This window comes from Acomys russatus, chromosome 19, assembly GCF_903995435.1.
Source record: "Acomys russatus chromosome 19, mAcoRus1.1, whole genome shotgun sequence".
Taxonomy (NCBI): Eukaryota; Metazoa; Chordata; class Mammalia; order Rodentia; family Muridae; genus Acomys; species Acomys russatus.
Window position 1 is genome coordinate 32,369,151 of NC_067155.1, and position 72,089 is coordinate 32,441,239.

Here is a 72,089-nt window from a genome sequence, read left to right on the forward strand (position 1 = left end):
TGTTCATTGACAATCAGCATTGCCCATCACAGTATATTATTAGCTTGTCTCGTTGATGTGGTCAGATAATTGGCAGACGCCACTCAAGAGGGCAGAGGTTTACTTTGGTCCATGCTCTCAGGCACACAGTCAGTCCATCATGGTGGGGGGAAGGCATGCCTGAAAGCAGGAGGAGGTAGTGGAGGCTCCTTCCTTAGCAGCAGATGGTAGGGAGTTGGGGGATGACACAGAGGTAGCAGTTGTAAATGGGGACCCCGGTTTTCTTTTCACACTCTTTCTGCTAAATCAATGATGAAAACCAGGCGTCAAGGGGGGCTGGGAGATAGTTCAGTTGGTCAATGTGCTTGCCACATTGCCGTCATGAAGACCTGGGTTTGATTCCCTAGACTCCACATAAAAAGTCGGCTATGGTGGTGCTCACTTTAATTCCAAGGCTGGGTAAGTGGGACAGGAAGATTCTGGAACTTGTTGCCAGGCCAGTCTAGCCTCCTTGCTGAACCTCCGGGTTTAGCGAGAGAGATACTGTTTTTGAAAGGGGCGAGAGAAGATGGAGACGGTTCAACAGATAAAGTGCTCGCCACATAAGTTTGATCACCTAAAGTTGGATTCCCAGAACCCACATAAATGCCAGCCACAGCATCATTAGTGTCTGTAACCCTATGCTTCCTACCAGGAGGTGGAAAACAAGTCTCCGTCTCCTGAAGCTTGAAGCCATACAGCATAGCTATGTGAGGAGATCCTGCCTCAGAAAAGGTGGAAAAGTGAGGAACCACACTGAAAATTGTCCTCTGACAGCCTCTGTGTAAGTTATGACACCAGCGTACCTATGTGCACCCACAAACACAAGCAAACACACCCCAGAAATAAAACTTGGAATAGCCCCTGAGGAAGGACACCCAAGACAGTCCTAGGACATTTATGTAGATCACACATACACACACACACACACACACACACACACACACACACACACACACACACAGGCACATGCACACCAGATGCGGTAATGCAGGTCTGTTATCCCAGCACTCAAGAATCTCAGGCTGCCTGGGCTACATGGCAAGACTCCTCAACAGGAGCCAGGAGCAGGGGTGCATGCCTGTCATCCTAGCACTCAAGTTCGAGGCTAGCCTGGTCTACAAAGCAAGTCTAGGACAGTTAAGGCTCCATAGAGAAACCCTATCTCAAAAACCCAAAACAAAAAACGAACAAAAAAAGAAGACTCAACAACAGGGAAACTGTCCCAGCGGGACGGGGCAGGGTCTCAGCCCCACTAGGGAGAAGGAAGACCAGGGTGAGTTTGAGAGATCTCTACTCTGTAAAGCCTCGCCTCCAATCTTGCTGGTTGCTGAAAAGACATAGCCTAACATGGACCACATGGGCTCCTGACTGTGACCTCTGCGACTCAGGGGTCAACCCCACACCCCCATACTGTTTATTCTCCTCAGTGCTCCCTGACAGGCTCAGAAGAAGACCACATTGTCACATCCTGTTCCTCTCTTCAGCTTCCTTAGGTTACACTAAGCTACCTCGGCAAGGATTTATTTGGGGTGGGGGAGAGGATACATTTCCATATGATTTGGCATCATTCAGTAATTTTCCAGAAATGCATTAACGGCAGCCTGCCTTTTTATGTAAATATTATTTCCCCATTGTAATAATGATAACGATATTTACCGTTTATTAAGTACGCGCGCCGTATGCCAGGCGCCGCACAACCTGGGGAGGGTGGATGCTGTTAGTGTCCTCATTTTTTTCAAATGAATAAACTGAAATTCAAATAACTATCTCGTGCAAGGTCACTTCTGAATTGATGTTGTCAAATCTGTCTGTCTCTAGGAGATGACAAAGAGAATTAGATGCATGAAGCCATTCCCAGCCCCCCCACTTCCCTGGTGTGTGTGTGTGTGTGTGTGTGTGTGTGTGTGTGTGTGTGTGTGTGTGTAGGCCACAGATCAACATTATATATATTTTTAAAATTGCTCTCCAATTTATTTATTTATTTATTTATTTACTTGAGACAGGGTCTCTTGGTGAACTCAGAGATTATCAGTTCACCTGGTGCCTGGCCACCATGCTCCAGTGATTCTACCTCCCTAGTACTGGGATTATGACGGGAAATGACACCACACCTGGCATTTTATGTGGGTGCTGGGGATTCAAATTCAGATCCTTGTGCTTGTTTGCACCAGAAGCGCTCTCCTGAGTGAGCTGCCCTGTCTCCCCAGCCCTTGTGTTCCCCTTCCAAAGAGTGTAGAAAGCTAACTCAGGTATTCACATCTCTTGTAGATGGGTGAGGCCACGTGACCACTTTTGACTATCGGATGTAAGCACAAAGGAATGAGAAGAGGCTTGGGGGCAGATTCTGGCGTTCATAGTTCCCTCTTCATTCTGCCTGGAGTATCGGCCAGATATCCAGAATCATGGCAGCTATATTGTGGGCAGGAAGTTAACGCCATAATGCCAAAGATGGCGGAGCAGGAAGTAGGACCGCTCTGGGTTTTAAAATGGCATCAGAAGCTACTCATCCCAGGATGATTCTTTCATGAGGTAAATAAGCTTGTTTGATATTGCACTTGTTGTTGGTTGGTTTTTCCTTAGGCAAACACAGACTAGCTTCCAAGATCCACAGAGTCACCAATTAAACTCTCTCCTCCCAAGCTGCTTTTGGTCAGTGTTTATTACAGCAACAGTGAAACTGAACCAGAACAGAAGGGGAGCCAGTGGTGTAGTCGCTGGTAAATTGTTCATGCTTCTGTAAGGAACTGCCACCCAGAAACACACAGGGAACTCCAATTAAACCAAATGGGTCCCCGAATAATAGCAACAACAATATTAGAAATACCTCCAGCAAACTGCAGTGTTTGTCATTAAAAAAATACTCTATTACATCTATTTATTTATTTGTGCGTGTGCATGCATGTGACTATACCATGGTGCATGTTTGGGGTGTGTGTGTGTGTGTGTGTGTGTAAGTCAGAGGACAGCTTGTGAAAGGAAATACCTTCTATTATGTGGGTTCCAGGAATCAAACTAAGGTTGTCAGGAGGCTTGGTGACGAGCATCTTTATCTCCTGAGCCATCTTGCTGGCCCCATAGCATTTGCCTTTAAAACAGAAATAAAAATATTATTTACCTCCTGGCACTTTAATTGGGCTCAAACAAGCTAATACCTGTAACTGAACAGCACACAGCAAGTGCTCATTGTTATGTTGACGACAATGTGGTTGTATTGGTCCTATTTCTTCTTGCGACACAAAGCTGACCAATGTACCATAAGTGGGAAATGGCTTGGCTATTCAGAACCTTTGCTGATTTTTCAAAGGACTTGAGTTTAGTTCCAACACCCACGTCAGATGGCTCACAATCATGGGCAACCCCAGCTCCAGGAGATTGACTCCTCTTTTTGGCTTCTGCAGGCACATGCACACAGAGACACACAGAGAGGCATGGTAATAAAAAATAACTATTTAAAAACATTTTAAAAATGTAAAGAGCAACTTAAGGAAGGCAAGATTTGTTGTGGCTCATGGTTTGAAGGTGCACAGTCCATCATAGTGGGAAGGCGGAGCGGCAGGAGCAGGAGCCCGCTGCGCCCACAGCCAGCAAGCAGAGAGTGATAAACACTGGCGGTCAACCTTTCTTTCTCCTTTTTATTAAGTCCGGAAGCCCAGCCCATGGGAACTGGCGCCGCTCACCTTCAGGGTAGGTGTTCCTTCTTAAGCTAGACCTTTCTGGAAACTCCTTCACAGACAGCACAGAGGTGAGTTTCCTAGGTGATTACAAATCTTGTCAGGCTGATACTCAGGATTAGTTAGCCCACAAGAGTGATGACTAACGTTGTAGTCAGTGGATGACAGCAGAAAGAGCATGCTGGTAAGGCCGGGGGTGTGTTCCTGACACCAGTGCTCGCTGGCAACATGACTGGACTGCTCAACCTTATGGAACCTCCACTTTGTAGTATGGAATAGCAGGATTAAAAATATCCATGACATTGCTCAGGGGATTAAGTCACATCGAGCCTGCTAAATGCTGGCACTGGGTGGGACCCACTCATAGATGAGAACTTTCCCTCGGAATTAGAATCTGGTTTTTGGCAAATACAGAGGAACAGGTTTCGAACTGAAAATATTGATTCAGAACTTATTTTGATCTTAGCCTACAAAAAGCATTAATCCCTTTCCTCCTTCCTTCCTTCCTTCCTCTCTCCCTCCCTCCCTTTCTCTCTTTCTCTCCCCCTTCTCTCCCTCCCTCTCTTTCTCTCTCTCTCTCCCTCCCTTTCTCTCTCTCTCTGTCCCCTTGTCTTCCTCCCTTCCTTCCTTCCTTTCTCTCTCTCTTCCTTCCTTTCTCTCTCTCTTTCTCCCTTCCTTCCTTCCTTCTTTCCTTCCTTTCTAATTCACTGTGTCTGATTTTTGCCACTTGGGAGTGCAAAGCCTAGGCTGCTAAACTAGCCACACAAGGCAGCATCTCCCCTTAGAAAGAGTAACTCGCATTCAGTGTAATGGCACTTGCCTGTATTCCTAACATGGGGGAAGCTGAGGCAGGAGGATTACAAGTTCAAGGGTAGCCTGGACTACATGGTGAAAGCCTGTCTGAAGACAACAATGAAAGTAGCTCAGGCTATCTACTCCAGAAATGCCATGCCCAGGTTCAGGTGCTGCCCTGCTTACTCCCAGGGGCAGTTTCCTGGGGAAATTGACTTTATGCCAAGATGCCTTGGTTGGTTCATTGGTAAAAGTATGGAAATGTTACCAATGGCAAATCCTGGGGAAAAGAAACAACCAACTGACCAAAACCAACAACAAACCCAACTAGGCTCTGTGTGTGTGTGTCCAACTAGGGTTGTGTGTGTGAGTACCACTGCCTGATATGGATGCTAGGAACCAAACCTGGGTCCTCTGGAAAAAGACCCCACCAGTGCTCCCCTTTATTTTTCTCTTTCTTTCTTTCTTTCTTTCTTTTTTTCTCTGAGACAGGGTTCCTCTGTGTAGCCCTGGCTGTCCCGACTAGCTTTATAGACCAGACTGACCTTGAACTCACAGTGTTCCACCTGCCTCTGTCTCCCAAGTGCTGGGATTACAGGCGTGTGCAGCAAATGCCCTTAACCACTAAGCCATCTCCCCAGTCCCCAAGAGCTTTTAATAGAGCCTCCCAGAGCATCTACTTGTACACGGTGAGACTGAGAAAGAGGGTCACTCAGGGACTGTGCCTGGACACCATGTCACATAGGCAGCCTGTGTTCCAGAAACACAGGAGGTTCTAGTTGGTCTGGGGTGGGGGTAGGTGGAAGGCCGGAAAGCCCCAGGGGAGGGGGCAGAAGCCCCTTGGAACTGTTTTAATTGAAAGATCGACTCTTCTTGGTGTTCTCTGAAGGCAGCAGGGTGGCTTTGAATTAAACATGAGCGGTAATTTATTTATCAGGTCTTTGAAAATGTGTGTGTGGCTCTCTCTGACTCAGATTCTATGCACTACACCTGTTAACCCTTTCCTAGCATTGCACAGGGGTGAGGTGTGGTGGGGGTGTGGCGGGGGTGGGGTTACCCAGATCATTCTTTGCCAAGTGCAGCTACAGAGAGCATGTGCCTGGAACAGGTAAGGGAACAAGGCAGATTCACCAGGAAGTAGATCAGGGAGGGTGCAAAGGTCATGAGGCCCTTATATTTCCTGCTGATTAGACCCACCTTCCCCCTCCCCACCCCCCCACCCCGCCAGGTTCCATCCTTTCTTGGGTTTTCAGAGGCTATTTGCAGATCATCTGAGCTTTGGCCTCTTTGTTGCGAGGCTGCAAGTGCCCCATGGGGCGTGAACACCTCTGCCTCTGCTTTACTTTTCTTGATGTGATAAAACCAGCCAACAAAAGCAACTTAGGCAATGAAAGTATTGTTCTGGTTCACTGTTGTGAATAATCCATTGTGGCAGGGAAGGGGTACTGGCAGGAGCAGGAAGCGGCTGGTCCTGTGGCATTCGCAGCCAGGAACAGAGAGAGAGAGAGAGAGAGAGAGAGAGAGAGAGAGAGAGAGAGAGAGAGAGAGAGAGAGAGAGAGAGAGAGAGAGAGAGAGAGAAGAGAGAGATATGCAGGATGGTACCTTTCTTCTTTTTCATCAGCCCGAGGGATGGTGCTATTCATTTAGGGTGAGACTTCCAACATTGATTAATTTAGTCCTTCAGAGGCCATGCCCATAGCCTTGTCTCCTACATGATTCTACATCCTGTTAAGTCAACCATCAACACTGACCACCACAATCCTGTCCCCTCAGCAAGCTGGCACATAAGGGAGGGGCTTTAGGACCTATCGGGATTTGAATCTGAAGCATCTCCCGCAGGCTAGCATTTTGAATGTTTGTTCCCCTGAGGTGGAACCTTTAGGAGGTGGGATCTGCCTGGAGAAAGTGAGTCACAAGGGGTGGGACCTTGAAGGCTATATACCAGTACCTAGTTGCTAGCTCTCTCTCTCTGCACCGTGTCCCACTGTGATGTGAACAGCTTCTCCTACACACACACACACACACACACACACACACACACACACACACACACACACACTTGTAGTCATCAACCGAGCTCCCTTCCTCCACCATGATGGACCAAAAGCTGTCTGAAACTGTGGACTGAAATAAATCTTTCACGCTGCAAATTTCTCTCCGGTATTGTGGCCACAGAGATTCAAAAATAACAAATACGGGGTCAGAACAAAAAGAGGACCGTGTGAGACTGACTCCCATTGAGGTATCCTTCAGACGATGATGTCCCAGGCCACCCGCAAGTCTCAGGCTTAGTCCTAGTGTCATGTCTGTTGCTGTGATAAAATGCTCTGACAAAAAGCAACTTCAGGGAGGATGTGTTTCAGGTCACAGCTCTGGCTTGCTGTCCATCATGGTGGGTGTGGTGCACTGGATGAACGAGAATGTCCCCCACAGGCTGGGATGTTGTAATATTTTTGTCCCTAATTGGTGCTGACATTTGGGAGGCAGTGTGTCACTAGGGGTGGACTTAGAAGTTTCAAATGCCTCACGCTATTCTTACTTTGCGCTCTCAGCTTCCTGCTTGGGGTTTGAGTTGTCAGCCCTCAGATTCCTGCTTCTGCCATCATGCCTTCAGTTGGCCATCGTGGACTCACCCTCTGGAAACATAAGCCCAAATAAACTCTTTGTTCTGGAACTCCTCTGGTCAACGTGTTTTTATCACAGCAACAGAAAAGTAACCGATATATGGTGGGGAAGCCAAGGTAGAAATTTGAAGCAGCTAGCCCATCACATCCAAGATGAGAGAGACACCAAATGCTCGCATGCTTAGTGATCACCTCGTTTTCTCTACTCTTTTACACTCCAGAGCTAAGTGCAATCAAGACAATCCCCAACAGACATGGCCACAGGCCAACCTCTGGTCAAGAATCCCTCACTGGGACTCTCCTCCCAGGCAATTGTAGGTTGTAGTAACACTAGTCTACTGTTCATAGACACAGCCTAACTTTGTTCACAACTTTCTCCTCAAAGATTTTTTTTTTCTTTTTGCTTGCCTGGGTACCCTGGAGTCTGCTTAGCCTGGAAACTCAGATATTTGGGGAACCTAACAGTCTTAGTCATTTCATCCCTGGCAGCACAGGAGTAGGAAGTTAATCAGGTCTGGCTTACTGGTGTCCTGGTGGGTCAGTCTTGAAATCCGGTCCCCAAGGGGATCCTGTTTACCAGCACGTGCCTCCCTGGTCCATCCTGCCCTCTGCATCCATTCCTTATTGTTTTCCTTGGGAGGCCTGTACCATGTACCTCTGTGCAAGGAAACTATACTTGCTTATAGATGAAAGAAAACATGGAAACTGCAGAGGAATGGTTACCTCTGCCTGATCCACAGCACTGAAACCTGAGCCATCTCCATCTGCTGGGAGTGAATCCTTGAGAGTCAGCGTGGTGAGGCCCAGGAGTACACAGGGGCCTGCTACCTGGTGTTGATCCGAAAGATTTAAGGAGAAAGACCACTGAGGCAAATCACCATAGCCAAATTAAAGCAAGCTTTTTAAAAAAATTTATTCATATTACATCTCAATTGTTATCCCATCCCTTGTATTCTCCAATTCCTCCCTCCCTCCCATCTTCCCTTTACTCCCCTCCCCTATGACTGTGACTGAGGAGGACCTCCTCCCCCTGTATATGCTCATAGGGTATCAAGTCTCTTCTTGGTAGCCAAAGCAAGCTTTTTTATTCATGTATAAGGGCTGCCTTCCCCCCTAAAATGGGATTCAAAAGGTCATCCTTAGTCATGGGGAAGAGAAGGGCTTTATAGCTCAGGGATGGGGGTTTCCAAACAGGGATCTGGCAGGCAAATAGGTGGGGTTACACAGACAGAATATAGGCATAATAAGTTGATCCTAACAACCTCCTATAACAAAGGCGTGGTTGCAAGGTGATCATAGAACAGGTGCTCATCATCACCTTTTCCCCTCCAAGACAGGGTTTCTCTGTGTAGTCTTGACTGTCCTGTGTAGACTCAGTTTTCTTAACCAAAATATTTTATTAACAACTTATTGACCGAGCCTACGTCAATTATAACCAGATTAACCAAAACAGTAGGAAATGAAGATTAATTGACACAACTACAAAACCTTAAGGATATCAGTCCCAAGGACAGATTCTCCGATCGGGAGCCGCAGGATTTCTTCCACTGGAACCGGGGGTAATAAGACCTCAGAGCCTCAACAGGAGCCGGAGCTCTGAAGCCTTCCCTCAAGTGGATTTCTCTAGGAGCGTCTTGAAGGGCAGCGATGAACAGCCAAATCTATCCCAAGTCTTCAAACCGCACTGCTGCCAGTTCTGGGCTCATTTATATATCTCCTCCCAGAGTCTGTTCACAGGATCTTTTTCATCTGGTAGCAATTAAGCTCCTGCACGAGGTGGTTGCCCTGCTAGTGAATTAACATCACCTGTTCTCTTACTGGACCGTTCAATCTCACACTTGGGATCCTAAAGAACAGGTTTGTCTCCTTCAGTCCTGGACTCACTTTGTAGACCAGGCTGGCCTCAAACTCACAGAGATCTGCCTGCCTCTGCCTCTCGAGTACTGGGATTAAAGGCATGAGCCACCACCGCCCGGTGGTCATCATCACATTTTGAAATACAGGCATGCTTGGCATTCTTGGAGCAGACAGTTCAGAACCATTTGTGATTAAGGTTACAGGTGGGGCATACATAATCCAATCCATGCGAGGCGGAGATTTAATCATAAACAGAAATTAACCTAGTTTTTCTTTGCTATAAAATAGCTTTTAAGGCCAAGATGGAAGGAAGGCGACTCCTTGCTGGCTCTATCATCAGACACGCCTGAGAGTGTGAGCCCCTTGCACTGAAACAAGGCAAGGTATATATATATATATATATATTCCCAGCATTGATGCCATTATCCTTAAATGAGTGGTTGGCCTACCAAGTTGCCCAGAGGTAGGTGGGATCCTGGGGTCCCAAGCAGCACAAGAAGGAATCGTTCTGCCAGCCTTTGCATTGTCACCTGCCTCTGCCCACCTGGTATATCAGCCCTGTAAGATGTGGGATGTCACCTGACCTGACCCCCTGGCTCTCAGGACCCGTGCAGAGCAGACACGTGCATCCAGTGATAGACCTGGCTTCTCTTTATTCTGGCTGGTGGTGCTCGCTACAGCCACCTCCCCACTGAAGCGTATGACAATGTGCACAGTTCTCTGGGGTGCCAGGTATTCCAGTGTTCTGACCTTGAGGGAGCCGCTTCTACCTGCCTTCCTTTTGTTTGTTTGCTTGAGCATGTGTGCCCATGTGCGTGCAGACCAGTTTTTGAGACAGGGTCTCTCACTGAACCTGGACCTCACCAATTTTAGTTAGACTGGCCGACAAAGAAACCCCAACGTTCTTCCTGTCTTTGCTGCCCTAGTTCCGTGAGTGTGAGTATGTGCAACTTGGCTCAGCCTTAAAAAAAAAAATTGTGTGTGTGTGTGTGTGTTCATGTTTTCATGAATGTATGGGTATGTGCACACGCCATGGAGTGCATGTGGAAGTCAAAAGGTAACCTGGTTGGTTCTCCCCTTCAACTACATGGGTCTCAGGATTTGAACCCTGGTTGCTAGGCTTGGTGGCACACACCTTCTTGCTGGCCCTGTGTGGCAAACACTTAACCAGCTGAGCCATCTCTCCATCCCTTTCTTCTCTATACTCCTGCTTCTAAGACCTGGGACAGCATTGAGCAGAGTGGTTAGACAGTGGCTCCCTGAAGCAGCAGGCCACTGCTGCGGAGCTCCGTTAACTTGCCTAATGAACTCTAAAATAACTCCATTTTCCCCTCCATGACAACTGTACTTTTTTCCTAAGATTGTTATTGATTCTTCATGTGGGGAGACATGATGGGACTAAGAAGACTGTTTTGCATACAGAGGACTAGAAACCAACCTATGGAGGCTGAAAGAGAAAGGGCCAGATAAAGAGGTGACTTGATTTTTCAAAGCAATTAATTTTAATTTCATCTTATGGGTCTGGGTGTTTTGACTCCGTGTATGTCTGTGCACCATGTGCATGCATGGTATGGGTGTAGGCCGGGAGGGAGCATTGAATCCCGCTGGAACTGGAGTTATAGAGGTTTGTGAGCTGCTATGTGGGTGCTGGGAACCAAGTTCAGGACTTCTGGAAGAGCAGTGAGTGCTCTTAACCACTGAACAATCTCTTGAAGACCCCAAGATAATTTGATTTTTTTTTTAAATCTCCAGCTAGACAAGCTCTTATCTATGGGGCTGATGAGGTCTTAACAAATGCCAGTGCAGGGAAAATGCACGCCTTGCCTTGTTTTGTTTATTTGTTTGCTTGTTTGGTTTTTGAGACAAGGTTTCTCTGTGTAGCCTTGGCTGCCCTGGACTCGCTTTGTAAACCAGGCTGGCCTCGAACTCACAGAGATCTGCCTGCCTGCCTCTGCCTCCCTGAGTACTGGGATCACAGGTGTGTACCACCATGCCCGGCTACCTGGCCTTGTTTAGATGCCAGAGGCTCATGTTCCCAGGGCAAGAATGTAGGTTCAGTGTCTCCCTGGGGGTCACCACATGGATACTCTGAGGAATTTACTACCAGCAGACAAGGAGTTCTTCATAGGACTAAGCCTTGACCCAGACAGACACCAGTTCTTGATGGAGAAAGAAGTTGTTGAGGGGTGGGTAGGGTGTCCAGATTTAGCGAATGGAACCACAAAGTGCCTGCATGGGAAGAGACAAGCAAGGGAATAATAATTGAGATGTAATCTGAATAAATTAATTTTAAAAGGGGGGAAAAGTGAATTCAGATCAGTAAGCAATATCTCATGGTGTAAGATATCTCATGCCATATTTGGGGGCATACTTACACTAAAATTATTTGTTGTTGATTCTGATAACCAGTTTTGTTTTCTAACATCTTGTTTTATCAGTCAGTCCTAAGGCTGCGTGGAATACCATACCTTCCAGTTTCCAAAGCTGGGCATGCCTAGCCCCACATTTACCCCAATATCAGTCTCAAGCAGAGAGCACTGGTGTGCTCACAATAGAACAAACGGCTGCTCCATCAGCTTGCCCTTTCAGGTAAGGATTAGGGCTCTTCTTCTGTGATAGGTTCCACATATCAAATCTCTATTTGGATGCTCATCCCTCAACATTTTTATTACACTGTACTTATTTCTTTTGCATGTGTGTATGTGTCAGCATGCATGCCATGGTACACACAGGTGGACATCCGAGGACAACCTGTAAAGGTCGATCAAGCCTCTCCTTCCATCATGTGGGTCTTGGGAATTGAACTCAGGTCTTCAGGCTTGGCAGTAGGTGCCCATGACAGCTCATCTTGGCTGTCAATTTGATACACCAGGGAAGGGAGAGTCTCAATTGAGGAGTTGCATCTATCAGATTGACCCGTGGGCACAACTGTGGGCATTTACATAATTGTTAATTGATGTAGAAAGGTCCAGGCCACAGTGGACAGGGCCGCTCTGGGGCAAGTGGTCCTGGGCTGTATAAGCAAGGTAGCTGAACATGAGTGAGAGAAAAGCAAGCCAGTGAGCAGTGTTCCTCCACGGTCCCTGCTTCAGTGCGGCACCAAAACATTGGGTGGCTTTGTTGAATGTAACAGCAGTACTGGAACTGGGGACTTGCCATGCTGACGGGGCCACATTGCCTCTGAAGTCTGCAGGGCAAGATCCTCCATGGCCTCTTATTGCTTCTGGTGGTCCCTGACATCCCTTGTCTCGTGAAAGTGTCATTCCAGTATGTGTGTCCCACAGCTTCTCGGGTCTCTCTCATTCCTGTCCTGGCTTCTCTTGATGTATAACCTGTGTTCCAAATAAACCTTTTTATCGCCTCAGGTGCTTTTGATCATGATGTTTACCACAGCAATAAGACACTAACTGGGACAGTGCCTTTTCTCTTCTGAGCCATCTCACTGGCCCCCTGGGGTCTCATCTTTGAACTAGGAGTTGAGGGGTATGAGTATTGTGTTGTTTTTTTACAAAACAAAACAAAACAAAATCCCATTTGTTCAATTTTTACCAGTGAAGACTCGGGAGCCAGAGGCTGGAGTGAAAGCCTGCTAGCTCAGAGAGGCAGAGAAAGCACCAGCTGACCCTCAACCAATGTCCCGGAAGGAAAAAGCCCTTTCTCCTTCTCCACACTGTCTTTAAAACCCACTAACTCAGCCGGCGGTGGTGGTGCACACCTTTAATCCCAGCACTTGGGAGGCAGAGGCAGGCAGATCTCTGTGAGTTTGAGGATAGCCTGGTCTACAAAGTGAGTCCAGGACAGCTAGGGCTACACAGAGAAACCCTGTCTCAGAAAACCAAAAAGCAAACAAACAAACAAAACCCCTTTAACTCAATGTCTTTCCTTTGTTTACTTATGTTCACTCCCTTTTGACTGGCTACTTGCTCTGCCTCTTGACCTATGGTTGACTTTATTTAGCTCTTGGGTTAAAGGTGTGTGCTAGGGCTGAGCCACACCACAAGTACTTGTTTACAGTAAACAGAAAGGTCTAGGATCAAAGGCTGAGCCATACCACAATTAGAAACAGATTTTTTTTTTAGCTCACAGTTTCAAGGTTCACAATGTGATCAAATATCCTGCAACAATGTTGCTGTTTATTAAGTAACTGTATTAGCTATTTTTTAAAAAGAGATTTTTATTTTTATTTATATGTATGTGTGTTTGTGTATGCCTTGTGTGTGCAAGTGCTTGCAGAGGATAGGAGGAGATGTTAGATCCCCTGAAACTGGGGTTGTAAGCTGCCCAACCTGAACGCTAGGATTTGGATCTAGTCCTCCGAAGAACAGCTAGTGATCTTAACTGCTGAACAATGGCTCCAGCCCCTGTATCCACTACTTTTGCATAGCTGTGATCAAAATACATGAGAAACAAACTTAAGGGAAGAAAAAAAAAAGCGCTTCTGCTCATTGTTTCAGAGGAATCAGTCCATCGTGGTGGGGAAGGCATGGCCAGGAAGCAGAGAAGGGAGTGTGTTGAATAGCCCACAAGGACAGACCTCCCTCCCCAGTGACCTTCTTCCTTCAGCTAGCCCACCCCCCTCCCCCGTCTCACCTTTTACCACTTCCAAATAACACCCTCATACTATGAATCCATCAAGGGATTAACCCATCGCTTAGTCAGAGACCCCAGGCTCTAATCATCCCTAGAAACACGTCATGACTACGTTGATTCCAGAATTCATTCTCTGGGGGAGATATAAGCAATGTCTACCTATTCCTCAGAAGGTCCCAATGGCAAACCAACGTATAGTCCCACCAAAGTTCTCCCTGAGGAACCAATGCGTTTGTTGGGCCTATTTACAGGACATGTGTCAAAGGTTATTGGTAGGTAGGATTGTGGGTGAACCCAGAGCAACCACCTGTAAAGTCATCACCCGGAGTGGATAATGACTTCCTTACAGCTACAAAGATGGAGATACCTTTTAATTAAACTGCCCCAGCCCATATGTTCTTGAACCTCCCAAGACCTCATGCAGTTAGGGCAGAATTACATACACATGGCCGGGAGAAACAGCTGGAAGCCCAGGTGAGGGTTCAAGGACCCTCCCACCTCCCCTTCCTCGGAGGCAATGTTAATGGTCCCCAGGTGCAATCATGATGGACTCCTGCCAACAGTAGGCACATCTGATATGACGCATGTGGGAGCTGTTGCTGGGAGGACCACATTCTATAACACAGCCAGAGATGAGCATCATCAATCCCTCAGGTGGGTCTCAGTCTAGTCAGGGTGATAAGAAAGACTAGCCTCTTGTGCTTCAAGACTCACCCTAACCTGGCATAGCCTCATTTTACCTAATTATATCTGTAAACGGCAGAGAGAAATTCTCATTCTGGGGTTTAGGTGGATGTGAATATGGGGGTTGTGAAGATAAGGGGCAAGGATGAACCCTATTCGATTCCCTGACTGCATTGGTGAGGGACGCCAAATCTCCCTCCTTTGAAATGCTTTTTGAGCTTGTTTGCTCACTCTTTGTTCAACTTTTTTTTCCCCATCTAGTGCTACAAATGGTAGCCATGTCCAACTAATGCTAGGAAAATGCTTTACCACTGAGCCATGCCCGAGCCCCTCGCTAGGGGATGCTAGGCAGGTGCTCTACCACTGAGCCACTCCTCAGCCCCTCACTGGGGGATTCTAGGCAGGTGCTCTACCACTGAGCCACACCCCAACCCCTCACTGGGGGATTCTAGGCAGGTGCTCTACCACTGAGCCACACCCCAACCCCTCACTGGGGGATTCTAGGCAGGTGCTCTACCACTGAGCCACACCCCAACCCCTCACTGGGAGATTCTAGACAGGTGCTCTATCACTGACTGAGCCATGCCCCAGCCCCTCACTGGGGGATTCTAGACAGGTGCTCTACCACTGAGCCACACCTCAGCCCCTCACTGGGGGATTCTAGGCAGGGGCTCTACCACTGAGCCGCACCCCAGCCCCTCACTGGGGGATTCTAGAAAGGCATACTCTAGGCCTCTTGGCCTTGGCCTCCTGCTGCTGGCCTTTCCTATGTAGTTCCTCCTCCTCTTTGTCCTCTAGCCCAGGGCTGTCTGCCTACTTCCCTGTTCTCTTCCAGCTTAAATCCAACCTATTTCCTGATCTATATACCTATTCCTAACTCTGGAGGCATTCTTTCACCTCAGCCACATTTTTTACAGGATCTGTACACACCTCCAGCATCAACGTCTAAACCCCATGGAGACCCACCCCTGCCCTCTACCCCTAAACCCCATGGAGACCCACCCCTGCCCTCTACCCCTAAACCCCATGGAGACCCACCCCTGCCCTCTACTGCAGCACCCCATCTTAGCAAGTGGTATCACTACCCCAGGCTATGGCCCAAGCTCTGAGTCATCCCTGGCCTCTCCCCCACCTGCACCCACAGCCAATCTGCCAGGAACCCCTGTCAGATCTGTTTTCAGAAGAAATCTAGCTTCCAACCTCTTCTCACCACCTCCATCACCGTCACCCTAGCTCTGCCCCCACCATGTGCCTCTTGAATTACTAAAATAGGCTCCTTGGTCCCCTGGGTTTGTTTTTTTTTTTTTTTTTTTTTTTTTTCCTCAGACCCCCCACAGTCTGTTCCCAAAGCAGCCAGGACTCTCCTATTAGCACCCAAATCAGATGATGTCATTGCCACTGCCAGGTTTCTAGCAGTCCCTATGAAACTAGAATCAAATATAAAGTCTTGACTTGGGCATACAGGATCAGGAGCTGCAGCTCTAAGCTGCCTCATGTTCAGCACTTTAGTGACTGGTGCTGCAGCCTCCTGTCTCTGACCACCAGGAAGCCAACAAGCTTTCCCTAACAAGAGCCCCAAAGCATCCGTGATGGGGGCTGGAGATGTCACTCAGCTAGCATGCATGAAGCTCTAAGTTCAGTCCTGAGCACTGTATAAACTGGGTGTGGTATGGGGGCCACGTGCCTACACTCCCAGCATGTGAGAGATGGAGACAGGAGGGTTGGCAGTTCAAGGTTATCCTTGGCTACATGGCGAGTGTTCTGGTTAGATTTTTGTCAGTTTAACACCAGCTTGAGTTATCTGGAAAGAGGGAACCTCAATTGAGAACAGGCCTCCATAAAAGTGCCCCGTCGAGAAGGCTATAAGGCATTTTCTTGCTTGATGATTTTATGTGGGAGGACCCAGCCCACCATGGGTGGTGTCAGCCCTAGGCAGGTGGTCCATAAGTAAGAACAGTGAGCGAGTAAGGAGGAGTTACCTAGTAACCGGCATTCCTCTGCGACTCCTGCCTCTGTTTTTCTGCTTTGAGTTCCTGCCTAAGCTGTGACGTGGAAATGTAAGCTGAATAAACCCTTTCCTCTCCAAGTCGCCTTTGGTCATGGCGTTTTATCATAGCATTAGAAGCCTAACTAAGACAGTGGGTTGGAGGCCAGCCTAGGCTACCAGAGACCCTGTCTCAAAACAAAAACAAAAACAAAACAAGAAAAAAAAAAAAAAAAACACCAAAACATGGGTGATGGTTAATCTTTGTCAACTTGATGGAATTTAGAATCACCTGGGAGACACACCTCCAGGTGTGTCTACAAGGGTATTTCCAGAGCGGTCGAACTAAGCTGGGAAGACTCATCTTAAATTCGCGCAGTACTTATCCATGGGGCATTAGACCAAGTCAGAAGGAGAGCTGAGCACCAGCGTTCATCTCGTTCCTCACTGCAGGAGTGATGTGACCTGGCACCTCCCAGTCCTGTTGCTATAGCTAGCACAGCGCTTGCTTTTCATGCCTTCCACACCCTGATGGACTGGACTATTGAACCATGAGGCAAAACAAAACCCTTCCATCTTCACACTGTCTTTGTCAGATAGTTTGTTATAGCAACAAGAATATATAGCATCTCTTAAATTAGTGATTGATGGAAGAGGACCTAACCCATTGTGGGTGATGCCATCCCTGGGCTGGTGGTCCTGGATTCTTTAAGAAAGCAGGTTTAGCAGGCCATGAGGAACAAGTAAACGTATGTGTGTGTGTGTGTGTGTGTGTGTGTGTGTGTGTGTGTGTGTGTGTGTGTAGCATTATATATAACTATACATATAAATATATAAATAATATATATATATGACTCCATATATATGACAGACTTGATGAGGATAAGGCCTGTGCAGGAACAACCCAGATCTTTAAACTAGTGTTATTCCCGTGGCCACAAAGCTCTTCCTAAAAATATTCCTGTAAAGCAATTTAATCTCCTTTCCTAGGGTCGGCACTCTATACCCACAGCACAGTGGCCATGAAAACACAGCTGGTACCCACCCGGCAGCTGGAACGGAAATCCATCACTGTCTACATAAAGGTTACACTTCATTCACAGATTCACCCACTCATTCACCATTCGTTCATCCTTCGACTTTTTATTTTGGTGGGGGCGTAGATTGAGACAAAGGCTCGCTACACAGCCCTGGCTGGCTGGGAACTCACATGTAGCCCAGGCTACCCTCAAATTTGTAGGCCATCCTCCAGTCTCTACTTTCAGAGAGCTGAGGTAACAGGTGTCCTCCATGCTGGCTCAAGGGCACACTGCTGTGTGTTAGGTGCATGGGAGCAGTGTGTGCATAAATGTGTGCTTGTGGGTGACTTCTTTCTTTTTCAATTCATATATTCACTTCGCATCCTGATTGTAGCCCCCTCCCTCCTCTCTTCTCGGTCCCCCCTCCCCCCTCTTCTTTTAGTTGCTACCGGCCTATGGACAAACATACTGGGGACACCAAGGCAGCCCATCCCCTGTGGGATGCTGGAATCTTCTGGTGAGCAACTTTGCCTCCTCTGTTAGAGTGGAGCCTAGCCCTCTACTTTCCTTTCCTCCTGTGAACTCTCTGGACTGTTGTAATGCATGATTGCAAATGAAATGGCTTAGATGCCATTTTGTGACAGCCAGGAGGGCTGGGAAGCTGAAATCACGTTGTTGCTGCCAGGGTTGTCTCCCCTCGGTGCAGCTCCTCCGGAGGAGTCTTCCTGCCTCTCCTGCTCCAGCAGAATGCCAATCTCACACTCTCCTCTCTCGTGGCTGCGTGACTCCATCTTCACACCGCCTTCTCCCCTCACACCTATGTGCCTTGAACGCCCCTTCCTTTTTCTCAGGAGCCACTCCACGTTGAGGGTGACCTCATCTCGAGAGCCTTCATAGTTTTTACATCTGTGAGGATCTTATTTCCAAATAAGTTCGCATTCGCTGCCGTGGGATTAAGACTTGGCTGTGTGCAGCTCCCTCCTTATTTGCCTTAACAGTCTCTATGACGAATGTGTGTGTGCACAGAACCCTGTACAATCTTACGTTGGTGTATGTTTTTCTCAGAGGACCTGTGCTGACTCACATATAGATGAGATTTTTTATTTAAAAAAAAACATACACACACACCAAAAAGGAGTCTATATCTTCTTGCTTTCCTTTTGCAGCGCTGTGATAAAATACCCTGACAGAAGCAACTTATTGGAGTAAGGGTTTTGCTGTGGCTCATGGTTCAGGGGCACGGTCTATTGCTGAGGAAGTCAAGGCGGCAGGAATTTGAAGTGCTTGGCCATGTCGCATCTACAACCAGGAGCAGAGAGCAATGCATGTACGCATGCTGCTAGTGCTTAGCTTGTTTTTGCCACACTTACACAACCCAAGGCCCCTGCCCAGGCGGTAGTCAGGAGTTCAAGGCTGTCCTCTACTGTGTATTGTGAGCCAGGGTTCTTGGAAAGAGGTGTGGGGAAAGATTGTAATGCTGCAGGTCTATAGTCTAATTACAATTTATCGCGGGCTATCTTTAGGTCCCTCAATAGCCCAATGGTTATATATTGATCGAGTAGGAGAGCAAGGCTGGGGTGCTGGACTATGTGAGAGGTGGAGGGGAGCCGCCGCGTGGCAGCGTGCGCTCACCTCCCTCTGCTTCCTGCTTGCGGCTATAAGGTGAGTAGTGGAGTTCTTGCTGTCTTGGCTTCTTTACCATGATGGCGGGTACCCTTGAACTGTGAGCCAGAATAAACCCTTTTACTAGGCTGTGTGTAGGGCTGTGTTGTTGTCATCTTACCGCAGCAATAGAAAAAGAAACTAAGAGCCAGGTGTTATGGCACATGTCTGTAATCCCAGCACTCAGGAGATGGAGGCAGGTGAATCTCTGTGAGTTTGGGTCCAGGGACAGGACGCTTTGGGTAAAGAAAAAGAAACTGAGATGAAGTGAATTCCTTTACCAGCCACCAATCCTTTCCCACTACTGCAGTGGGCTGAGCCGTCCACTATAGAGTCCCATCTCAACTCAGTGTCACTGGAGCCAGGGACCTCCCAGAAGAGTCCCTTTCTCAAGGGAGGTTTGTGTGATTTCTCTTCTCCCTACAACTCCTGGGGGTGCCAGCTAGGGCTTCCTCAGAACCCTACTTCCCTCCACCCCTGCCAACTACCTAGTCCACAAAGTTGTGGCAGCTCAGTAACGGGACACTGTTATTTGTGGGTTTAGTTTTAAGAAGCAGCCCACTTACTCTGCTCTCGAATTTTGAAGCTGAAAGTCTAACTCGGACCCTCAGCTTCTGCGGATGCTGTAACTATGGCAACAGCTCTCCAAGCAACAGTAAATATTTGCAAGAGAGAGGCAAGAGGAGAAGGGGGAAAAGAGAGCCTTGGCTGGGGGAACAGAACTTTGCCCTGGGCACTTGCAGATGACTGGAGGCTGTTCCTGGGCTCCCAGGGGCCACTCCGGAAGCTTTCAATAATAATTGCTAGGGGCAGGGCTGGGGGAACACCTGCCTTATTTCAGTTCCATTCTCCCAGGTCTCCAGGACAGGTGTTCTTGGGATAGGGATGCAGGGGCTGACTCCGGGCCGACCTCCTCTTCTCACTGTGTATGAATACTTAGATACATCCCTTCTGTCCCTTAAATTGTTTGTTTGTTTGTTGTTGTGTGTGTGCGTGTGTGTGTGTGTGCGCGCTACAGTGTGCATGTGAAGGTCAGAGAACAACTTGCTGGAGTCTCTTTCCTTCCACCATGTGGGTGCCATGTGTGATAGGTGGCAAGCACCTTTACCCACAGAGCCATTTTACTGCCTCCCCAGTTTGGTTTCTTAAGCCTCAGTCACCTTATCTTTGTAATGGAATTTTTTTTTAAAAAACCAACCAACCAAAACAAACAACAACAACAATAAAAATAAAACCTGGTAGCCTTGGGGGAGATGTTGTGTGGCTAAAGGAACCTAGCCCTCCAGAGCATCGCCCTGGAGAACCCTGCCCTCCCCGCCCCAATTCTCCTAGAGTTCCTGAGCAAAAGGTTATCAAGAGCTTCAGGTTGCAGCTGGTGCAATGGCTCAGTCAATAAACTGCTTGTGTACAAGTGTAAGAACACAAGTTCAAGCCCCTAGAAGGCCCTGAAAAAGCTGGACATGGTGTCACTTGCTTACAATCCCAGTATCACAGAAGTAGAGACAGGTGGATCGCTGGGACTCATTAGCCAACCAGCCTGACCAAATTGGCAAACTCCAGGTTAGTAAGAGACCCTGTCTATAACACACACACACACACACACACACACACACACACACACACACACACGAGAGGGGGCTGCATTCCTCTTGGTCCCCAAGACCCACACAGCACAGACAACTGAGCCAGACTCCAGCTGTGTAATGCTGCCATCATCTCAAGGTTTGGAGGGCTCACTTCTGCCCAGCTGTTGCCAGCTGTGCAGTTGCGCAGACGGCATAGCGTGCTTTCCTGCAGATGTACTCCAGCTTAACCACAATCTAGGTCAGCGCCCTGAGCACACCAGGCACAGGGACAACGTGTGTAGAGTGAGTCTCAGCAGAGAGAAAACAGGGAATCAGAGTCCTGTGTCCCTCAGAGGCTGGCAGTGGCCCTAAATGTCCCCAGTGCCAAAGGTAGCTTGACCGTGGGTTTTCCCAGTGAGCCAATTCCTGTCACCACGGGTTTCCAGGTGAACTGATCCCCACACACACGTTGCTTTGTAAATAGGGCAAATGGTGCATTTATTTTTAAATTACATCTCAACAGGTGCAGAGGATTGCATGTATCTTATTAGCAAGAGAACGAGGTAGGCACGGTGAGTACGCAGAATACACTGTCAAGACAAATGTGGATGGATCTTGGCTTTTTTTTTTTTTTTTTAAATCTGGGCCTCAGTTTCCCAGCCTGTAAATGGCTGGTCTCTGGGTTCCAGCCTTCAAAGTGAAACTGAATACTTCCCATGGGATTTTTCTGGAAACTCTCCTAGGAGCTGTTTCCACATTCATAGCAGAAGCTCGTGCGATTTTTTTTGTTGTTGTTGTTAGTTTGATGCCTCTTGCGGCTTCTGTATTTATTTATTCTGTGTTAGTCGCACTGGGAACCCCTAAAATAGAGCAGGAGAGGAGGCTGTGAAGCGGGGGTCCCAGGAGGAGGCCCTGGGCTGGAGGAGCACTGTGGTATGGCTTGGACACGCCCATTCACACCTGGGCTGTGCTGTGCGGGGACATGAACTTCATGCAGGACAAAATGACCCTTCTGGTCACAAAAGGCAGGCGAGAGGGGCAAAGTACTCTGCATAGGAAGGTCCTCCGGAAGCCACATTAAACAGGTGCTTGTGGTCCCAGCACTGGGGACATGGAGCCGGGAGCAGCAAGCCAGTCTAGCCCAATCAGTGAGCTCCCAGTTCAATGAAGTGTGTGTGTGTGTGTGTGTGTGTGTGTGTGTGTGTGTGTGTGTGTGTGTGTTGATGCCACCTTATTTATTTATTTATTTATTTATTTATTTTATTTGTGGGTGGGGAGATGCCAGTGGTGTGTGGATGCTCTTGGAGGCTAGAAGAATTTGTCAGATCCCCTGGAGCTGGAGTTAGAAACCGATGAGTGCTGAGAACTGAACTGGGGGAATCCTTCACAAGAGTACTCAGTGCTCTTTTTTTAAAAAATAATTTTATTAATTTATTCATATTACATCTCGATTGTTAGCCCTTCTCCTGTTTCCTCCCATTCTTCCCTCCCTCCCATTTCTCTTTCTCCCCTCCCCTATGTCTGTGACTGATGGAGACCTCCTCCCCCTATATATGCTCTTAGAATATCAAGTCTCTTCTTGGTAACTTGCTATCCTTCCTCTGAGTGTCAGTGCTCTTAATCACTGAGCTTTTTCTCCAGGGTCTCTCACTAAACTTAGAACTCACTGGCCAGCAAGAACCAGGGATCTTCCTGTCTCCACCTCCCCAGTGCTGCCTGGGATCACGCATGAAAAGCCATGTTGTTGGATTTTTTTTTTTTTTTAATATAGGTGCTGGGAATCTAAATTCCTTTGAGTTCTAACACATTGCCCTCTCTCTCTCTCTCTCTCTCTCTCTCTCTCTCTCACACACACACACACACACACACACACACACACGCACACACACAGTGGTGTGGGGGGGTGGGAGAGAGAGAGAGAGTTTTGCAAGACCAAGTTTTGAGCTGAGCTGTGGCCCCTTTGTGATCCATGCTGTGCCCCCTTAAGCACAGAAATTCGGGGGGTTGACTGTGTTGTTCCCTCAGGACACGGTCACTAGTATATGACAACAAGTGACAAGGAAATGTCAACGTACCCCCAAGCTGCAAGGTTCTGTGATTTACTTCTGCTTGAACAGGGTTTTTACATGTGCTTGAGAATATTTGCACTGACAATGGCAGTGAACAGGAGTGCGCTGCAGAGCGGGTAGACTGGCTTTGTGCTTCTTTGAGAAAACAAAGGGGAAACCAGCAGCCCCATCAAGGCCAACGTGATAGAAGAGACTGTGGTGCGCAGCCCTGGCCTTGATGAGCTGCTCTCGGCACTAGGCTCTCGTGGCAGTGGCTGTCAGAGCCTCTCTGTGCGCATACTCCCCCTCCTCCCCCACAAGGGCTCATCTTGGTTGGATCAAGTGGACCCAGGGAGCTTTAAAGAAGTCTCTAGGCTCTCAGCGTGGATGCTCAAAGCTGTCGTCTCAACCCTCTGGAAGCAGAGGAAGGAAGACATCAGGTTGAAGTTCAAAGCCAGCCTGGGCTACAGAAAAAAACACTGTTTCAAAAAAACAAAAAAACCAAACCAAACAAACAAACAAACAAACAAATCCAAAAGAACTCACTGTGAGCACCTGGGAAATGGCTCAGTGAAGTGTTTGCTGCACAAAGATGAAGACCTGAGTTTGAATCTCCTGGCACACTGAAAACGCCAGGTATGGTGATACATGCTTATAAACCCAGAACAGGTAAGCTGGAGACAGGAGGAATCCCTGAGGGTTGCTGGGGAGCCAGTCTAGTCAAGTGGTCAAGCTCCGGGTTCAATGAGAGACTCCATCTCAAAAATTGAGGTGGGGGGGCTGGAGAGATGGGATTAAAGAAAGGATGATTTTTTAAAAAATTTGTTTTTATGTGTGTATCTTAAAACAAAACATAAGGTAGATCACATCTGAGAAACAACAGTTGAAGTCAAGCCCTGCCCCTGAGAGATAGATGGGGGCACATTTTATGTTTTTTTTTTTTTCAGATTCATTTATTTTACTTTATGTATATGAGTGTTTTGACTGTGTGTGTATGTGGGTCAGGCGCATGCCTGGGGGCCATCGAGGTCAGAAGACGGCATTGCATTGGGTCCCCCAGGACTGGAGCTATGGATGGTTTCGAGCCACCATGTTGGTTCTGGGAACCAAATCTAAGTCTGCTGTAAGAGTAACAAGTGCCCTTAACTGCTGAGCCACCTGTCCAGCTGGCAGCTCAGGTAGGCATAAAAGGTTGGCTTAGCCTCAAAGTCTCCCTGTGCCACTTAAGCCTGGGTTTCTCTGTGTCTCTCCGGAAGATCAAGGCCTGGGTCTTGATTTGAACTTCAGCACAAGCTATGGCTGATACACAATTTGGGGAACAACTCTTCTTTTGCACTCACTGGATGTGTATTAACCATCTCCTGACACTGTGTGGAGGATGCTCTGGGGAGAAACGTGCAGTGTGTAGGCTCAGAGCCTCCACTTCTATTGCAGGCATCACTGCTGATACCAGCACCTGAGATCAGGGGATAAGAGTTGATCCATCACTAGAAGAACTGTCAGTACTTTTAACTACTGAGCCATCCCTCCAGTTTTACTTCTTTTTCTTTCTTTCTTCCTTTGTGTGTGTGGGAGGGGGGGCGGGGAGGAAGGTGTCTTATTATATAACTCTGGCTGTTCTGGAACTCACTATGTAGACTAGGCTGGCCTTGAACTCACAGAGATCCACTTGCCTCTGCTTCCCAAGTGCTGGGACGAAAGGTGTGGGCCACTACTCCAAGCTTCCAGGCCTATTTCTCTGAATGCCTTCTTCATAAGTGGTTTCCTGGGCACTATAATTAGCATCTTAATTTATACCGATCTAGTTCGGATTAGTATTAATTTAATCACAATAGTGCCCCAGATTTTGCTTTCACACAGCTCTATCCTCTTCTCAGTGGTCTGTTATTGTTACACAAATGACAACTTTGTATACTATGTCTGCCAGTGCAAATTTAGAATTATTGTTTTATGTAACTGTCTTTTAGATCGTATAGAAGAAGAGAGCTACACACACAAATTGTATTCATACTGTCTTTTGCAATTCCCTACACAGCTACACTTAACAAATGTTCTTTGGTTCTCTGTTTTCTCCTTTTCCTAACCCTAACCCCCCCCCCCCGCTACCCCCACCCCCACTACCCCTACCCCCGCTACCCCCTCCCCTGCTGATGCCTCTTCTCTTTCTTTTTCTTCTTCTTGTTCTCCACAGATAACCCAGGTTGGCTTTAAACTTAAATTCTCCAGCCTCAGCCACTCAAATGCCCCACACCTGCCTTTCTTCCTGGAGGCATGAGACCTGACCTTCAGCTCAGCCTGAGGGACTTTCCTCAACTGTTTCTCATGGAGTGGGCCTGCCCGTGTTAAATTCAGTCCCGTTTTTTTTCTGTCTGTTTGTTTGTTTGTTTGTGTACTTAGGATTGTCCTAATTTGCCTTCAGCTTTGAGGAATAGTTTTGATGGTGCCGGGATTCTTGATTGACAGCCTGTTTTTCTCTCAGCACTTTGAATATGCTCTCCCTCTGTCTGGTCTTTAGAGAGTCTGATGAGAATTCAGATGTACAGCTGATTAAGGATCACTGTCTATAATGAGACTTTTCTCCCTTGATTTTTAAGATTGGTCCCTGAGGGGTTTTCCTTATGTGTATGCATGCATATTCATATATGCGCAAGTGCATGTGTGCAGGGGTGTGTGCATGCATGCATATTCATATATGTGCAAGTGCATGTGTGCAGGGGTGTGTGCATGCATGCATATACATATATGTGTGCAAGTACACGCATACAAGGGTGTGTGCATGAGAAAGCCAGAGGACAACCATGTCTATCATTCCTTGTTTTGTTTTTGAGACTAAATAAGCTAGGCTGGCTAGTCAGCAAGCCCCAGAATCCCCAGTGCTGGGATTATAAGTGTAATCCATTACACCTGGCTTTTAATCTGTTTTCCATGTGGGTTCGAGAGATTAAACTCAGTCTCTTCTGCTTGCACCCTGAATACTTTCCCCAATTGAACCGTCACCTCAGCCCTGTCTGTGACATTTCGTAACTTGATTATGAAGCCTCTCTCTCTCTCTCTTTCTCTCTCTCCCATTTGTGATTTAAGTATTTAAAGCTTCATATTTGATTTATCTCTCCCAAGCACCATATAGCAGCAAATCTTGAGAACTCTGCTTCCAAATGTATGCTAAATCCTCCCACTTTCCTGCCCCCTCTGCTAACCATGACCGCTCACCTTGACACATGGGCTGTTCCTCACCAGTCTTCCTGTTTCTAGAATCAGCTGTGCATTTTCCAACAGTTGGGGGGGGGTATGGGGAGGGGGAAGGAGGGGAATGTCTTAAAGCATTAGTCAAATATCCAGGCTGGAAAGGTGGCTCAGTGAGTATTTCCAGCACACCTGACTTAGAATCTCAGCACCCACATAAAGCTACTGGCACACGTGTGCACCTGTCACCCCAGTGCTCCGGGGAACAGAGACAGGGCGACCCCTGCTGGCTACCAGGCTAACTCTAAATTCAGGGAGAGACTCTGCCTCAAAAGAATAAAGCAGAGTGACAGAGCAGAACACACAATGCCCTTTCCTAGCCTCAATGTGCATAGGTACATGTGCCTGCATGCATATGTGTACATGTACCACACACACACACACACACACACACACACACACCATCCCACCACCATTACCATACTTTCCTGTTTAACCTCTGCTTTCATGCTTCACTTGGAATACAATCTGAATTTGGGCACTTTACAGTCTGCTTGTTTCCTCTCCTTCTCCGATTCCTAGTCTCTCTGCAGCCACTTCCCTGGCTGTGTCAGCCTGACTTTTTTTTTTTTTTTTTTTTTACCACTTGTAACAAAGTATCCAAGGAAAATAAATCAGTACACCGGAGGAAGGCTTCTTTTTAGCTCTAGGTTTCAGAGGGCTCAGTCTGTGGTCACTTGGGCCCAATGCTGTGGGCCGTGGCAAAGAAGGACATCGTTACAGCAAGGACAGTGTGTGGGAGCAAAGCCTCTCTCCTCGTAATAGCCAGGAAGGAAATGGGGAGAGAAAGACAGACAGACAGACAGACAGACAGACAGACAGAGACACAGAGAGAGACAGAGGCAGAGAGAGAGAGAGAGACAGCGACAGAGAGACAGAGGGAGAAAGAGAGAGACAGACAGAGAGACAGAGGCAGAGAGAGAGAGAGAGAGAGAGAGAGAGAGAGAGAGAGAGAGAGAGAGAGAGAGAGAATGATGAATCTATCTATCAAACTTGGTTCTACCTCCTATATTCAACCATCTCCAATAATACCATCAAAACACGCCCTGTGAGAGTGCACAGCAGGTGAAGGTATGTGCTGCCAAGCCTGACAACTTGAGTTATATCCCTGGGACCCACACAGAAGGAGAGAACCAACTCCCCTAAAATTATCCTCCGATTTCCACATGAATGCTGTGGGACACACACACACACACACACACACACACACACACACACACACACACACGTGTGCACATGCGCACATACGCATTGATAAAATGAATGATAATACCTGTGCTCAAAAGGGTGATGCTGGTTCTCTCCAAGGCCTTCCACACAGCGAGAGCTGGCGCTGGCCTCCTGGAGTCCGGAAGGACAGCAGCCCACCTTCTCATCAGCAGACACCTGGTGCCGGACTACCTTTGTTTTAGCTGCAGTCTTATTGCTTTCTGAATCACGAATCAATCTGATCATCTGGCTTCCGTTTCCATGGTGATCCTTAACCATCAGGACAATTCAAGGGGTGTCTCCTCCGCCCTGATTACATTAGAGGGGCAAGCTCACTGCGGAGCATCTCTCCAGGCTCAAGCAAAGGTAAGTAGTTTTGAGTTGGGACGCGTCTTCTTCAGATGAGAAGCTCAAAAGGTGAGGGACTCACTGGACTCTATGGCTGATGGTGTGTGTGTGTGTGTGTGTGTGTGTGTGGTGTGTGGTGTTGTTGTTGTTGTTGTTGTTGGTCAGAGGTAAACTTTGGGCACTATGCCTCAAGAGCAGCCCGCCTTGGTTTATCTTTAGTAGAAAATCTTTCACTTAATCTTTCACTTCATACGTGTAAACAATGTGTCTTGGGCGTATCCACTCCTAACCCCTCCCCCAGCCCACTGGTTACCCTAAACACATCCCCCTGGCCCCTTCACGTCTTCTCTGAATCCACCTGTTACTGCCTGTCCGGGTGTTGACTGACCATCATGAGTTGAGCCCGTGCAGGTCTTATGTAAGGGACTATGGAGGTGTGAACAGGAACGGGCCCCCTCAGCCCTAGCTGGAGGACTCCTTAGGAAGGACTGGGACGTGTGTTGACGAGAGCAAGCTTTGAGGTTTCGAAAGCCCATGCCAGGTTCAGCCTCCTCTCTGTCTCTCGAGGCATCAGATGGAAGCTCTCCACTGCTGCTCACATGCCATGCCTGCCTGCCTGCCTACCTGCCTGCCAGCATGCTTCCTTCCATGGAGATCACGATCAATCCTCCGAAACCGTGAGCAAGCACACAAGGAAATGCTTTCTTTTTCACAAATTGCCTTAGCCACACTATCTCCTCACAGCCATAGGACTCCTAAAACAGTAACTTTAGCTGCAGTGAGTTTACTATTGGGGTGGCTGTGCCATGCGTTTCACAGCACGCCCCATTATCTGACTTTTAGTCCTCTGTCTCCATCTTCTGTAAGATTTGCCTGAGCCTTGGCACACATCTTCCATCAACCAAAAACCTCACACTGGATTGGAGCTCCCTTAGGGAGCCAGATAGCTAAGCTTCAAAGTGTGTCTTTTCATGTTTTTTATTTTTATTTTTTTCTGAGACAGGGTCTCACTGTGTCTTCTGGCTGGCCTCAAACGCACAGGGATCTTCCGGCCTCTCCCTCACAAATACTGGGATTAAAGGGGGTGTGCCCCCATGACTGGCCCCATACTCAGCTTTTGAAGTGAGGGTTCTGGGAACCGAACTCAGAACTCAGTGCTTGCCTGCCGGGTATGTACTTTATCTGCTGAGCCATCTCCTTGGCCTGCACGATGACTCTTTTCTGCTTTTATGTCAAGTAGGTCAAATGTAAGGCAAGAGGAGCAGCAGGATAGGGGCAGGACAGGTGGGGCCTCTTGTCTTTAGGGCAGGCCAGCAGGGAGTACTTTGGCCCCATACTCTGGGTTCCCAAGCTGCCTAGTCACAGGAAGGAAGTAGTCTGGCTAAGCAGGGCTTCCCGAGGCAGAGCCAAGGGACAGAGGCAAGTCAGTTCAGTACCTGGCAACCAGACACTCCCAAGACACCTTATGTATGTATGTGGGGAAGTCGGGTGAGTGTGCACCCAAGAGCATGCGTGCAGACTAGAGATGAATTCGGGGTCTCTTCCTCTATCACTCTCCACCTGGTATTCTGAGATAGGGCTTCTCATGGAACCTGGAGGTCACTGATTTGCTAGGCTAGCCAGCCAATGAGCTCTGGGAATTTTCCTGACTCCCACTCCTGCCTCCACCTGCCCCATCTGCCTCCCACTAGATCTGGTGTTATAGGTGCCCAGACTTCGTGCTCAGCTTTTTAAAATCCCTGATTTCAAGCTGTACTGCAGAGCAATAGTAATAAAACCCACATGGTATTGGCAATAAAACCAGACAGGTTGATCAATGGAATTGAATCGAAGACCCAGAATAAACCCACACACCTACAGACACTTTGATTTTTGACAAAGAAGCCAAAACCATACAGTGGAAAAAAGAAAGCATCTTCAATGAATGGTGCTGGTCTAACTGGATGTCTGCATGTAGAAGAGTGCAAATAGATCCATATTTATCACCCTGCACAAAACTCAAGTCCAGGTGGATAAAGACCTCAACATAAAACTGCAGACACTAAATCAAATAGAAGAGAAAGCAAGGAATGCCCTTGAACAGATTGGTACAGGAGACAACTTCCTGGACAGAACACCAACAGCTCAGACACTAAGATTAACAATGAAAACACAAGACTTCATGAAACTGAAAGGCTTCTGTAAGGCAAAGGACACTATCAATAGGACAAAACAGAAGCCTAGAGAATGAGAAAAAATCTTCACCAACTCCACATCTGATAGAGGGCTGATATCCAAACTATAGAAAGAACTCAAGAAATTAAACAGCAAATAACCAAATAATCCAATTTTAAAAATGGGGTACAGAGCTAAACCGAGAATTCTCAACAGAGGAATCTGGAACGGCTGAGGAACACTTGAAGAAATGCTCAGCATCCCTAGTTATCAAGGAAATGCAAATCAAAATGACTCTGAGATTCCATCTTACACCTATCAGATTGGCTAAGATCAAAAACTCAAGTGACAACACGTGCTGGCGAGGATGTGGAGAAAGGGGAATACTCCTCCATTGCTGGTGGCAGTGCAAACTTGTACAACTACTTTGGAAATCAATCTGGTGCCTTCTCAGAAAATTGGGACTAGGACTACCTCAAGACCCAGGTGGACCACTCCCAAAATATGCTACATCATAGCACAAGGGCACTTACTCAACTATATTCACAGCAGCTTTATTCACAGTAGCCCAAAACTGGAAACAACCTAGATGTCCCTCAACTGAAGAATGGATAAAGAAAATGTGGTACAGTTACCCTATGGAGTACTACTCAGCTATTAAAAACAAGGACACCACGAAATTTGCAGGAGAATGGACGGAACTAGAAGATGTTACCCTGAGTGAAGTGACGCTACAATCCACAGACCCGAAGAAGCTAAGTGACTAGGAGGATGCAAGGGAGGATGCTTGAATCTCACTCAGAAGGGGAAATAAAATAGACATCAGAAGTGGATGGAGGGAGGGAAGTGGGTGGGAGAGGGCATGGGGTGGGGGACAGGGGCTGGGAATCAGATGTGGGGAGGGGAGGGCTGGGAGAGAGAAATGAAATCAGTGAAGGGCAGGAGACCTGGACAAGGAAGGCTCCTGAGAGGCTAAGGGGTGACCCTAGCTGAGACTCCTAGCAGCAAGAGCTGTGGATCCTCAAGTTGCCACCTCCTACAGCCAGGCGGGACTCCCAGGGGGAGGAAGGGGGACACCAACCCACTCACAAAACCCAAAATTTATCTTGCCTACAAGATGTGCAGGGATAAAGATGGAGCAGAGATTGAGGGAATGGCCAATCAACGACTGGCCCAGCCTGAGACCCACCCCCATGGGAGGGAGCCAACCCCTGAGACTATTAATGGTACCCTGCTACACTTGCAGACAGGAGCCTAGCATAACTGTCTTCCGAGAGGCTTCATCTAGCAGCTGACGGAAACAGATGCAGAGACGCACAGCCAAACAATAGGCGGAGCTTGCAGAGTCTTGTGGAATAAAAATTAAATAAAAACAAAACCAAAATCATGGGTGATAGGGATCTGCTCGACACTTGCTTGTACAGCATTTTACAGACATTTCCCTAACCCCACTAGGTACCTTCCCAGGGAGAGCTGCCTGGCTGGTAGTCTCACCATGAAAGGGATTAAAAATAAACTGCTCTCCACCAGCCTCATCACGTAGAACACTCCAAAGGCCCCCAAGCAGGGCATCTGGCCTAATTTCGTGTTCTACCCAACACTAATGATGTTCAGTCTGCCAAGTAATAATTCACATTGAAAATAGACTCTGGGGACCTCTATGACCCACCAGTCTTAGTTTTGGGGACTGAGTCCCACTGAGCCTCTGTATTAAGTATATCTAGCATATGATGTCAGGTGGCCCCACCATTAGATGCCACTTCCATATAATTGAAAACAGTGCTCTGCAGCTGCCAAGGGAGTAGATGCAAAAATGCAAAGCCGTGGCAGTAAAGTGACTATCACCACTGCCAGCTGGAGCCAGGTGGGCACACAGGAGGGGCTGTGGGAGGAGGCAGTGGTTATCTGGCCCTGCAGAATCAAAGCCCGGAAGGCAGAGGTGAATAGGAGTGAGCAGAGGGAGGCACAAGGCCTCCAGGTCCAAGGGCTGGCTGTGACCCTGAAGAGCACTCTCTTGATAAAGGGCTTGCCTTGCAAGCACAGGACCTAGGTTCTATCCCCAGTGTTGAGGAGAGACAGGCAGCTGAGCCTACTTTGGGAGTTCCTGGTCAGTGAGTCTTGACATTAAGATGTAGAAAGGGGGGCTGGAGAGATGGCCCAGTATGTGCAAAGTTCTTGCCACGTAAGCTTGAGGACCAGAGTACACAGCAGTGTGTCTGTAACCCTAGCTTTCCTATGGTGACATGAGACTCTAGCTTGGTGAACACAGAGGCAAACAAGAGAGCACTTCCAACAAGGTGGAAGGTTAGGGACCAACACCTAAGGTTTTTCCACTGACCCCTACACATAAACCCAATGGTATACATACGTGCATGTGTACACACACACACACACACACACACACACACACACACACACACACGTACGCACACAGATTTTTTTAAGGGGGATAGTCTTTGAAGAATCACAGCTAAGGTCGTCCGCTGGCCTCCACTTGCACACGTGCACGCGCGCGCACACACACACACACACACACACACACACACACACACACACAGACACAGACACAGAATCCAAATGCCACTTTTCATTATTCTTCGAACTCACCTGTGAATAGAGATTGGCTTTTGGAGAGCTGCGCTAGGTAAATTAACTGAGATGTAGCAAGAGCGCCAATACAGAGAAGGTGTAGAGCAGAGCTCAGAGGCTCTTGGGAGGGACTGGTGACAGTCTGCTGGACAGCCATAGCATGATGCTGAGGGAGGGGGACACACTTGGACCGTTTACTACTCCAAGCATCCACACTCCATGTCCTTCAGATACGGGTGAGACCTGGGCAAACCAAAGCGGTCAGGCATTAGCCAGGACGCACAAAGTCCCACCCTCCCAGACTAGCTGGGTTCGTGTGTGTTTGTGTGTGTGTGTGTGTGTGTGTGTGTGAGAGAGAGAGAGAGAGAGAGAGAGAGAGAGAGAGAGAGAGAGAGCGAGAGAGAGAGAGAGAGAGAGAGAGAGAGAGAGAGAGAGAGAGAGAGAGAGAGAGAGAGAGAGAGAGAGAGAACAAAGCTCAAAGCATCTTCCAGTGCATTTTAATCAAAATTCCATCATCACAAGAGCTCTTGTGGCATACAATGTCAGGATGGGCACGTCAAGCTGGTCCTACAAATGGAACATCCATGGATCTGCACTTCAAACATGTATGAAAAATAAAATATATAATATTTATAGCTCTATAAATTTCCCCACCGAATCACTTTCTCTTTAAAATAAATTATGATATATGATGCAGCCTCGAGTCACTAAGCAGGCAGCAGCCAGATGACACCCAAATCTCCAAAGTTCCAGGGGGGAAATACTCGATGGGGGACGGTCAGATGCTCACAGGAACCAATGTGGCTTACAAAACAAGCTCACTCTTCACAGTGGGCTGAGCATCAAAAAGATGGGAGGCTTCTAATAGCTGTCCGTCTTTTGTGGGGAATAAAGTAACTCCCCAAACCACACGGAATGTTGTAGAAGCTGCAAATGAACTTTTGGCACCAGATGAGAAGAGCAGCTTTTCAAAGCCAACCCAGCGATGGTCCTTAGAAGCGCGGGTCTGAGAGGTGGCACAGGGGAGGGGAGGGCTGTAGGGGACCTTCTCCACAGGTGGGGGATGTGTGTGTGTCTCTGCTTTGGAGATGCTGGGGATTGTCTGGGCAGCTGGCTCTCCACCAGCTGCCATTGCCTCAGAGGGAAGGACCAGAACGGCCAGGACACTGAGGGAGAGGCCCTTTTCCAGATGGGGGTAGCTTCTTTGCAACACGTTGAGTCAAATGCAGGGGTGTGCTACACACACAGGGGACACAGGCCACCCCAGTAGGATGGCAACACAGCCATCAAAGGGGACAAACATGAAGCGCACACGAGACACCAAGGATCCAAAAGGGCAGGCAGGGCTGGGCTGCAGTAGCATTTACAGGGGCTGGGGGAAGGCCTCACGGACTTTAACAGAAACCCTGGCAGGGAGTGGCTCAGGACTCTTCCCAAGGGATTCTGGCACTACCCCATCCCCTAAAACGACAAAGTCATAAAAAGGGACAAATAAGCCTAAGTCAAGGGCAGCCACACAGCCTGCCATAGATAGAGATGTCTTTTCTGTTTAGGCCAGAAGTTATAGTTGAACCGGGGAACAAATGGCCTTGAACTCCCCAGAACAGCCTGATCCTGGCCTTCTGGACAGGGAGAAGGCAGCTACAAATCCAGGAGACGCTCCTCACACGTCTCCACAGGCCACTTGGAAGCCCCTCCGAACACGTCGACGTTGTTGTCCACCCATGGGATGATGTTTCCCGGCATGTTCGTGGAGCAGTTGGCAATGCTGATGATCTCTTGCGCCCGGAGAACACGGTCCCATATGTTGAACTGGCTGAGCTCCCCAACAAAGGCCTGTGTGGCATCAAATCTGCCCCCCACAGTGTCCTGGAAATTGGAAACAGGAACTTTGGGACAGGTTCACAAGCAGAACTGGCCTCCTGACTTTCCGGGTAAGCGAGATGGACAGAACCATGTGAGCTGCAGGTCCTGAAGCCTCATGGCATTTGGGCTCTGGGAAATGGGTTTACTCAGACCAGCCATTTTTCACAGGGGAAAGCGAGGCAGAAGAGAAAGACGGTTGCCTAAAGCCTGACTCGCAGCCCCTTTCAGGGAAGAAGTAGTAGAACTGAAGAAAGCAACCAGAAATGAGACTGCGAGCCCACAGTGTGCTTAGTGATCTCTACATTAGCTCTTCTCGACCCAGGGCCAACAGGCTTCTTTGCTGCCCCTCTCCCAGGTAGTGGGTTTCCCACATCATCTTTCTTCCCACTTCCCCCACAGGCAGGCACCCTAGATGTTTCCTAAGTGGCCTTTGCTAGATTTAAGATCCTGAGCAAATAGTTCTGGGAAGATTCCAGTTCCACCATTGTGTGCCAGGCAAGGCCAAATGCAGGGACTCGCAGGGACACTGGAGATGCCTCCTTACATTGTTTACCCTACAAAGCAGCTGGACCCGAGCCACTGGATGACCCCTGTGACTATAAGGACATGGGCACACCTCTTTGTCAGATGCTACTTTAGTGTATCTTAGGCGCTGCAGCCAGGGAGCTTGCTCACGGGACGGGCTGTCAGGATACAGTGGCAGGGTCTGGGGCACAGACAGTTTGGGTGACAGCTAGGGTATCCTGGGTGTTGGGTTGGGCAGCCTCCTTTGCAGCATCTGTGAGAGAGTACCCACCTGTTCCTGTCCCAGGATGAGCACACCTCCTGGCTTAATGGGGTGCCAGGGTGCCAGATTTTCCCCAGTGCCGAGCTTCTCCCCATCCTGGAATGCTTCCCACATGCCGTCTCGAGTGGTCCAGGTGATGCAGATGTGATGCCACTTGCCATCACTAACAAACAGGGGCAGCTGTGCGACCTGTGGGTACCAACGTGCAGGTGAGGACTTGCCAGGTCCGCATCGCATGGTCTGCTCCAGGGAAGGGAATACAGTGTCCCCTGGAGTCCAGAGGTTACTCTTCTTTCCACTGTCCAGGATTCCTGCTGGGATTCCCTTCCCTGTCTTGTGAGTGACACGCCCAAGCCCTATCTGCCTTATGTGTGACAACTGGGAGATGCTCTTGGTTCTGGGCCTGACTGCTGACTCCCATGCTAGCCTGAGCTCTCTATGTAGAGCCTGTGCTGTGTGTCCCAGGCCTTGCCTGTGCCAGGGGAAGGGCCGGAGGCCTTCATGCATGTGTGTGTCAGCACAGTACAGGAGTACATACATACAGACCCCACACTCAACTACAGGCAAGCCTCAGCAGCCTGCAAACACCAGGCTAGGATAGCCCTGTTGTTACAGTTGGTCTCCTAGCAACCTGAAGTCTCCCTCCCAGGAGTTGGATGTTTACAAGAGGTCTAAAGGGAGAGGAGAACAAGGCTCTCAGGAACTACAGTATTATTTAGAACAATAAATTCTTGGCTCAGGAAAGCTGTCCTTGCTAGAAGCCTTGCAGGCTCACTCCATCCCACAGAACCTCTAACTTCTCCACAGTGCTCCCAAAGTAAACAAACTCCACCCAGTGTCAGTTTGATAGCGATCACAGACAGGCTGGGGTGTGGGGGGTGCCGGGGGTCTCTTTTTCACCATCCCTAAATAGAGGCTGGGCTTGGGCCATGTACAGCAGGGGCAAGCCATTCAAAGGCTGGGCTAAGGACATTCTTTTTATTGCGCTGAATCTGACTTTAGAAGAAAAGTTTGATTCCCTTGTTTTGTTTAGAGATGGGGTTTTGCTGTGTGGCGTAAGCTGGCTTTAAATTCAGTCACCCTGCATTAGCTTCCCAAGGACTTAAGGCATGTGCCACTATGTCTAACGAGGTGGCCGAGTGACCAGAGGCTTAAAACTAATCTTTCAAGGAGACCATACTCACATGCGGGTCCTGCCTGCCTACACCTTCCATTCCTTTTACATGCAGACATCCTCTACTGCTTCTTGGCCAGATTCAGAGCTAGGGTCTCCTTGGGCTGCGGACACACTATGCCAACCCCCTTCCCACTGCTAGCCCTCTTGGAGTGGGGGTGACTCCTCCGTGCTGAGGGCAACCCCCACACTCCTAGCCTGAGGGTGAGGCAGACTGGAGCTGGCCAAGCATCTGCTCTGTGTGTAACAAAAGCCAGCCAAGGGCTGACTTCCTCCAGTGCCTACGCCCCTGGACACCTGGGTGAAGTGCAGCAGGCCTCACCTTGTCGTTGATGAGCAGCTCAATGGGATTATTACCCCACTCTATCAGCACAATTTCATTGGCTTGCCCAGGCACAGCGTAAGAGAATGGCGTGCCGATGCCTGGCGAGGCGCTGGACCGCAGCCACAGGCAGATGGTGAAGGCGTACAGCTCGGGCAATGTCTTCTTGATCTTGCCGTACAGGTAGTTTGTGCGGAGAGGAAGGGACACTTTGAACGCATCCGGTGACTTGAATGCACTGTTGCCTGGGTGGAAGGAAGAAGGGTTATAGCAGGGTAGCCTGGCCCAAGGACACCTCACCAGGACCCATCACTCAGGTAAACAGAGAGCACTTTAGCTGCCCAACACCAGCAGTCCTAGGGACGGTCCTTGCCTCCTGGAAGCTTATGTTCTGGCGGGGAAACAGTCTGAAGACAGTAGAAGGAAAAAAGGGAAAGGAAGGCAGCGATTTCCTCTAGGAGGACAGAGGCTAGAGGAAGACGAAAGAAAGGGTGGGTAAAGAGTCGCGGAAAGCCTATGACGTGAGAAGACCTGTGGATGAGAATCCAGGCAGAGGTACCAGCGAGTAAGTACAAGGCCTCCAGGATGCCCCGCAACTGTGAAGAGTAAGGAAGATTCTGTGAGAAATACACTGGATGCCTTAGAGAACTTGCCTCTGCCTTGTCTTTTCTTTTTTGAGACAGGCTCACTCACTGTGTACTTTTGGCCTGTAATTCCTACTCAGATCAGAGATCCATCTGCCTCTGCTACCTAAGTACCAGGATTGAAGGTGTGCGTTCCCCGTGTCCAGCCCATCTCCATCCTTTTGGATGGAAAAAGAGGCCCCAGAGCTGGAGAGATGGAGCAGCAGCTAAGCGGACTTCCAGAGGACTCGGGTTGGATTCCCAGCAGTCACATGACAAGTCACAACCATCTGTATCTGCAGTTCCAGGGAATCTAAGGTGCTCTTCTGGCCTCCACACACACTGTACATACATAGCATACATACATACATACATACCCAGGCACATATACATACACATAAAAAATTTTTTTTCAGAAGAAAAAATTTTTCTTCATTCATTCTTTGAATAAAGCCCTTGCTGTGTAACCTGTAGCCCAGGCTGCCTTAGCTGAGCAAGTACTGGGATTACAGCTGTATATTACCACAGTTTGCAAGAGGCTTCTTTGAACCCACAAGTAAGCCAGGCAAAAACAAAAACCACCCAACCCTGGTCCTTTCTGATTACTGTCTCGATGACTAGAAGCTGGAGGGAGGGTTTAGGGAGATGTTGGATTTAATTTTCTTGTTCTGTTAAAGCCAGAACTGTCTTCCTCAAACGAGTCTTCCTTCCTTCCATCTTTCCTTGAGCTCTCAGTCCCTCTGGCTTCTTCCGTAAGGGTAGGCTTTGAAGCCCAAGGGACTGGGGCTTGGAGGAGGAATGTCTCCTGGGGACCTGAGCACTCGATAAACACTTGTGAACAAGTGAGCCTGCATCACTTGCCATAGTAAATGATGCTCAGGTGAGGCAGTCAGCCTTGAGGTCTCGATGCTACAGCTTTACCCAGGAGTGGCAGTTTGCCTCAATCCCTGCTGGGGAACCCTTTGCTCCTGACATGACCTTTCCTTCTCAAGACAGGACTGCATTGCTGGACTGTTTTCTGTAATGTGGAGCTGGGGGTGGGAGAGAGGGGAGGCAGACACATGCTACATGTAAGGATGCCCCCACCCTCAGGCTAACACCTGGCCAGACCTTCAGCCCTTCCAGACCTTACAGGTAGTGGTGAGACAACCCCCCCTCCTGCTCCCCCATCTCAAGCTGCCCTCATATGACCCTTCCAAAGTCTTTGAAAACAAACTCCCACATGGCCTGTAACTTTCAACACAGTCTGGATTTAAGCTCAAATTAATCTAACAGTTGTGTTACCCGGAAGTTTGCCGGAAACTACTTGATTCTGGGTAGCTGTAGTGACAGTTCTCCTTGAACATAAGATCCTGCTAGTGAAGGGAACCTCACTCATTAAAACAACTACTTATTAGGCATCTCTAAAGGACCAGACAGTCAGACAACCCTATTCCATCATCATCTTCCAAAAGTGAAAAGATCCCAGGGCTCAGGACTTATCTGAAGAAGCCTCCCGCACAGCCCAGTATGGGAGTGTAGGGTCACTCTTCTGGTCTCTCTGTGAGTCCTTGATTCATCCTGACCTCCCAGGGTAGGCATCCCTCCAAACAGACTGTGGGCTTGCTGAGTATCTGTCCAGAGCTGGAAAGGCCTGCACCTCAAGCACTCAAAGAAGCAAGCTACAGGTGAGAGAGAGCAAGGGCGTGGTCCTCGTTAAGCTGAAGAAAAATGGAGAACCAGCTAACACCTGTTCCAATCCTTCAGGTTGAAGTGTTATGTTGAAGCTTCCGAGAAATGGCTTATCCAAGGTCACACAGCTACTGAGCCAAGAGACCAGAAGTCCCTCTTTCCACACACAGCCACTGGTGCTCAGTCTTCAAGTGGCTGGCAAATGGTCGTGTTCTTAATGAGGGCGTCATTATCTAATAAGGAGAAATGGCCTCTATGCTTTCAGGTGGGCAGGCTTGCCAATTTAATAAGACTCAGGGTCGGTAATATCATTAGGTCGGTGACAACAGATAGGTTTAATTAGAGAGCTGGGAGAGCTGAGAGGCAGAGAAGGGGACTCTGGCTTGAAAACTGGTACCCTTTATTGGAATAAAACAGCTTGGAGGTTCAGAGGAAACTTAGTTAGAACCAATTAAGGAATTAAAAGGCCTGACCAATAAATCAGAAACCGCAGGTGGTGGACAAGCCTAAGGAGTGGGGTGGGCAGCCCGGGGCTCGAAGGAAGGAGGTTCTGGTCTTCGCGAGGCCGGTGCTGATTTCAACACCCAGCCAGCTGCTCCAGGCCAGCTGGCCCAGACTCTGAAGCCTCTGCAAATGAATAGATCTTGCAACCAAGAGAAATGGGCGGGCATCCTGGGGACATGGGTGCTGTGCACAGTCAGTTGCTATCTGCTAGGCTCTAAAGAGCTTCATGCCCATTGCTTCTCTGGCATCCCTACCAAACCTCAGGCTGGCAGAGACTGAAAGCATCATTATTGCCTCATCTGTACCTGCCATGGGCACCTGTTGCAGGCCCAAAAGAAGATAGAGAACCCAGAGCTAAGCGTCTGGCTCATGCCTGATACAGAATGATGGGCCATAGGACAGAGACTGCCCAACGCCTTCCTAACTGGCCACGTGGTTGAGGTCTATCTCTATTGGGCTCTGCTGAATGCTTCCAAGGAACCCGGTAGCTTCCACTTGAGGGCTGGGCATTTGCATGCCCTTCTGCAGTGGACACAAAGCAGAATGAGCAGAAACTCAGAAGTGCCCGGAAACAAATGGCTCACCAGATGGTCATTTTCCTTTAAGACTCATTCCAGAATTGAGTAGGCGGAACACAAGGAAAAAGTCTAGCATGCCCATGGTGGGGGTGTCAAAGGGAAGTCTGGGACTGGAGATGGCTCAGCAATTAAGAACACTCGCTGATCTTGCAGAGGACCGAAGCTCATTTCTCAGCACCCACAGGGTAGCTCACGACCATCCAGAATTCCAGTTCCAAGGGACCCAACACCCTTTCCTAGGCTCTGTGGGCACCAGGTGTAAATACGGTACAGGCAAAACACCCGTGTGTGAGAATGTGTGTGTGTGTGTGTGTGTGTGTGTGTGTGTGTAGTTTGAAGGAGCTCAGTGGCTCCTCTCAGTGAGAACTAAGGGGCAAGAATGTGGGTGTCAGAGCCAGCATGGCTGGGCCTGAGCGCTGACTGTTCCTTTCTGGTTGAGAACAGGTGAGAAAGCTCCCAAGTGACAGCTCCCAAGTAACCATTCCACTAGCCTGGGGTCCAAGAACAGGGAATGGAGACACTCGGGTTTCTGTCACTGCAACAAGCGTCTCAAACTTCTTTGACAAGTATCCATAAGGGAAATTGCCTGCCTGGGAAGCGAGCACTTTCCTCATCTGTGAAATGGGTACCTCATCTGAGTTCTGTATACTGCCTGGCACTAGGTCCATTCTCCAAGCCCGGGTTTCCACTGAACTGTCTCCTGGTTGGCAGCTAACCACTGTGTCAAGGGAGGCACACAGCCACAAAGTCCTCGCCGGTTCTAGTTACCCCGTTCGGATCCCCACAGCCTTGTGTCTCCCAAGGATCCACTGTGACTGTGGTGAGGTAGACTCTGCCCTCCCTCTTGTCAGGCAAGAAGGGGATCAGAGGCGGTTTCTTTGTCCTTGACAAACGCTGAGACCTAGTGAGTCTCCCGATGTCACCTAGCAGTAGAATTAAGACAGAATAGAAACTGTTTTTGAAAACTCAAGAATCAATGTCAAGCTAGAGACGGCAGTGCCTGCCTGTAATCGGGCGGGCAAGTGGAAAGCCAGATTAGGCTATATAACAAGATGCTGCTGTTTCAAAAATAAAAAATCAGAATCTATGTCAAGTAGGTAGTCCACACTTCTCACCTTTTTATAAGAAAATCAAGGAAAAGAATAGAAAATAGGAAGGAGCCGTGGGAAACCTGGAACTCATAATGAAACAATATCCCACTAGCCCAGTCCCTCCCCTACCCGTCCCTTCTTTTCACTACAAGAGTCACTGGACATTTTTCTATTGGACAGTCTGCTATCAATCATGAAATTAGAATTACCTTTGTCAGCTTGGTGAATCTGAGATTATAATCCTATACCCCCTACCACAAACCTAAAACTCCACAGGCCACGCGGAGACTTAGAGGTTGAAACTACAAACAGAAGCATCTAGGACCCTTAATCTCTTCTCCCTTTCTGTCTCCTGTGGGAGAATCTGACCTACCACAGCATGAGATGGGAAATATAAGCAGGATCTGCTGCGATGACTAGTTAAAAAGAGACTGAACTACCCAATTGGCAGGAGGTCAAGAGGTCAGGCTGTTTATCCAAACTGGTCCTGAGCTTCTTTGTTCTCCCAGGGGTAATGCCGGTAGGGTCAGGGGCTAATTCCTAGAACCATCGCCAATCACCTTTGTCATTTGCACAAACGTCTAAGGATCTTCGCCACGTTGCGCCCCTATCGCTGCCTCATCGCTGTCCATAAATGGAAATCCTAGATCTAGCCGAAGCAAAAAGGAGGCCACTCTCAGACGGGCGCAGCAGGCACGCGGCACGTACCTCGCTCCAGCTCAGACACCCTCTGCAGCAGCGCGTTCAGTGTGCTCTCTGTCTTCTGCCGGTGAGCCGAGGTCTCGTTGTGGAGCAGGGACTTCTCATCCTCCAGCTCGGCCACCTTGCGTAGCAGCTGCCTCTCCAGCTCCCCAAGCCTCCTCTGGAGCACCTCTCGAAAGTCGCTTGGCAGCCCGGCGGCGTTAGACGTGTTTGTGCGGAGTTGGAGCTTTGGAAGGGTGGGAGGGAGGGAGAGAGATTCAGGCCAGTTGAATAGGAACTGTAGCACACAGCTCCAATGATCCAACCACACAGCGAGGAGCTTCCAACGCGGCATTAAACTGTGCCAGTGGCTCAAAAGAGGACATCTGACTGATGCCTCTTTTCGGGAGGGGGGGGAGGGACAGGTTTTCAAAGTCAGACGAAAACGACTTCCTTGCAATATTTGAAGCTTGTGAACTTCTCTTTCCCCTCCTGAGGAGCTGCTTTTCTCCTCTTTCTAAAAAGCCTAAAAATTTAGCCAACATCTATGGATTCTGTGTCATATAAAGCCCAGAAGATAAGATTTCCCCCCAAACAGTTAACCAGTGGTACTCAAAGCCAGTGAGCTTTCATCTAGAAATGGTCATGGTCCCCAAGTTCCAAAACGGCACAAGGGGAAATGGGCTCAGAGATATTCCTGGAAAATGACAGACACAACACAGTACCATTCTAAACCCCAGAAAGCTCTGTTTTTAACACTGTATCCAAATCCTCACTTCCTATTTCTCTTAGGTCCTCTGCCACCAAGCCCGCTCAGAGGCAGTCTGCCACCCTCAGCCACCAGCCCCTGGCAAGCTCCTGCTTCACTGTGTCCCAATGTTCCAGATTAAAAATTGTAGCAAACAGGACCTGCCTCTATTACAAGGGTTAAAATTAAATAATATGCCTGAGTCACATTTAGAACTCAAGAAGTGTTAGCTCTTAGTAGTCACAATGACTCATGGGATCTACAGATGCTGGAAATACTGTATGTAGCAATTATGCCAAAAAGAAACCCTCCAATAATTTAGCAATAATTAACACCTGTAATTTAAACCTCATTTTTGCTAATAGGTATTTCTGATAAACGCTGTTAACAGAAATGTCCACACTTCTTAAACAAGGTGGGAAGTAAGATGAAAATTAATCGAAGATTTCTCTCACAAAGTTACAAACTGCCAATTGGAAAAGATAGTGAGTGGGACAAAGTCCATTCCCCTAAAGTCATAGCGAAGGGCACCTTAAGAAAAATGTTCTGACTCGACGAGTGGAGGCATCTTTGAGGCTAATAAGGGCCTTATTTGCACTCTGGGGTCGCCAGTTTTCCGCCTCCACTCTTCCACAGATCACTCAAATCCAATCCTCCCACATCCCGACCCAACGTATCAAAGAAAGAAAACACAGATGCCCAGGAGCAGCTGGCCTCCAGCGACAGGCTCTCAGCACTGGGCACAGCCAGCAGGATCCTGTCCCTCTTCCGAACACGGAATTTGCAAGGAGGAAACAGGCTTCCAGGGTCACCAGGTTTGGCCGTCTGGGTCCATGAGCCAAAAACCTTGGTTATGTTCACGGTGAGTCTTGTGGTTAAGTCCCCGCGTAAAATGGGATGGAGATAGGAGAGGATGGGGATTTCACCTTTCCCCCATCAGACGAGGGGACAGAGAAGGACAGGGAGAAGAGAAGCCATCTCAATAAGGTCCAGAGCAGGAGCTCGACTTGCACCCCGGAACTCAACTCTCCCCATCGATGGGCGCGCCCAGCCAGCCCACGTACCCATTTCTCCTGCACCCTCTGTCCCACGATCCCGGGACCACCACCCGCTAGATGCCCTAGCGCGCAGCTACCTCGAGGCTCTCCAAGCGGTCCTTGAGGGTCTGCAGCGAGCGGCTGAGCTGCTCCACGACGTGGCCCGGGTCCCGCGGCAGATCGCCCATGGTGTCTTTGCCCGTGGCCCCTGCGCCGCGCGCCTTGCCGCCCGCCAGCCCCTCGCAGCGCGCCAGCTTGCCGGTGAGCTCTCGGATGGCCTCGCGCTGGGCGCCCAGCGTCTCCTTCTGCTGCACGACGGTCTCGCGCAGCTGCAGCACCGCGGCTCGCAGCTCCTCCTCTGGGCTCAGCGTGCCGCCCTGCATGGGCATCGCGGGCAGCGGGCAGCCGGCGCGCGCCGCTTCGGGGGGCAACGCGGTGCACACGAAGCGGCTGCCAGGTATCGGGCTGTCCTGGGCTCCAGCGGCAGCCACGGCGAGCGCCACGCCGGCGGTCAGCAGCGCCAGCATCTCGCCGACCTGCGTGTTCACTTCTTCCGCATGGGTCTCTCGGTTGCCGTCTGGGCGCCTTCGCGGCCGGCGATCGGTCTGAGTGCGGCGCTCGAGGGAAGCGCGCGCAGCGCGGAACTGGCAGCACAAGCGCCGCCTGCCGTCGCAGAACCCCACTGTCCGCTTCGCGTGGCGTTTCTAGCTGGGCTTCTGCCCGCGCGCCCTTTCTTAAGCTTGGAGGGTGGGGCTACTGGCGCGTGGGGCTCGCGCCGCGCTCTCTGATTGGTCCGCTAGCGTTCACGTCACGCGAAGGGCGGGGCGGGGGCGCATCTCTAAGCTAGCCTAGGCGGCTGGGCTCTAGCGTGGGTCGGATTGCTGAGGCACAAGTGCGGGGTGCCCAAGGTTCCTTAGAAAAGGAAAACTAGGCTTCAAAACGATTATAAAAAGCGTTGGCTGGCCACTCAGAAGCACCTTGCGGGGCTCACGGAAAGAAAAGCCCCTGGGATATCCTGATGCCCACCATGAGAAACGATGGAGTAGCTTCCGGCACCGCCTGAGAAACCCTGCCCAAGATGACGCCACTTGCCAAGGAGCAATTCCCCCGGTGGGACTTAAACCCGGCTCTTCCACGCAAGCCACCCCCGTGGCCCGCGTGGGTTTCCTCATTCTGGGAGCGGGAAGCACGACGGCACGCTTGCAGAGGCGGACAGTCTGTAGGTGTCTCCAGATCCCAGGCCGAACCACAGAACTCAAGGGGAAAAAAATAAAATAAAATAAAGAATTCAGGATAGAGGGAACGGGAATGGGTCCGGGATACTGCCAGGAAAAAGGAAGGGGATGCCGATGCCGACACCGGTGACCAGGAGGTTGCAGTTACGAGGAGGTTAGAGGAGGTTATTCGAAGGTGGACGGCATCCCTCTAGGCTTGACCTTCTTTATTTAGCATGACCTCAGTTTGATGAGAACATTTAATAGGAGCAAACGTGATGAGGCCATGAGATAAAACGGCGCCTGGTTCTTGTAAATGGGGGAACCCAACAAGTCCACTTTATACCTGGAAACTGGCATCATCAGATTCTTAGAACCCAGAAATCCCCAAAAGATTGGGAGCCAGGGGTATTTCAAACTCTTACCCATGGTTTACAAGTTCAGAACAGTTACACAGCTTACAGACCGAGCTGGCTTACTGTGAATTAAAAATGGGAAAAAAACAAGACAAAACAAAACAAAAACCTCTTTTTAAAGAAATCTGTTGCAAGGTCATTAATCACATTATCCATTCTACCAGAAATAAATGGATTTGTCACTTGTGCACATAGGCCGAGGTTGACTCTGAAAACAAATTGTATCAAAATAAATGAAATTATTATGATAATACAAAATAGACTGCGGTGATTAATCTCTAGAAACCAAATTCTGACCTGTTTTGCACTTCAAACAATAGCTTCTGTTATGTAAATAGTTGTGGGGTTTTCAAGGACAGTGTTGCTAAATTACAAGAAAAGTTCTATTCATGAAAAATCTCTTCGAGGATTAAAAATTACAGACCGGAAAAAACCAGTCTACACAGGATCCAGAGCAGAGGACTAGGGAAGCCGTGATGGTTCAGGTAAGAATATTTATCAGTGGGAAAGGTATAGTGTAGATTTGGGGGGTGGGGGTGGGAGGGGCAAATGATGGGCTAATGTCTTTGTTGGTTTACACTCACCACGAAATTTCACCTTGTTAAATGTGACCTTGAGTCTATGATTTCTTCCTAGATCTTTTTTCTCTGGCTACTTGGAGACTCAAAGGCTCAAATAAGCCCCCACCCATACACAAAGTGCAGTAGTGAAGGCCACAGAATCTTAAAGCACTTTCCAAAACAGTACATTTTAGATGATCTTGTGAGGTGCCGAACCCAGGCGGGCGTGCTCAAAACTACCCAAATATAGACGCGCTGCATCAGGTTTCCACTCACAGATGTGACGTTCTTTTACTCATAGACCAACGTAGACCATAATTGGGTGTGACAATAGATTATGATTGCTCCTATTTAGCTCCCTGGTCCTTGCAGGACATGGACTAATAATTCACATTTGCGAGTACTTGAAGCCGAGGTCTGTCCTTTTAATAATCAAATCAAGTGTATTTCCAGAATTCTAATTTTCTCCTGACCAAAGAAGGAAGTGTACAAGAAGACATAAAAATAGCATACATCCCTCAAAATAATTGCTCTTCAACTTCTTACGAGACTTTCCGATATGAGAAGTGAACAGCAAAGCTGCCAAAGCCCAGATGGGGAGACCCAGCCATTGAGGATGTTATTTTCTCTGGAGACAGTAAAATTAGAGGACTTATGCTATTTGGGGTTTTATTTTTGTTTTCCTGGTACAGTGGAAAAAATCTGCTGGTTTAGGAATGAGGCGTTCCAGTCCCAGTGCCAACTGTTACTAGCTAAGTGCTTTGGGGCAAGCCGTTTTCTCCCCTTTGGACCTTGGAGGGAAGCTAAAACAGTTAGCATCAACTCTTTAATGGCCCTTCTGGCTCTATTCAAGAGCTTGGTGATTGGGAAGAACTCAATGACTCTTCCATGTGAAAAACAGGACAAAACTGGTCTTCTTCTCTGTTTGCCCTATGAACTGCCTGTACCCAAGGCAGAGTGTGGGAAGGCAGGCCGGTTGTTGTAAACAGGAGGGAGCCTTCCATCCAAGGATAGGCTACTTGGCTGTGGTCCTAACCCGACCCTGACAGTGCGGGAGCTCTGCCTCGATCTCTTCCCCGCAGCACAGAAGCTGTCTACCTCAAAGATCCTGCCTGCGTGACTCATGCCACCCGTGAGAGTGGCTGTGCAAGCGACAGAACCCCGGGGGCCCACAGAGTGCTCTCTGCTCCTCGAGAAAGTCGTGCAGATCTGCAGCCGTGAGTCACCGCCACCTAAGCTCTTAGTGTAACTGACGCGGCAGCATAGTAACCACCCACCTCGTTCACTATGCCGGCTGGTCCCAGGTCAGCCGAGAGCCCCGTATGGACTTCACCCATGCGCTGGGAATCCTGATGAGCTCCTTCTACCTCCATTTTTACTGCCCCATCTGTTTGGCTCCCTGCTTCTTCTCATCACATGCATTTTTTTTTTTTTTTTTTTATCTTGGTCTTCTGGGAAATGTGCTAATTTCCACCATGGTGTCAGAGGAACCTATCTTATACAGTTTTTTTTCCCTCTCCTGCGTTTCCTCCTTTCTTTCTCAGAGCCACTTGGGAAGTCAAGAATGGGGGGGGGGGGGTGTGAACTCAATAGCACAGAATTCAAGGACAGCTTTCCTGCAAACATGACTCAGGAACTGTCCTCGGTGCTGAGTTTCAGTCAGAAGGGAATTCAGAATGATGTGTGTGTGTGTGTGTGTGTGTGTGTGTGTGTGTGTGTGTGTGTGTACATGAGGGTGCTCATGGGATTCAGTGTTGGAAGCACTAAAGGATGCCGATTAATCCCTGTTAATACATAAAATGCTAACACCCTTTTACGAGTGTAATTTTCACTAAACCAAACTGCCTGATAAAGTGGAAAGGGCTTCAGTTTAGAGTCAGGCTGCTCTGGTTTCAATCCCAGTTTTATAACTTGAGAGCGTAGCTTGACCTCCCAGCACCTTAGTTTTCTCATTTCTAAAATTAAAAGTAAATTTATGAGCGAGCATTGTTTCCAGGCTTGACTGAGACACAGTGTTTCTAGACATGTTTAGCATATAGCAAGCACACAATAAATGCTAATGTACTTTTCTTCCTCTTTTTTCCACCAAAGCTAGATCTGAATTATATAAGTCCTACTAAAAACAAAATTAAAATTTTCTCTTATTCTGTACAATATCCTTTAGAACTAAATGCAATAAGAGTCTGGGGCAGTACAAACCAACTTCCTCAGAGAGATGACAAAGACTGAGAACTCAAAAAAAAAAAAAAAAAAAAAAAAAAAAAGTACAGATCTCAACAAGTAAAAGATCTCTGTCTCTTTCTTCCTTCCTCCTTCCCTTTCTTCCTCCCTCCCCCCTCTCTCTGTCTCTGTCTCTCCTCTCTGTCTTTCTCTGTCCCTGTCTGCTGTCTGTCTGTCTGTCTGTCTGTCTCTCTCTCTCTCTCTCTCTCTCTCTCTCTCTCATGTGTGTGTTTGTGTGTGTGTGTGTGTGTGTTTGTGTATTTAAGATAAATCATGGCATTATGAAGATTTAATCACCTGAGTTGTTTTGCATTTTATGCTAACTTGGTATCAATTAAAGGGACCCAACTAAAAGACTGGTTGGTTGTATTTAACATTTCAGCAAGTGCATTTAAATGGCTATGGAATCTAAGAGAAGGCTGCCCCTCTGATAAAGGAAATCTTTTTCTTCACTGCATCTGGCTTCTCCCTGAATGATGTATCTCTGGTTTAATTTTGGAGCATGTGATAGGAAACACTGACTTTCAGAAAAACGTTCCTGGGCAAGCGTGTGTTACAAGTGGGTAGACAGCCACGGTTTGGGGAAATGGTTGGTAATGTAACTCCACTCATTTCAACAAACAAATGAAGGCTCGATGGCACCTTCTGATTTCTAGCAGTAGAATAGATGGCTAGCTAAGGCAGGAATAACAGCTGAGCTCGGATTCTAAAGGGAATGGATTCTGGGCAGTGAGCTTGCTGGGGATGATGTAACGCAGTTGGTGGAGGCCTTGCCTAATATAAAGCCCTGAGCTTCACCCCAAGCACACACACAAAAAAAGACCCCTTGAAGTTGGTTTGCTTTGAGGAAATTGACGTGCATAGTCTCTCAATTCCTGTATATTTGGAAACACTAAGGATAATGCTTCCTTTATATGCCAGTTTGAAAGCTACAACATCAGAACTGGGAGATGGCTGGGGGCGGGGGAAGTCCTGAATACACAAATGTGAGGATCTGAGTTCAGATCCCTAGAATCCAAGGTAGCGTGCCTGCAAGAGGATGGAAGGTGGAGACAGGAGAATCTCCAGACGCTACCCTGTATGCACAGCAGGAAACAATGAAGGAAGCGTGCCTCAAACAAGGTAGAAGGTAAGTGTCAGCACCTGAGGTTTCCCTCTGACTCTCACGCATGAGCTGCACTCACACAAATACACACCCACCCCCACACACAGACAGACAGCAAAATTGACCTCATTGTGACAAAGACTGTAGCTCAGTATGTCTACATTGTAGGCACACAGAGAGCTTATGTGAACATTTGCATTTTAAAGACTTACGTTTTTATTTATGCATCTGTGAGTGCGCCCAAGTGTTTGTGTGTGCATGCAGGAGTCCAGGTCAGGAAAAGATATCAGATCCTCTTGAACTGTAGATACAGGCTGTTTTAAGCTGCCATGTGGGTGCTGGGAACCAAACCTGGGTCCTTTGCAAGAACGATAAGTGCCCTTAACCACTGAACGCTCTCTCCTGCTTGTGTGAACCTTTGGAAGTCCAAGCTAGAAGCAATTCTGTAGAAATTCGAAGATTAGAAAACCAGTTTAAGAGAGATTAAAAGGTAATATATCTACTTAGCAGAGCCTTGGTCAAATCCAGGCCTTTGATCTTCAGTGAAAATGTCTTTTCTCTGTGCGACTTCTTAACTTATTCATTAACCCTGAAAAAGCTTGTCTTTCCTTCAAGAACGACTTCATTGAAAATTAATAAATTGCCATCAATTGCAATGGATCCTTTACTATAATGCTCCAGAGCTCACAAAAGCATTCAGTATTGTTGATTAAATTTCATTTGTTTTAAAACTTTCCACTGAAACTGGGGAGATGGCTAAGTAGGTGAAGGCACTTGCTGCCAAACTTGACCACCTTAGTTTGGTCCCTGGGACCTACATGATAGAAGAGGAAAACCACTCCTAAAAATTGTCCTCTGACCTCCAAATGTATGCTGTACACACGCGTGCATGCACACACACGCGCGCACGCACACACACACACACACACACACACACGCACACACACATGCACACACACATACACTATTAATTTTTTTTTACAAACTTTGCAATATAAATTTCTGTTATTGTATTCTCTGATTTTTGAGTCAACCTCCCTTCCTCCTTCCTGCCCTCCCTCCTGCCCTCCCCCCCCCCCCCGACCTCCCTCCTTTTCTTCCCTCTTCTTCAATGCATGTTTCTTAGTTAGGGTTTTATTGCTGTGAAGAGACACCACAATTATGACAACTCTTATAAAGGAAAACATTTAATTGGGGCTGGCTTACAGTTCAGAGCTTTAGGCTGCTATCGTCACAGCAGGATGCATGGCGGCACACAGGCAGACATGGCGGGATGCATGGCAGCACACACGCAGACATGGCAGGACACATGGCGGCATATAGGCAGACATGGAGGGACCCATGGCGGCACGCAGGCGAACACAGCAGGATGCATGGTGGCACACAGGCAGACATGGCGGGATGCATGGCGGCACACAGGCAGACATGGCAGGACACATGGCGGCATATAGGCAGACATGGAGGGACCCATGGCGGCACACAGGCGGACACAGCAGGATGCATGGCGGCACACAGGTGGACACAGCACGATGCATGGCGGCACCCAGGCAGACATGGTGGTGCTGGAAAGGTAGCTGGATCCACTGGAAGCTGCAGTGACACAACGGCCAACCTTGAACTTCTGAGACCTCAGAGCCCTCAAAGCCCACCCTCCAGTGACATACTTCCTCCAGCAAGATCACACCTTCTTATAGTGACACTTTCTATGGGCCTTTGGGGGCTATTTTTATTCAAACCACTGCAATACGCATGCCCACAGTTGAGTGGTCCATAGCTCTTTCATTTCTCTCACTATACTCTCTACCTTTACAATTTATGCTTTTAATTATCTTTACGGATATGGATCTTTACTAGACCCCAAGATATAATTAATCAAGTGTATGTTGGCCATCTCAAGAATTCAGTACCTGAATCTCTAACCTACTGTGTCCTCAACTAAACTCATTGGGCCCTTAGCCACCCCTCTCACCTTCCTCCTGTGTTCCCCATCTCTGACACCATCGCCTCCATTTAACCCAATATTTTCAAAGCCCAGTTGATTTCTGATTTCTAATTCTCCTGCATGTCAACGCCATTGGCAGCACTTCAACTCCACTGCTTTTCCTCTAAACTATACGGTTGCCCCCCAAATGCGTTTTCTAACTCAACGTCTCCGTTGTGCTCGCATTCCCTGAACTATTTTACTCTTATGCTCGGATACCACCACTATTTCCCTATACAAATCTGTAAACCTCTTAGGCTCCTCCAGTCACTCCCAACCTTCCTATTCAACTCTGTGCTCCATCACACCCCTTGACCCTACCCTCCAACCCAAGTTAAACAATCTGATGCTTTTCACGCCCAACTCACACGCGTCCTCCCATTTCTAGAACCACGAAACTCATTTGTTTTTCATGGCTCTGTTTTACAAGTTACTTCCTCGAAGGTGTTTGCCTGTGTAGTGGAGAAGATGGCTTAGATGCCAACACTGTTGCTGCTCTTCCAGAGGACCCCCCATTCAGATCCCAGTGCTCATGTTGGGGGCTTCATTATCTCCTATGACTCTAGCTCCAGAGGATCCAAGGCTTCTTTCTGGTCTTCATCGACATCCATATGTGTGTGCATATACAGATACACACACATTATTAATAATAAAATAGTTTTTGAAGTTCACCTTGACTTTATGTGGTCATAGTAAAGGATAGTAGTTTACCGGACACTGTCTTACTATTCCGGCCTCAGCTCGTTATTTTTTTTTCTGCTGGACTATGAGTGCCTCATGAGCAACAGCTGGGTCTAGCAGGCTCCGCTCTTCTTTCTTCTCATCAATATCTATGGGGTGTTATTGTTTGCATTTATGATAATGTTGTAAGAAAGAAACAAAGGGTTTGTTTAACACACCTGTCCTGTGACTACAGAGAAAAAGTAACTGTTTATATGGGACTTATATTTTAATAGCAAAGTTAGGAATTAGGCCTTGAAAAAGACAAGGAAAGGGGTGACAGGAAGTGCCAGGTGTTTAAATATAAAACGCACCCACTGTCCCCGCTCATGTCAAGCCCTTCGTCCTTAACTTGATGGTGCCAGTTTGGGGTGTTCCAAAAACTTGAGGAGGTAGAGCCATGCTGCCACGTGAACACCAGGAGGGGAGGGTGTTTCTTTGAAAGTTTTACCTTGTCCTGGTCCCTTCTGTGATCTCTGGTCCTGGACCACCATGAAGCGAACAGCCCATCCCTCCCTCCTCACGGTCCCATTGTCCTGATGTTCTGTGCAAGCAGAGGGAGTCGAGCACCCACGAGCTGGCACGACTGACACCCTGGCTCAGAAGAAGAAAGTCTCCCTCCCTAAGCCATTTTGTGAGGTTTTTTTTTTTTTTTTTTTTTTTTTTTGTAAAAGCAAGGAAAGGATCTAGCATAAGGCGTATCTGGAAGAGAACGGGACGATTAAACTCACTGGGGGAAAAAAACAAGATATGTGGTTAGTAATCTCTGACTTACAGGCTTCTGTTTCAAATCCGTTTGCTGTTTCCAAGGTTACCTCCAGATAAATTTATCTCGTTTCTAGTAGGTATCACTCACCTATCATCTGCAACAAAGATAAGGTCAGTGTTTTGACCAAACGAATATAAGAATGAACAGGCTGAATAGTCACAGTATTCAGTTTTCAGCTGAGCAAAGGAGAGTGGGAATTTGTAACTTAAATGTCTACAGACCTCACATTTTCTGAAAATTCTCCATCTGCGCCCTAAGATGGAAGCATCTTGCTAATAGAGATTCCGGGGTTAGCATTTTTAAGCCTGCAGGCTTTTTACTTTAACTCTTGGTGGAGGTTAAGGTGAAGTTGTAAAAGAGCAGGCACTTCTCCCAACACTACCAGAGGTTCTGGGCCCAAAGTGTATTTTAAATAAGAGGGTGCGAGTCAAAGCAGGTTCTCCAGTAAAGGATAATTTTAATTTAAGCCAACAGATTAGGATCAGCGCAGCCTTGGACCTTGAGCTATTTTTATGTTTAGAACAGGTTACTTTATTTTATTCTTGAATACAGCATTTTACATTTTTATTCTTGGGAATGACATACATACACATAAGGTCTTTTGATTATATCCTGCTCCTCCCTTCCCCCCTCCCAAATCCTCCCAGGTCTGTCCCCATGTCCCCCCTCAATGTCAGACTCTCTCTTTTAACCTTTTAAAATAAGACACTGAGTCCATGGAGAGTCACCGCCATATGCATGGGTGTGGGGCTGTCCACTGGAATATAATAACCTTTCCAGGGACCACACCCCTAAAGAGAAGGGACCACATCCCCTAGCAGCCGTGAACTGTCAACGTGAGCTAAGACTCGCACTGCTTCTGTCCTCTCCCATGAATCATCCTTTCCCTCCTAGAACCCTGATTGTTTGCACATAAGAGCATCTCTTCCAGCTGTCCTCGTCAGCTTTAACTGTTAACTTGACACAGCCTAAGAGGCACCTGGGACAATAGCCTCAGCCGAGGAATTGCCTAGGTTAGATTGGCCTGCGGATGTGTCTATAGAGAATTGTTTTGACTATTAACTGATGCAGCAGGAGTCAGCCCACAGTGGGCAGTAGGCACATGGTGGGTTTTTGTTAGTTAGCTAGTTCATTTGTTTTTGTTTTGTTTTGTTTTGTTTTTGAGACAGGGTTTCTCTGTATAGCCTTGGCTGTCATGGACTCACTTTGTAGATCAAGCTGGCCTCAAACTCACAGAGATCGGCTTGCCTTTGCCTCCCTGAGTGCTGGGATTAAAGGAGTGTGCCATTGCACCCAGCCTGAACTGTGTTTTGTTTTTTGTTTTTGTTTTGTTTTGTTTTTTAAGTCACTGGTGGTAGCAGTGGTGGCAGCAGTGGTATATACCTTTAATCCCAGCACTTAGGAGGCAGAGGCAGGAGGATCTCTATGAGTTAGAGGGCAGCCTGGTCTACAGATCAAGTTCTAGGACAGCCAGGGTTACACAAAGAAACCCTATCTTGAGCCCTGTCCCCCCAAATATATATATATTTAATCTAGCCAAGTATAATTGGCTCTGTAAGCCAGCAAACAATGCCCTCTGGCTTCTACTACACTTCCTTGTCTGTGAAGTGAGTTCCTTAGTCAGTGGTAAAGTTGCACGGGATAGCAAACAGTCCCACCTTGAACTTCTTGCCTTCATTGCCCTTAGCGATGGGCAGTAACCTGGAATTGTAAGCTGAAACAAACCCCTGTCCTCCCCTAAATTGCTTTTGTCCTGGGGTGTCACAGCAACGGAAGAGAAACTAGAACAAAATGAAAGAAGAAAAGACATGGCAAAGTTCGGTTGCCGTCTGAGAGGAACAAGACCGCTTACTAGGCTCCATCGGGGAAACATGTTCGCCTGTGATCCCGACGTCCCGTGGCCACCGCAGCTCAGCCCCGGACCACATGAAGTGAGAGAAACCCTTCATGCAGACCACGGCTTTTGTCGCTGAGGCAGCTGTCAGCCCACCCAAGCTCTTTTCTTCTTTTGCTCTGTGATTCAGTCCCGCTAATGAACAGCCTTTATGAGCTAAAAGAGGTTAGAGGGTATTTCCCTTCCATTTAAACATCCCTGAACACAACCATCCTCCACATAAAGGTTCGCTTTCCCTTTCGACAAAAATCAATCTTTGTTTAATTCCCCGTCCTGCCTTTTTATGGAAACGGATACTGTATTTTGGTTGTTTTTAGGTGTAGCTTCCTGAAAGCTATAGAAAATGGTTAACGGGTTCTGAGAACAAAGGCAGAACACTGTACTGTAGCCTTGAGTTTCTGAGTTTGACAGATAAGGTCAATTTAATGCCAAAATATAAAAAATCCTCATGGCATATGAAAGGCAAAAGAATCTGAGTCAATGTGTGATATTTGAGGTCAAAGCCTTGACTCCAGTCTTTTTATTGTATCCCGACTTTTCCCTCTTGCCTTCGTCCCTCTAAAAAGAACTCTCTCGGTTTCTAAACCCCAAGAACAAAATACATTTGCATTAAGTACATTACTCAGAGCTACAAACTGATGTTTTGGCGTTTCATCTTTATTTTTAAACCAGTAAGTGGTATCATGAGTTCTGGTTTGTAAACCACCAAAGGCAGCGAGTAAAAGGAGCATGGGTGTTTGCTGGGGGCTGTGGCGGGGGTGGGGCTGACGTGGAGGGATTGCTGGTTCCCATCAAAACCAATCTGAATCCTTGAACTATTAAATAAATGCAGGTCACTGTACTAAAGGTCACACTGATAACCAGGAGATACAATCTCAGCAGCTAATTGTGAAGGATAAAGACTACTTTCATTTGCTTCTGCATCTGTACTAGCTAGGGCCTGGTATATTTTAAGTGCCCATCTTAGTTAGGATTTCTACAACTCTGATGAAACACCGTGACCAAAAGCAACTTGGGGAAAGGGTTTTTTGACTTACATTTCCATATTGGAGTTCATCATCAGAGGCAGTCAAGGCAGGAACTCAAACTTGGCAGGAACCTGAAATCAAGAGCTGACATAGAGGCCCTGGGAGAAGCGCTGCCTACTGGCTTTCTCCTCAGGTCTGCTTGCTTACCGCCGGCTTTCTTATAGAATCCATGACCACCAGCCCAAGGGTGGTCCCACCCACAATGGGCTGGGCCTGCCCATATCAGTCAACATTAAGAAAATGTTCAGGGGCTAGTGAGATGGCTCAGAGGGTAAGAGCACTGTCTGCTTTTCCAAAGGACCAGGGTTCAATTCTAAGCACCCACATGGCAGCTCACAACTGTCTGCTTGAGTGGGTGCTGAGAACTGAACCCGGGTCCTCTGTGGAAGCAGGAAATGCTTTTAATTGCTTAGCTATCTCTCCAGCCATATACAAAATTTTTTAAAATTACTATATTATCATTTTTTCATGTGTATGTGTGTGTGTGTGTGTGTGTGTATGTACAGGTGTGTGCACATCACAGCTTGTATATGGAGGTATGAATGCCTTGTGCCTATCTGGAGACCAGAGGACAATTTTCAGGAATTGGTGCTTTTCCTCCACTGTGTGGTCCAGGGATCAGACTCAGGCTATCAGCCTTGGCCACCTCGCACTTTTATCTGCTGAGCATCTCACCAGCCTTGCTTCACAAAACATTATCCAGTGAGATGGGTCCTAACTTTGTTTCTGAGAAGTGCAAGCAGTTATATGTTGGAAATGTCTATATCCAAGACAGATAACAGAAGCAAAATCTCTCCAATATTGACGGCCTTTTAAGGAATAAGAGACTTGAAGCCTTGCCCTAAAAAATGAAAACCTCTAATCCAGGTGTGGTGGCTTAAGCCTGCTATCCTAGCACTTGGGAAGCTATGTAACTGAATTTGTAGCTGAGCTACACAGTGAGACCCTGGCTTGGAAACAACCAGAATGTGGGAAGATGACTCAATGGACAGTGTTTGTTGCCCAAGCTTAAGGACTGGCGTTCAGGTCCTCAGAACCCACAGGAGTGTGTGTGGAAGCCACCCCCTGGAATCCCAGCTCTTAGAAGGCAGAGATGGTGGAAACCCTGGAGCAAGCTAGACTAGCTAACTAGACTAGCCTGCATTACATCAGCAAGTTCTGGGTTCAATGCACAGACCCTGCCTGGATGGATAAGGTGGAGAGCCACCAAGAAAGACTTCCGACCTCAACCTCAAGCCTCTGCAGATCCACACAGATGAAGACATGAGCACACTCACTCACGCATACACATAAGCATGCATATTCATACACACACACACACAAACACATACCAAAATAAAACCCAATATAAATACTTATTTTTCTGGTAGGAGTGTTGGGGAGGGAGGAGAGAGAACTTTAAAGGACAGCTTCCCAGGAAAAAGAGTCAAAAGCAGAATGTCTCCCTGTAAAGACTCCCACTGGAGTCTACCTCAGCTGTTCTCTATCATTTCACATGGCTCCTCAGACACTACCCAAGACACACACACACACACACACACACACACACACACACACACACACAAATGTACACACGCCGGCAGACCTCCGGTGCTGCTTACATCCCCCTTGCCACAGTGCATAGCGGGGGGGGGGCTTTTTGGGGTGACCTGGGTGAACAAGAACTGCTCTTGTGACCCTCTCAACCAACCAAGGGGCCTGTTTGTCCTCTTAGCCCAAGTTCCAAGTGGCCCCACTGAAGTTTTGTTGAGTCCCCAGTCACCATGATAAGCACACACCTTTAAAAGGCTATTTAAACAAACCTCTAACAGAAAGAACTCACACAAAAGCTAGCACACTCACCTGCCCTGTGCTCGGTGCCCGAGCTGATGGATCGGAAACAAATGCTTCTGAAACGCAATTTCGCAACGCGCCTTTACTGCCGGAAGGCATCAAAAGGATACCTGGGATGTAAGTGGCAGAACAAGAAGTGAGGCCTGCCCCGTGAAGTGTGTGCCTTTCCCAGTGCCTGGAGGAAAGACCGGGGATATGGTTCATGACCTTCTGCCTGTGCAGCAGGACCTTGGAGGACAGGTCAAGAGGTTTAAAGATCTAAAAGCTCGGTGCAGTCCTTGCTATGGCGGCTTCTGTTCTGACAGAGCATCTCAATACTTGAACATTGCTACTAATAAATATTAAAATTAAAACTGCGGGCATGGATCCTGCTTTTGTTGTTGTTGTTTCCTTTTTTTATTATTATTAATTTATTTAGATTGCATCTCAATTGTTGTCCTCTCACTTGTATCCTCCCATTCCTCCTTCTCTCCCTCCCTCTTTCACCCTATTCCCCTCCCCTAGGTCTATGACAGAAGGTTATCTCCTCCCCCAGGATATGGTCACCGACTATCAAGTCTCATCCTGGTAGCCTGCTTATCCTTTCTCTGAGTGCCACCAAGCCTCCCCACTAAGGGGAGGTGGTCAAATATGGGGCACCAGAGTTCATGTCAGTTCATGTCAGTCTCTGCTCTCCACACAACTGTGGAGAATGTCTTGACCATTGGCTAGATCTGAATATGGGTTCAGTGTTTACTGCATGTATTGTCCTTGGTTGGTGCAGTAGGTTGAGCAGACGCCCCAGGTCCAGATCTGCCAGTCATGATGATCTTCTTGTGGGTTTCTAGGACCTTCTGGATCCTTCTGTTTCCCCATTCTCCCATATTTCCCTCATCTAGTGTCCCAATAGGAAGTCCCTGCATCTATCCCGATCTCCTGGTAAGTGAAGACTTTTATAGGACATCCCTTTTGGGCTGGTGTCCAATTGCTTTTATGTCATGGAATTCCTGGCAATAAGAGCATCCCTTTTTTAGGGACTTCGAATCCAATTCAATTCTTTTGGACAGACCAATGTGGCCTAAGAATTCTGTATACTTTCCAAATAATTTCTTATTATTTTGTTTGGTTCTTTGCACACTGTTGTATGTATGTTTGATGCACTTAAGTACGTATGTGCAGGTTCCTTTCTCCAGGAGGCTGGACTGAGAATCTGGTCACAGAGTTTTCCTCAACCTTCTGGAGGCTAGCTGAGGAAGGCTCTGTCAGGAGGAAGTCTTCCTTTGCAGTGAGGGAGCTTTCTGGTGGGATCCCCTAGCTCAAGGGATCGCAGGGTGGCCGAGTGCGTGCTTAGCAGGGATTGAGACAATGGGAGTTCGAAGGGAGCCACGGAATTGTAAAAGGCCAGGTAACCGACCGCACTTGGTTAAAATAAAGACAGTCAAGAGTCAAAGAGCTAGATTTTAATTTACTAAATGATTGTTCTACCCGATCTTAAAAGAAAGACAAAGGCAGGGAGATTCAGAGAGAGAAACCGGGGAGTGAGTGCCGTGAACCCAGACCTCTAGGTTTTTAAACCAAGGGTATCTGAATTGCGGGAGCCACATCCAGGACACCTCCCCAGGGCTTGTCTCCAGGGCAACTTTGATATGTGTTTCTTCAAAGAGCCAGCTTTGGCATCTCTTGGCCTAAGGTCTTGTGGACTGTTGCTAGCCGGGGGAAATACCAGCCTATTTCTGAGCATGAAGCTTACCGGGAGGGGGCATCTTCTCCACCTACAGACAAAGGCCCACATGTATGTATTGAGAAACTGACGTTGAACTCATGAAGTAGTTAAGGATGACCTTGAACTTCTGATTCTCCTACCTCCATCTCCTGAGTGCTGGGATTAGAGGTGTGCGCCACCATGCCTGGTTAACGCGGTGCTAGGAATGAAACCTAGGACTTTGTGCATGTCAGACAAGCACTTTTCCTACTGAGATACATCCTCAGATCTTCTTCAGACAGGGTGTGTGTGTGTGTGTGTGTGTGTGTGTGTGTGTTATATCTACATAAGCATGGAAGTATCAATGTTGGATGTCTTAGTTGCTCTGTTTTGACACAGTCTCTCACTAAAGGTCGAGATCACGGATTTGGCTGGGCTGGCAAGCCAGAGAGTTCCTGGGATCCACTGTTGTCACCATGCCCTCCAACGCTGGGTTACAGATGGATACTGTCACAGCCAGCTTTTATCTAAGTCCTGGGGATCCAAAGGCAGATCTTGATGCGCGGATGGTAAGCCCTTTACCAACTAAGCTGTCTCTCCAGCCTGCAAATTCCTTAAAACCAGTGACAAAAAGAAAATTCTTAAAAGCACCCGAGAACGGGGTGAAAGGGATAGACTATCTACAGAGAGAAAAAAAAAAAAAAAAAAAAGGCAGGAATCATAGCTGACTTCTGGCTGGAAAAAGTGAAAGTTAGAAGAAAAGGAATAATACATGTCGTCCTTACAGAAAGGAAACATAGCAATCTAGAATTATGTAATTCAGTGAAAGCGTCTTTCAACCATGAAAGTAAAATAAAGACACGCAAATGCCCCCAAAATACACACTTATCTCTGGCAGACCCACAACAAAGAACTATTAAAGGAAATCTTCAGGCATAAGAAAAAACATGCCAGCCAGGCATAGCATCCACGCCTTTAATCTAAGCGCCCAGGAGGCAGAGGCAGATGGATCTCTGAAAGTTCAAGGCCAGCCCAGTCTACATAGTGAGTTTCATGATAGCCAGGGCTGCATAGAGAGACTTTCTCAAAACACCAAATAAGAACAGAAAAAAATATACACTGGATGATAATATTGATCTGTGCACATGAGGAGTGAGTACCACAAATAACTACACAAGCTGCACCCTAGATGTCTACGGAGAAAGTTCTATAGGATTTACAAGGAAAAAAGCAGCCAGAATTGGGAAGTGAGTCTAAGACATGGTCTGGCTTCAAGGATGATGACACAGACATGCTACCAGCGGTAAAGTGAGATTTTAAAAAAAATTTTTTATGATAGCATTTAAATGTGAACTGGGTTTGTCCCCGCACTGGGGATGCCGAACAGGAGAGTCAGAAGTTCAAGGGCAGCCTACAATACACAGGGAGACGTCTCTCAGCTCTTTTGTCTTGATCATATTTATTTTATTTTTAATGGTTTGTATGTGGGAGGGTGGGAGCCATATATGCTTAAGGAGGCCGGAAGAAAGAATGAGCTACCCCAGAGCAAAGAAAACTCATGCACTCATGAGCCATCTCATAGAGGTGCTAAGAGGCAAACTTGGGTCCTCTGCAAGAGCAATACATGCTCTTAACGGCTGAGCCGTTTTTCCAGCCCCCCCCCGCCCCGTTTTAACTAAAAAACCAAAGAGATATATTTAGAAATATAACTATCAAATCCAATATGTTTGAGCTGGAAGATTCTGTGTTCTTAGGGTGCCAGCTCCCTCAAAAATGACTGATGGATTCAATGTAAGCCAAATCAAAAACGTTAACAAACTAGTTTATATGTATCAATAAGCTACTTTCCAATGTTAGACTTTGCCCCCCCCTGGGGGGGAGAGGGAGGGAGGGAGGGAGACCAAGACTCATCATTGGCTAGCCAGCCTAACTGGGATTACGAGCACACAAGACACCAGGCCTAGATTTTTTAAAACATGGGTTCTGAGGATTCTGAGGATAGAACCCAGGTCTTCATGCTCGCCAGGCAAGCACTTTAGTTAACTTACTCCAGTTCCTTTTTTTTTTGATGTTTTGAGACAAAGTCTCATTGTGTAGCCCCGCCCTGCACCCCCCACCCACCCCTAACCCTGGCCTGACACACTGTATATAAATCAGGCTAGCGTCCAACTCGCACTTCGATCCTCTTGCCTTCGCCTCCAGGAGGCTGTCTACTCCTCACGTGCAGACAGAAGTGGAAAGGACAGGGAGAAGAGCCTACCTCTTGGCAGGGAAGGACAAAGCTGGAAGGATCATACCGTTTTGCTTCAGCCCTAAGACTAAAGCTACGGAAATCAAGACGTCGAATTGGAGTGGCGGTAAACAGAGAGATCAATCGAATAAAACGATGCATTCCAGCTATAGACACCATATGTACACGCCATTGGTTGCTGACAACCAAAGCTCAGAGAAGAAAGGGAGTCTTCGAAAGGTTGTAAAGGGGCCTAGAGAGCCGGCTCTGTGGTTATGAGCTTGTGATACTTTGGCTTCCCCGGGCACCCTGTCAGATAGCTCAGTCCTGCCTATAACTCTAGCTGCAGGAATCGAACATCCGCTTCTGGTCTCTTAGGTCACTACACGCAAACACACATAAATAAAAAAAATTTTAAAATGAGCCTCTCGATTTACTTCTCACACTGATTGTCAGAGGCATGCCTCTGGGCATTTCTCCTGGGACCTTGGACTGGACAGAAAAGAAAAAGCAGGATGAGCAGAAGCAACCAGCTCTCTCTCAGCTTCTACCTGACTGTGGATGCCACGTGACCTGCTGCCTCGCACTTCCGCGGCTGTACCACCCCTGCCACGACTGACTGTGTCCCCACCAACTGCGAGCCAAAATAAGCCTTGCGCCCCTCACGTTGTTTTTGTCAAGTAATTGTTAAAGGAATTTATTTTTATTATTTTAAACTTTGTGTGTGTGTGTGTGTGTGTGTGTGTGTGTGTGTGTGTGTGTGTGTGTACACGCCCTTGGAGACCAGAGACGTTGGGCCGCTGGAGCTGGAATTCTAGGCACTGTGAGGTACCACATATGGGTACTGGCAACTGAACCTGGGTCCTCTGGTAGAGCAGAAAGTGCTCTCAACTGCTGAACCATCTCTCCAGCCCCTGTTTTTGTCAAGGATTTTATTGTGGCAACAAAACAAGTAATAAAATAAGTAATCAAAAATCATTACAGATGTAAATATAAAACTTCAAGCCGTACAACCTCTAGAAAAAAGCATGAAAAAATATGATGTCACATAGATTCTTTTGGATACAACATTAAAACACAATTTTTTAAAAGTGTTATATAGGATTTAATAAAAAAAAAAAAAACAGTTATCACTACTTGAAACATACTAGGAAGGAATCCTGCCACAATCTTGGAGAAAATATATTCAAATTACAAGTGTGACCAAGTGTGTGCATCAAAAAAAGTTATAAAGAACTCTAAAAACTCAAGCATAAGAAAACAAATGACACTGGGGCTAGCTAGATAGCTCAGTGGGCAAAGGCACTTGCCGCTGTGACAGGACCTCAGACTTATTAGGTCCCCAGACCTTAGCACAACTGACGCCATGATGGAAGTACCATTCAGGCTGTAAAACTCAGCACATAGAAAGCACCACCCATCAAAACTAAAACAAAGGCCTAATCCATCAAAGTCCGTAGTTATTGTGAGAAAGTCTCAAAATGCACTAACCTCGCTTTTTTACTACTATAGTTCTGGGTCTGAGTAACTGTTCTTGTTCACTGAAGTCTGTCAACATGACTTTTATGCTTAAAATCTCACTCTGAGAAAGGCTCAGTGCTACACTGGGATCCTAAACTTCCAGTGAAGTCGCTGTCTGGCTGATAAAGACTTTCTACTGGCTTAAACCTGTATCCCGAGCAGTCTACCCCACAACAGCCACCAAGCTTGACAACCTGAGTTCCATGTCTGGGTACCACATGGGAGAAGGAGAGAATAGCCTACAGGAAGTTGTCCTCTGACCTCTGCACATGGGCACACGCACATACACAATAAATTGATTTTTAAAAAAATAAGTAATTAACAACTTGGTTAATAACCGATAGGATATTTGAACAGCTGCCTCATGAATGAGAATGAGCAGACAGCTAATAGACACTGGAAAACATTCAGCCTCATTAGTCATTGAGGAAATGCAAACTTAAGCAAGGAGCTATCACCACGCACCCACCAAGACTGTCTAAAATTAAAAATGACTGACACCAAATGTTCACAAGAGTACGGAGCAACCAGAACTCACAAAGACTGTGGCAAGTGTGGGAAACGGTTCGGCCACTGTGGCCAGTTGTGACGGAAGTAAACATATACCAAGTATATAATCTAGCCATTCCACACGAAGGCATTGCTTAAAAAAAGAGTTGAAAATTTGTTTTTATATAGATTTGTACATGTGTGCTTATTAAAGCTTTACGCATAATAGCCAGAAAAGTGAAGTCAAATCAGTTGTTCAGCAACTTATGTGGTATTGGTATGTCCATACAATGGGATTTAAAGGGATGTCCACAACCCGGATGGACCTAAAACGTAATGTTAGGTGAATAAAGACAATGTCATATTTCCCTTTATATGAAACACCCAGAAAAGGAGAGTGTTAGGAACAAGAAGTAGCTTTGTAGGTTGGGAATGGGGGGTAAAAGTTGACATCAAATATGCACGAAGACCTTCCAACAGTGACGCAAGTCTGTCATCCATGACACTCAGGAAGCTGAGGCAAGAGGATCACAAGTTCAAGACCTTCCTGGGCTGCAAAGTGAGTTCAAGGGCATCCCGGACAGCTTAGTGAGACCCTGGCTCAGTAGCATTAAAAGGCTCATGGATGCAAATCATGATGCAAATCTAGGTTTGAGTCCTGATTTCAAAATCAAAACACAGCTAGATCATGAGCGTAGATACATCATCCTGTGAATTTAATGCACGACTTAAACAATATTCTTAAAAAACAGGTGAAATGTATACTATATGCATTTCAGGGGGCTTGTATTATGATGTGTGTGTGCATTTGTGTGTGTGTGACTGTGGGCACAGCATTCACGCAGAGGTCCAAGGACAACCTTGGGTGTTGGTCCTTGGCTTGCACCTCGTTTGAGATAGCTTCTCTCGTTGTTTGCCACTGTGTGCACCAAGCTAGCTGAGCTGCAAACTTCCAGCGATTCTCTCGTGCCCACCTTCCACCTCGCCACAGGAGAGCTGGGGTCAGACACGCGCATCCACGAATGGCCTTCTGGGAAGTCACACTCATTTCCTCATGTTTGGGAAACAAGCATTTTGCTAACTGAGCCCTCTCCCCAACCCGTAAATGACAAGTTTTGAAAGCCGATGAGGTCAACTGAAGCTGGAATATAAGGTATCAAGGGTTGCGGATGGGCTAGCATGGCAACATATGCACAAATCCATAGGACATAAGAGGAAAAGGTGACTGTGCATGAGATCAGGTATGTAGCAGCGTGCTCTATACATGGGGGGCGGGGGGCTGTACACCTAAGTGGTACCAGCAAGTGATGCAATTGTACACTGACAATCGAATTCCCAAGTGTGTATCCGAGATAACACCCGTGAGAGATGACAGAGGTCGTGCTTAGCATGGAATTATTATGTGATGTCTTAAATGTATGCGCACGGCTTTATGTGTCTGTGTGTGTGAGTGCATGCATGTGCATGTGTGTGCATGTGCACTTACGTGTACAGGCGCACGTGGAGGTCAGAAGTCACTCACAGATGTCATTCCTCAGGCATGACCCATCTGGATTTTCTTTTTACATTGGTGTATTGATTTGATGTGTGCGCCACCACACACGTGTCATGGGTGGAGGTCCAAAGGACAATTTATAGTTTCCTTCTTCCATCATGTGGGGATTGGGCATACAACTTGAGTTGTCAGGCTTGGCCTGAGCCATCTGGCCAGCCACCCACATTTTATTTTGTTTGTTTGTTTTGTTTTGTTTTACAGGGATTCTCAGTGGTCTGTGGCTCACTAATTAGGCTAGGTTGGCCATCCAGTGACTGGGATTACCGTCATATGGCCCCACACCTGACATTTTCACCTACGTTCTGGGAATTGAGCTCGAATCCTCAGGCTTGGACAACACTGCTTTACTAACTGAGGCATCTCCCCAGCTCTGCAACATAGTAATTTTAATACAGAAAGACCCAGTGAGAAATCTTCACCCGCTACCTCTGACTGCTTTCTTCCCGCGCATGCGCATGCGATCCCAGCCAATGAGGAGTGACTTGCGGTCTGCTCTCAACTGACCACTCTTATTACCTGCCTCCGATTCCATAAGGAAAGCCCAGCCTCCCACCTCTGAGGCTGGTTGGCCAAGGTCTTGTCCACACACAGCACACCATTTGTTCCGGGACAACTCAGGTTAATCCTGGAGGATTTCTTTCTGAAACAAAACGCTTGCACTAAAGGTGCAGAGATGAAAACACCGCTTCTTAAGAGAAGCACACTGAGTGACAATACAGACTTTAAAAGAATGTTCTTTGCTTTTTTGCAAGAGGCCAGGGCCAGGTCTTGAGCTGAGTTGGTACAAAATTCAAGAGCGAGGGCAGATGAGCACTTTTCAACATTTCATTTGGACCTTGACTGGTTTTTCCCCCCCCACTCAAGGTTAAGTAAAACTAAACTGATCCTATGAGAACCCTTTTTGACATAACTGAATGAACCAGTTGCCTAAATGTATAAAATAATGCTGGTGGGACCTGGAGAGATGGTTCCTCAGGAAAAGTACTTGCCGTGCAAGCCTGAGGACCCGCATCCCACCCTTGGCATCCGTGTATACCGCCTAGAATAGTGGGGCATTCTTACAAACCCAGAACTAGGGAGTGGAGACAGCAGACATCTGGGGCTCACTGACCAATGAGCTAGTCTACTGTAGGCCTATGAGAGACCCTGCCTCAAAAACACCTGAGGCTGTCCTGTGACCTCCCTGTGCATGTGCACACATGCACGCACACATGCAAGAAGGTCTTCTACAATTCTTTTCCTCCTCCTCCTTTCTTTCTTTTCCTTCTCCTTCCTTCCTGTTTTTCCCTTCCCCTCCCTCCCTCTCTCCTTTCTCCCTCCTTCCTTCCTTCCTTGCTTCCTTCCTCTTTCCCTCCCTCTTCCCTTCTCTCTCTCTCTCTCTGTCTCTCTCTGTCTGTCTGTCTCTCTGTCTGTCTCTGTCTCTCTGTCTCTGTCTCTGTCTCTGTCTCTCTCTCTCTCTCTCTCTCTCTCTCACACACACACACACACACACACAACCTGTCTCTCTCTTCTCTCCCCCGCTCAAACACAGTAAATCTGGGAACAAATTCCTGTGGGTGACGTTTCCTTCTCTGTAAAATGAAAACTGGCATGAAGGCTAAGGCCCACGGGGGACCGTTGAGCTCAGAAAATGCTATGAGATATAGTGCCCGGCTGAGCACCAGCTCCAGCACAGGCAAAGAGCCGCCTGTGTTTCCGGACTGAGACTAAAAGCTTCCCAGTTATTGTGCTGTTTGATGTCAGAAAGTTGAAGGATTTTTAAAGCCCAGTAAAGCAAGCTGCTTATAAGATCCCTGTGCCCCCGCGGAGATAGTTTAACTGATTTCTAAGCCTTGATTAAGAGCCAGGCACAGGGCCCTGTCAGGAAAGTGCTTGCCTTGCAAGCCTGAGTTTGATCCCAGAATCCATGTGTATTTGGAATCCCAGTGTGGGAGAGGCAGAGACAGATTCCCAGAGCTCCCGGGCCACCCAGACAAAACTACTTGGAGAGTACCAAGCCAGTGAGAGACTGTCTCATAACATAAGGTGAACATGGCCTGAGAAATGACCCCTGAAGGTTGACCTCTGGCCTCCACACACATGGTTTTCACATACAGGAGCACACACACACGCACACACACACGCACACAGATCCAGGCCTGGTGGCACACTCCTGCCATCACACTCAGGAGACTTAGACAAGAGGCCCCTAACCTTGACACCACATCCTTGTGTCAGAAACCAAAACAATAAAATATAAAAATCTTTCTGAAAGAGAAGGGGTGGGGCTGGAGCCATGGCTCATCGGTTTAAAAGTACTTGCTGTTCTTCCAGAAGATCTGAGTCTAGTTTCTAGCGCCCATGTGCCATGGCTCACAACTAACTACCTGTTACACCAGCTCCAGGAGTGCACTCTCTTCTGCTCCCCTTAGGCACTCACAAACATTGACATGTGAGTTCACGCGCGCATGCGCGTGCGCACACACTCACACCCACCCACCCACCATACACATAAATAAAAATAAAAATCATGCTGAGTGTGGTGACATGTGCCTTCAGTCCTAGCACTCTGGAAGCAGAGGCCAGCCTGCTCTACATCACGCATTGTAGGCCAGCCACGGCTACATAACACAGTGAGACCGTGTTCCCAAACAAAGAAAACACAAAATGGAAAGACTTTCCACAACAGCATAAATGAACATCAGCCCCATCCCATATTAATCTCCCCTGGGGATGGTCGATGAGGTCTTTTTATTGTAGCCACTGATGCTAATTACTTTGTGTACACAGCCAGACCTGAGAACCCCTTGTTCATACTATACCAGATACAGGGATTTTTAAAAAGACAGAGACACGAAGGTTTCAGACTTAAATATTAGGGTTTTGCTGGCCTTGCCCAGGCACAGCCAACGTCTGAGACAATCTCCGGGACTTAGTGACATTTCTTCTGTGAAGCGCCAAAGCCTGCTCAGGTCACTCAGGTTACGATGTAAATTTTTTAAAATGTCAGTGTGCAGCTAGAGCGATGGCTCGGAAGTTAAGAGCGTTTACTACTCTTGCAGAGGACCCAAGTTTGGTACCTAAAACCCACATCAGGTGACTTGCAGTACCTGTCCCTCCAGCTTCAAAGGGACCTGATGCTCTGCCCTGGCCTCTGTGGTCAACTGCACTCATGTGTGCAAATATGCACACAGACAAAGACACACACACACACACAATTTTTTAAGTGTTGCTTTGGGCAGAGGACATGTGTTTGCAATGTTTTAAAATTACACAAGCAACCCTTGCTTTGTGATAAGATGAGACAATTAAGAAATGCTAGCCCTCACCCTACCTGCCCTCCCCGTTGACCCCAACACACTTCTGATCCCTGAGGTGACTTGTGCACACAGCCGGGAGTCTACCCTTGCACTAGTGTCTTAGAGGACATGTGCAAGTGTGTGCAAGCACACGCAAGCACCTGAGCTCATACGTTGTATTTTGCTTCTTTTTTATTTCTTTTGTCATATTCAGGAAATGGCTTTGTCATATGTTTGGTTTTTTGTTTATTTGGTTTTTTTTTTTTTTTTTTGTTTTTTTTTTCTGCAATACTCTTTATTCACTTTATCTACATCATGAGATTTCAGAGAAACCTGGCCAATTAAATGCTCCCCCCACGGGATATTCAATAACAGCCACGGGGCTACCAGAGACGCAAGCTGCAGGAACAAAGAGACCTTTGGAAGAGATGCAAACAGTCACCACCTCAGAACAAGAAAGGCAGATGGAGGAGCTAAAATACAGCAGATGAGACCAGAGAGAGAGAGAGAGAGAGAGAGAGAGAGAGAGAGAGAAATGGGATGCTGGGGAGCGGTCTCAAAACCATCATCTTCTTGGGGCTGTCAGAGACGCCTCTGCGGGCTAACAGTGCTTGCTGCTGTTCAGAGAACCTGAGCTTGGTTTTCACCACCAATATGGGGCTCACCACTGCCTGCAATTTCAGCTCCAGAGAATGGATCTGTGTGCGTATAAGCAGGCACACACACACACACACACACACACACACACACACACACACACACACGTCTTCATAAAGTGAGGGAAATAACCACAACTTTGATGACCCACAAAGGTCAAACACTCAGATATTTTCAGAGTTCAGTGTTCTCATTATTGGATCAAAGCTCTGTCAAAACAGATGAACAAATGACCAGAGAGATGGCTCAGTGGTTACAGAGCATCCACTGTTCATTCAGAGGACGGAGCTAGGTTCCCAGCACCTGTGTTGGACAGCTCAAGACCTCGGTAACTCCAGCTCCAGGGCATTTGGTGCCCTCTCCTGGCGTCTGCAGGGACCTGAGCTCATGTACACAAACCCATTCACCCGTACACAGAAATTAAAATAAAACCCTCTTTATTTTCCTTTCATCTGTATTGCAATGGATTCGTCCTCCTCATGTTCCCAGGGCAAGTCTAAGGGCTTCTGCCTCTATCAGTAACTATTTTTGAAAGGCAGCTTCAAGGTTTGAAAGGCTTCTCTTATCTGTTTCTCATCGTTCACATCATATTTAACTGTCTCCGGGAAAAGATTAGAGTTTACAGTGCATAGATGTGATTGGTCGGCTGCACAGATATATATTGGGAGGCGGCAAAGACAGGCCTAGAAGATAACTCCATGATAGCAGCTCATGCGTCTAGAATCTGTCCTTGACTGTGGTACGGTGCTATAAACAAACAAACAAGCAAGCAAGCAAGGAAACACAAATAAAATATCTGGCGAGTGCTGGGAGGTAATTCGAATGTTACCATCAAGAGGAGGGGACGGCAGGCGGTCTTGCATTGCTATAACCGCTGAAGACCACCGTGCAGTTTATAAAGACAAGAGATTTGCTGAGTACACAATTCTGGAGGCCCAAAAGAGCATGACCCTGGCCTCTGCTCAGCTTCTGGTGAGGCAGGGATGACTGGTGACATCACACCGCAGGAGCAGAAGTGCGTGGTGAGCCAGTTGCAAATGGAGGGACAACACACCAGGAAACTTGGCTTCCAAACAACTCCTCGAACACTAGCTGACCTAACCCGGTCCAAGGAGACTTGCTTCCCAAGGAACCCGAATCAGGTTTAAGAGCCCAGGCCGAGCCTCTGGGGAAAGATATCAAGCCACGCATGAAGGTGGAGGCCCCACGCTCTGATCTTTAGTGGATGACCCTGGACTCCCCATCCTCTTGCTTCCTCCTCCCAGGTGTTGGGGTTACCGTTATGTACCACCTCGCCCGGTTTTATCAGTAACCCAGGGATTCCTGCGTTCTAGGCAACTACTTTACCCACGAGCCACATGCCAGCCCCACTGATGCTTCATGCACATACGGTGCATACAGCGCATGCCCATCTACTTCCCGCTGCGTGAAGGGATTTTTCTGTCTGAGCCATCCCGGCATCAGAGACCCCGCCCCTCCGTCCCCACACCTCCCTGCTTGAGTCTTCCCGCATCATCGGTTTTCGACTTCCATCCTGTGTCCTCTGTCCCAAATCTTCAAAGCCCGGGTGGTCACTTGATCAACCTCTCCATCCGCACGAATCACAGCTCCCTGCTTATTTCATTGATCTGTGGTAGACTCCCTCCAGATTTATGGCCTTCCGCCCAAGCCCAGCACGGCCGTAAAGGTGGGTGCAGTTCCTCGCTTGGCCGGTGATTTCGCCTTTCTAGTGTGCTTGATTCATGTGCCCAAACTTCTCCTACAGAGGATTTCTACAGAACTAGCTATTCCATTTGCTACTGCATCTGTTTGGACAAAGTGTAGTTACCTCTAGAGATTTATATATCTGCCTTGTCTTTCTGCTCACCGCGCCATAGCCACCGATATCTGCATGTTCCCTTAGAAGGCTTGGAGGCACGCACGGAACTCGGTGTTAGAGACAGCCACCAATAAGACAGCCAAGGTCCCTGCCCTTCCAGAACTGGCAGTTTAAAGTCAGAGAGGGGAGGCCGAGGCACAAACAGTTAAAAGAAAAACAAACAAACAAATAAACCATGACGGGGGCTGGAGAGATGGCTCAGGGGTTAAGAGCACTATCTGCTCTTCCAAGAGGTCCTGAGTTCAATTCCCAGCTACCACATGGTGGCTCACAACCATCTGCACTGTAATCTGATGCCCTCTTCAGAGTGCAGATAGAGCACTCACAGATAAAATAAATAAATACATCTTTAAAATAATTAATAATAATAATCAACCATGATGAAGTAGAAGTAGAAGTTCTCCACAAGGCTGGGGAGATGGCTCAGTGGGTAAAATACCTGCGACACAAGCATGTAGACCCGAGTTTGGGCCAAGGACCTATGTAATAGCCAGGTGTGGTAGCTCGTGCCTATAACGTTAGAGCTGATGAGCGTGTGACACACCTATCCAGGTGGCTCCTAGGAGCTTACTGGCCATAGGATAGCTGAATCCGTGAGCTCCAGACTCTATGAGTGATCCTGTCTACTAGTTGAGGAAAGAAGAAGGAGGTCAGAGGGGGACAAGAGGACAACTCGGGTGAATAAGATCAACATACATCATGCATAATGCGCAAAACTGCCACAATGAAACCTGTTATTTGCAATTAATATGTAATAAAAAGGTTATACCACACACACACAAGTACAATCAGAATCTTACTGCAGCTGTGAATGCTTTGTTGTTTGAAGAGGGTTATTAAAAAAAAAATAAGGGGGTGACCTGGCATGGTGGTACACACTTGGAATGTTAGTCCTTGGGAGGCTGAGGCAGAGGAATTGAGAGCTCACAGCCAGCCTGGGCTACATAGTAAGAGTCTGTCTCTTTACAAAGGGTATAATATAAGCTGGCTCTGTGGCTCATGCCTGTAATCTCAGCACTCAGGGAGGCAGAGGCAGGTGGATCTCTGTGAGTTTGAGGACAGCCTGGTCTACAAATCGAGTCTAGAACAGCCAAGGCTACACAGAGAAACCCTATGTCAAAAAACCAATGCATATGCATATATATACACACATATATACATATGTATATATAGATATATTCACATATACACATAGACATATATATATATATCACATAATATAGCATAAATGAGGGCTAGGAATATTTGCCTAGGGTACATGAAGCCCAGGGTTCTGTTCCCAGATCTACATAAACTGGACATGGTGGAGCACACCCAATTCCAGAACTCAGGAGGCAGAGGCAGGAGGATCAGAAGTTCAAAGGTACCCTCAGCACACAGTGAATTCGGGGCCAGCCCGAGCTACACGAAACCCTCTGTCTTAATAAAACACACGAAATAAAATAAAATAATAAGGAAAAATACCAGAAAGGAAACTGCAAAGATCAACAGAGGTCCATGCAAAAGCACCTGCACCTGCGTTGATTCCGAGGGTGCCCTGAAGGTGAAAGGGTTTCCGGCTGGAGGGTGGTCATGGGACCCGATTTGCACTTCGAAAGGTCGCCTGCACATGCTGCAGCTGGGAGGCCCCCAGTGGAAGGAGAGGAGAACAGAGGTGTCTGCAGCCTGGGAAAGTGGCTGTCCTCAGTTCCTCAGTCCATCACAGGAACTTGCCCTCTCCTCAAGTCACTTGGCATCCACAGGGCAGTCGCATCCAATGACTTATCTGAGTCCCAGTGTGAACACCTCAAGTTCCATCATCCAGGCCATAGCAGGTCAGCTTAAGGACCACCCAATTCTAGACTATCTCAAAGTAAGGATGAACCAGCCAGGCCACCAGCACTGCCTCCTGTAGTGAGAATTTCAGTTTCTTAAAC

General features: G+C 47.7%; 1 protein-coding gene across 1 annotated transcript; it reads right to left on the reverse strand.

The window, feature by feature from the left end:
- Positions 1-33,597: 33,597 nt before the first annotated feature.
- Positions 33,598-43,838, reverse strand: Nptx2 (neuronal pentraxin 2). Its single transcript, XM_051162976.1, has 5 exons — positions 43,242-43,838; positions 41,386-41,605; positions 36,211-36,455; positions 34,724-34,903; positions 33,598-33,930 (listed from the first exon to the last, which is right to left on the reverse strand). The coding sequence occupies exons 1-5, from the start codon at positions 43,668-43,670 to the stop codon at positions 33,703-33,705; spliced, it is 1,302 nt and encodes a 433-aa protein (XP_051018933.1). The 5' UTR covers positions 43,671-43,838; the 3' UTR covers positions 33,598-33,702.
- Positions 43,839-72,089: the final 28,251 nt, after the last annotated feature.

Bases quoted from the DNA above. Each gene is read 5' to 3' on its own strand.
- Nptx2 (XM_051162976.1), bottom strand. From the start codon at position 43,670: ATGCTGGCGCTGCTGACCGCCGGCGTGGCGCTCGCCGTGGCTGCCGCT. The intron at 34,904-36,210 runs GTGAGGCCTGCT...TGGTACCCACAG, and splicing joins AGCTGCTCATCAACGACAAG to GTCGCACAGCTGCCCCTGTT. The intron at 33,931-34,723 runs GTGGGTACTCTC...TCCAATTTCCAG, and splicing joins TCATCCTGGGACAGGAACAG to GACACTGTGGGGGGCAGATT.